The sequence below is a fragment of the Callithrix jacchus genome, chromosome 14 (assembly GCF_049354715.1).
Source record: "Callithrix jacchus isolate 240 chromosome 14, calJac240_pri, whole genome shotgun sequence".
Lineage (NCBI taxonomy): Eukaryota > Metazoa > Chordata > Mammalia > Primates > Cebidae > Callithrix > Callithrix jacchus.
The window spans coordinates 16303006-16375094 of record NC_133515.1 but is presented as its reverse complement, the minus strand read 5'-3'; the positions used below and the strand labels follow the sequence as shown (position 1 = coordinate 16375094).

Genomic DNA, 72089 nt, shown 5'->3' with positions numbered 1-72089 from the left:
GATAAAGTGGTGTTTGCAGAGTGTCAGGGCTGGAATGGCAGGCCATGCCCATGGAAGATTTTCTTGTTTAAGTAATGACTGAGAGCATTAAGGAGACTTCAGGTGGGGGGATGATGTGGCAGAGGCCACTGAGACCCACCATCTGGCAGAGATCTGGAAAGCTCTTGTTCAACCCCAGGGAGAGGTGGCCAGAGGGACCAGTTTCTATTTCCTCCCTTGAGAACGAGAAGGGGACAGTGGCCCCTGTCCTCTGGCATAGAGTCAAGGAGCAGAGATTACTGCTCTGCTCAGCCTGGCACCTCACCCCCACCTTCTGTGGAATGTGTCCCACCTAAATGGCCAGCAGATGTCCCCTGGGAGGAAACTACCTACCTGTGCTTTAAGAAACTCTCCCAGTTGAGAGAAATGACCTACCACAAGGGACTTGTCTTGCTTGAAAGGAAACCTTTAAGAATCTTCTTTTAAATCGCATGTTTTCTGCGATGAGTGTAGGTAGGAAGAAAGGAAACATTAGGTGTTGGAGACAAACTGCTCATATGGAGGAGAATTCTGTTGTTTCATCCTTTGTACTTGTTACATCTCTTTTGTATACCAGAAAGCAAAGGTAGAAGAAAAACACAGTGATTCTGCCAGTTGCCAACAGTTAATCCTGACCTTATAACTAGTCTTGATGTGAAGGAGACATCAGTGTGCAATGCTTTAGATGACATACTGCTTAATTGCTTCCTCATTTAACTGTCATAGCCCCTAAAAATGGGTGTTACTAATTTTGTTTTAGAGATAAGGGCACTAATGCTCAGAGAGGTTGAAGGGTTGTCCAAGGCCACATAGCCACTTAATGAAAACCATGTTCTTTCTAGCATTTTAGGAATCTCTGTTGACCTGGGCAGAGCTCTGAATGAGAGACACCATTTGAGAAAAGGCACCAAACAAATCAAAAAGCAACTTTACAAGAGAAGATACAAAAGTGTACCTGATTGCTTGCCAAAGAAATAAAATAGATGATACGTACTGTGAAATACAGCAATTTCTCTTTATCCTTTATCCCATGCTTTGCTTTCTGTGGTTTCAGTTACCTGCATTCAATCTTGTTTTGAAAATATTAAGTGGAAAATTTCAGAAACAACTTATTAGTTTTAAATTGTGTACCATCCTGAGTAATGTGGTAAAATCTGAAGCCATCCTGCTCCATCCCATCCTTAATGGAATCTTCCTCTTGTCTAGATTACCCACACATTAATCACTTAGTAACTGTCTCAGTTACTAAGTTAGCATCATATGTAATGTTGAAAGATTGAATGCTTTCTACCTAAAATTAGGAACAAAACAAGAATGTCTACTTTTTCCATGTCTATTCAACATCATGTTGAGGTTCTAGCCAAGACAAGTAGGCAAGGAAAATAATAAAAGTCACGTAAATTGGAGAGGAAGAAGTAAGCTATCCCTTTTTGCAGATAATGTGCCTTCATATATAGAAAATCTTACAGAATCTACCAAAAATTTATTAGAAATAACATTTTCAGCAAGATAAATCAATAAATAAAAATCAATTGTATTTCTATAGGCTAGCAATGAACAATCCAGAAATGAAATTAAGAAAATAACTCAATTTATAATAGCATCAAAAAGAATAAAATACTTAAGGGTACTTTTAACGGAGAAGTTAAAGAAGATGTGAATATATGGAATATGTATGTTCATGGATCAGAAGATGTAATGTTGTCAAGGTGACAATACTCCCCAAATTAATCTACAGATATAACACAATCTCTATCAAAATCCCAGAAGCCTGTCTTTTTAGAAACTGACAAGCTGATCCTAAAATTTGTGGAAATATAAACAACAATCTTGAGAAAGAGTAACCAAGTTGGAAGACTCAGATTTCTCAATTCAATAACTTAATACAAAACTGCAGTAATCAAGACAGTGTGGCACTGGAATTGAATAGATATGTAGGTCAATAAATTTAAATCAAGAGCACAGAAATAAATCCCTAAATTTGTGGCCAATTTATTTTTTACAAAGATGCTAAGACAATTCAATGAAAGAATGGTCTTTTCAATAAATGGTGCTAGCGCAACTGGATATTGATATGCAAAAAATGAAGTTGGACCCGTATGCAACAGTTAAAATGGAGCACGGGCCTAAATTTAAGACACAAGACAATAAACCTCTTAGAGGAAAACAGGAGCAAATCTTTGCAACTGTAGGTTAGGCAGTGGTTTCTTAGAAAGAATACCAAAAGCACAATTACAAAAGAAAAATAGTATATGCCTTGGACTTCATAGGAAGTAAAATATTTTTTGTGCTTCAAAAGTCACCATCAAGAAAATGAAAGATAATCCATAGAGTAGGTGAAAATATTCTGAATTATATATCTGGTATATACATCTGGACTTGCATCTAGAACATATATGAATTCTTGCAGTTCAACAATAAAATGGCAAATAATTCAATTGGAAAATGGACAAAGATAACATCCAAAGGTATTTCTCCAGAGAAGATGTACAAATAACCAATAAGCACATGAAAAAGTACTAAAAATCAAGCATTCCTATACACCAATAACAGACTTAAAGAGAGCCAAATCAAGAACAAACCACCATTCACAATTACTACAAAGAGAATAAAATACCTAGGAATACAACTTACAAGAAATGTAAAGAACCTCTTCAAGGAAATCTACAAACCACTGCTTAATGAAATAAGAGAGGACACAAACAGATGGAGAAACATTCCATGTTCATGGTTAGGAAGAATCAATATCGTGAAAATGGCTATACTGCCCAAAGTAATTTACAGATTCAACGCTATCCCCATCAAGCTACCATTGACTTTCTTCACAGAACTGGAAAAAACCACCTAGAACTTCATATGGAACCAAAAAAGAGCCCGCATAGCCAAGTCAATTCTAAGCAAAAAGAACACAGTGGGAGGCATCACACTACCAGACTTCAAACTATACTACAAGGCTGCAGTTATCAAAACAGCATGATCCTGGTACCAAAACAGAGATATAGACCAGTGGAACAGAACAGAGGCATCGGAGGCAACACAACATATCTACAACCATAAAATCTTTGATAAACCTAACAAAAACAAGCAATGGGGAAAGGACTCCCTGTTTAATAAATGGTGTTGGGAAAACTGGCTAGCCATGTGCAGAAAGCAGAAACTGGACCCCTTCCTGACACCTTACACTAAAATTAACTCCAGATGGATTAAAGACTGAAACATAAGACCTGGTACCATAAAAACCCTAGAAGAAAATCTAGGCAAAACCATTCAGGACATAGGAGTAGGCAAGGACTTCATGACCAAAACATCAAAAGCATTGGCAACAAAAGCCAAAATAGACAAATGGGACCTAATCAAACTTCACAGCTTATGCACAGCAAAGAAACAGTCACTAGAGTGAATCAGCAACCAACAGAATGGGAAAAATTTTTTGCAGTTTACCTATCTGACAAAGGGCTGATATCCAGAATTTACAAAGAACTCAAACAGATTTACAAGAAAAAAACAAACAAGCCCATTCAAAAATGGACAAAGGATATGAACAGACAGTTTACAAAGGAAGACATACATGAGGCCAACAAACATGAAAAAATGCTCATCGTCACTGGTCATCAGAGAGATGCAAATCAAAACTACATTGAGATACCATCTCACGCCAGTTAGAATGGCGATCATTAAAAAATCTGGAGACAACAGATGCTGGAGAGGATGTGGAGAAAAAGGAACACTTTTACACTGTTGGTGGGAGTGTAAATTAGTTCAACCATTGTGGAAGACGGTGTGGCGATTCCTCAAGGCCTTAGAAATAGAAATTCCATTTGACCCAGCAATCCCATTACTGGGTATATATCCAAAGGACTACAAATTATTCTACTATAAGGACACATGCACATGAATGTTCATTGCAGCACTGTTTACAATAGCAAAGACCTGAAACCAACCCAAATGCCCATCGATGATAGACTGCATTGGGAAAATGTGGCACATATACACCATGGAATATTATGCAGCCATAAAAAATGATGAGTTCGTGTCCTTTGTAGGGACATGGATGAATCTGGAGAACATCATTCTCAGCAAACTGACACAAGAACAGAAAATGAAATACTGCATATTCTCACTCATAGGTGGGTGATGAACAATGAGAACACATGGACACAGGGAAGGGAGTACTACCCACTGGGGTCTATCGGGGGGAATAGGGGAGGGACAGTGATGGGGGGGAGCTGGGGAGGTATAGCCTGAGGAGAAATGCCAAATGTGGGTGAAGGGAGGAAGGCAGCAAAACACACTGCCATGTGTGTAACTATGCAACTGTCTTGCATGTTCTGCACATGTACCCCAAAACCTAAAATGTAATAATAAATAAATAAATAAAAATAAAAATCATTATTTGTCAAGGAAGTAAAAAGCAAAACAACAATCAGATAAAACTTCACATCCACTAGGATGGCTATAATGAAAAAGATAATAACAAGTTGACAACTATGTAGTGAAATAGAAACCCCATACATCGCTCGTGGGTATGTAAAATGGTATAGTTGCTTTGGAAAACAGTTTGGCAGTTCTCCAAAATATTAAACATGAAATTACCATATAACACAGCAATTCTACTCTTAGGTATATACCCCAGAGAAATGAAAACATATATGTGCACATGAATGTTCATAGTGACATTTTTTATAATAATGAAAATGTAGAAACAATCCAGATGTCCATGGATTCACAGATGGGTAAACAAAATCTGGCACATTCACATAGTGGAATACTGTTTGGCAATAAAAAAGAATGAAGTACTGATACATGCTATAACATGGATAAACCTTGAAAACATTATGCTAAGTGAAAGAAGCTAGTTACAAAAATCATGCAGTATAACTCTATTGATATAAAATTTCCAGAATAGTCAGGTTGATAGAGATGGAAAGTAAATTGCTAGGGACTGAAGGGTAAAGGAGGTGTAGTAGGCCAGTCTTGAATTGCTATAACGAAACACCGAGGCTGGGTAATTAATGAAGAAAACAGGTTTAATTGGCTCATGGTTCTCAGGCTATGCAAGCATGGCGCAGGCATCTGCTCTGCTCCTGGGTAGGCCTCAGGGAGCTTTTCTTCATGGCAGAAGGTGAAGTAGGAGCAGGCATGTTACATGGTGCAGGAGCAAGAGAGAGTAGGGGAGGTGCCACACACTTGAAACAATTAGATCTTGTGAGAACTCACCCCAGTGAGGACAGCATATTGCCAGGAGGAATCCACCCCCTTGACCCAAATACCTCCAGCCATGTCCCACCTCCCAAATTGGGGATTACAATATGAGATGTGGAGGGGACATCCAAACTGTATCAGAAGAATATGAGGAGTAATTGCTAATAGGTATAGACTTTCTCTTTTGGGTGATGAAAATATTCTAAAATTATATGGTGATGGTTGCACAACTCCCTACATATATTAGAAACCACTAAATTGTACACTTTAAAAGTATGAATGCTGTGATATGTGAAATATAGCTAATAAAACTATTGAGAAAGAGAAAGGAGAAAAAAAGAAATCAGATGGTGTGAGTCCTCTAAGTATTTTTTTTTCTCTCAAAATTATCTTGCTATTCTAGATTCTTTGCAAGTCTGTTTAGATTTATTTGTGATTGCATGGATTCTATAAAGCAATTTGGGCAGTATTGTGTCTTTTAGATTAATGAAGCCGATATATCTGTTCTAAGTAATGTTTAGTAACTTACAATGTAGAAATCTTGTACATTTTCCACTAAATGTAGTTAAAAGGCATTGATTTTTAATTAATTCCCAATTGTTTGTTAAAATTTAATGGAACTATAACTCATTATTTTGTATTAACCCTTATTGTCGCTAAATTTACTTATTAGTAATTTCTTTGTAGACCATTTAGAATTTTCTACATATACAATGTATCACATACGAGTAAAGAGATTTTTACTTATTTTTTCCACTATTTATGATTTTTTTATTTTTATTTTGTTTTGGTTTTGCCTTATTAGACTGGACAAAACCTTCACCACAATATCAAGTAGCAAAGGTGAGAGAGGACATCTATATTGTTCTTGACTTCAGGTGAAAATGCGTGCAGTATTTCACCATTAACATGAACGTTCACTGCAGATTGTTATTGCCTTTCTTGTTTCTTTTAATTTTTAACTCTTGTGGGTATATACGAGGTGTTATATTTAAGGGGTAGGTGAGAGGTTTGCGATTTGAAATAAGCACATCACAGAGAATGGAGTATCCATCCCAAGCATTTATTCTTTGTGTTACAAACAATCCAATGACATTCTTTTAGTTATTTAAAAATGTTCAATTAAGTTATTACTGACTGTAGTCACCCTGTTTTACTATTAAATAGTGTAGGTCTTATTCATTCTTTATAACCATATGTTTTTGTTATTGTTGTTGATGCCCTTTATTAGACTGAGGAAATTCCCTTTAATTCCTAACTGGCTGAGTGTTTTGTTCATGTATGTTCAATTTTGGCACAATTTTTCTTTCTCTATTTAGATGGTCATATGATTTTTCTCCTTCGTTCTATTAAATGAGTTACCTTACTTTTCAAATTTTGAGCCAATTTTCATTCTTTAAAATCTTTGGTCATGTGCCATATATATATATATTTTTTTTTTTTTTAACGGAATTTTGCTCTTGTTGCCAAGGCTGGAGTGCAATGGGGTAATCTTGGCTCTCTGCAACCTCCACCTCTTGGGTTCAAGCGATTCTCCTGCCTCCGCCTCCCAAGTAGCTGGGATTATAGGTATGCGCCAGGCACCACGCCCAGCTAATTTTTTGTAGTTTTAGTAGAGACGCGGTTTCACCATGTTGGTCAGGCTGGTCTGAACTGCCGACCTCAGGTGATCCGCCCACCTCGGCCTCCCAAAGTGCTGGGATTGCAGGCGCCAGCCACCGTGCCCGGTATTCTTCTTTTTTCTTTTCTTTTCTTTTTTTTTTTTTTTTTTTGAGATTAAGTCTTGCCCTGTCACCCAGGCGGATTGGAATGGCGCGATCTTGGCTCACTGCAACCTCTGCCTTCAGGGTTCAAACAATTCTCCTGCCTCGGCCTCCTGAATAGCTGGGATTACAGGCGCCTGCCACCATGCCTGGCTAATTTATTTTTTATTTTTATTTTTGGAGATGGAATATCACTCTTGTTGCCCAGGCTGGAGTGCAATGGCAGGATCTTGGCTCACTGCAACCTCCGCCTCCCAGGTTCAAGCTATTCTTCTGCCTCAGCCTCCCGAGTAGCTGGGATTACAGGCATGTGCCACCACGCCCGGCTAATTTTTTGTATTTTTAGTAGAGACAGGTTTCTCCATGTTGGTTAGGCTGGTCTTGAACTCCCGACCTCTGGTGATCCGCCCACCTCGGCCACCCAAAGTGCTGGGATTATAGGCGTGAGCCACTGTGCCTGGCCGCATTATATATTTTTTAAGTTAGAGTTAATTGACAAATGTTTTTGATAAGGATTTTTGTGTGTATGTTCATATGGAATATTGATTTATAATTTTTTTACTGGAAATTTTCTTGGAAGTTTTTGATATCTTCCAAGAAAAGTGTTGTATTGTCTTCATAAAAGAAACAGGAAAGCTGTCTCTTCTCCTCTATTTTTCTTAAGGAGTTTACATAAGATTGCTCTTATTTCTTTCTTAAAAGCCTGATAGTATTTACTAAGATGGTATGGATATGGGTTTTTAAATTTTTTTATTGGAAAGTTTTTAATGACTTTATTAATTTCTTTAACAAATATGAGTCTTTACTCTTGCCAGTTTTTTCTCTTGTCAGTTTTGTTACCCTGTATTTTTTGAGGAATTTGTTCTTTACTAATTTGTAAAATGTAAATGTTAATAATTTTCCTTATTATAATATTAATGTCTGTAAGATCTGTGTCAATGTTACTTCTTTTATTTGGAAAAGAAAAAAATTTTTGGCTTCTTTTTCTTCTCTGCCAATTTTGCTAGGTATTTTTCAGCCTAGTTAATCTTTTCAAATAACCTACTTTGCCTTGGATGCTTTTCTCAAAGATTTTTTTCCCATACTTTAAGTTCTGAGTACACCTGCAGATCTTGCAGGATTGTTGCATCGGTATGCACGTGCCATGGTGGTTTACTGCTCCATTGCCCCGTCACCTACATCAGACATTTCTCCTAGTGTTATAAAGTTGTTCTTCAAAACCAATGAGAAGGAAGACACAATGTACCAGAATCTTTGGAACACATTTAAAGCAGTGTCTAGAGGGAAATTTATAGCTTTTCTTAAACTTATGTTCATTTTCTGTGTTACTGATTTAAGTCCTTGTCTATTCTTTTTCACTTTTATTTTCTTGGATTCTATTTCTGGCTTCTGAAAGTGGAAGCTTAAGTTATTGATCTTAAACATTTCATTCTTTCTAAAATAAAAATTTAATACTATGTATTTCATATATCATAATTTCATAAATCAAATATTTTTCTATTGTTTTTAGTTCTTCTTTGACCTATGAGCTATTTAGAAGTGTGTGGTTTAATTTTCCAATAAGGCATTTTCCAGATACTATTTTGTTACTGATTTCTAACTTAATTCTACTTTGGTCAGAAAACACACCCTCTATTTTTTGAATCTGTGGAAAATGGATACTTGTTTTATCTTCATGTGTGATGTATGCTGGTAAATATTCCATGTGTACTTAAGAGCACATAATAAGCCCTTGTTGGATGTAAGTTCTACAAATATAAAGTAGAGCAAGTGGTTAAAATGTTTTTGGAATATTCAATACACTAACTGATTTTTTGTATTTTTTATATCCTTACTGATCTTTTTGTTTGCTTACTATGGCTGTGAGAAGAATGTTAACATTTCTAACAATGATTGTGATCTTGTTTATTGTTTTCTATTTTTGTTATTTTTCCTTTGTGTACTTTTAAACTTCATTACTTAGCATACACGGATTTTGGATTGTTGTGTTTTCTAGAGGAATTTAGCTTCTCATATTTGTTAAATGCCTCTTCATTTCTGATAATTTCTTTCTTTTCTTGAAGTCTACATTCTTTGTTATTGATATAGACATACCATTTTTCTTATGCGTCATCCTTTCATGGTATATCTTTTAATTTTAATAAAAGATATTTTAATAAAGAGCATGTGATAACATTTTGCTATTTACTCAGTCTGATAATCTTTTACTTTGGAGTGTTTAGCCCATTTTAATTTACTATAAATTTTCATTTGGTTGGATAGGTCTACCATTTTGCTCCTTGCTTGGCATTTGTTCTATATTTTCATAGTTTTTTCATTTTTCCTTTTTGTTCCTTTTTAGGGATTATTGAGTATTTTTAGAATTCTAATTTATCTTCTCCCTTGGCTTTTGTATTTTATTTTTTATTTATTTTTATTTTTTTGAGATGGAGTTTCACTTTTGTTACCCAGGCTGGAGTGCAATGGCATGATCTCGGCTCACCGCAGCCTCCGCCTCCTGGGTTCAGGCAATTCTCCTGCCTCAGCCTCCTGAGTAGCTGGGATTACAGGCACACGCCACCATGCCCAGCTAATTTTTTGTATTTTTAGTAGAGACGGGGTTTCACCATATAGACCAGGATGGTCTCGATCTCTTGACCTCGTGATCCACCCGCCTTGTATTTTATTTTTTTTAAGATACAGCATCTTGCTATATTGCCCAGGCTGATCTCAGAATTCTGGGCTTAAATGATTCTGTTGCCTTAGCTTCCTGAATAGCTGGGATTGTAGATGTGGGCCACCACACCCAGCTCTCTTGCCTTTTACTTGTACTTCTCTGCTTTTTCTTTTTCCTAGTGAGTACTCTAAGTATGGTAATTTTCACATTGTCATTATCCACCTTTAATTGATATTTTACCACTTTATATACATTGCAAACTTAGAAGAATAGAATTTCATTCATTGCTTTCCATTCTTTGTGCTACTATTGTCTTATTTTTTGCTACATATATTAAAAACCACCTAGTACATTGTTATTGTTTTTATTTTAAGCAGTCATCTTCACTTTAACATCTTATTCTGAAATACCTTTAGTCTTACAGAATAATTGCAAAGAATACAGAAGGGTTCCATATATTCTTCACTCAACTTCTCTAATGTTATCATTTTACACAATCATGGTTCAGTTATCAGAACAGGAAATTAACATTTATACAATATACTAACTTAATTACAGTGTTGATTTGGATTTCCCCAGTTTTTCCACTAATGTTACTTTTCTATTCCAGGATCCAGGACAGAATACAACTTTACATTTAGTTGTCAGGTGTCCTTAGTCTCCTCTAATCTGGAAAAATATCTTAGTCTTTTATTGTTTTTCATTGTCTTAACACAATCTTTTTCTAATTTAAAATTTTTGTGGTACACAATAGGGATATATATATATATATATATATATATATATATATATATTTACAGGTTACATGAGATATTTTGATACAGGCATGCAATGTACAATAATCACATTAGGATAAATAGGGCATCCATCACCTCAACCATTTATCCTTTATGTTGCAAGCAATTCAATTATACTCTTTTAGTTATTTTTAAATGAACAATTAAATTTTTTTTTACTGTTACCACCCTGTTGTGCTAGCAAATACTATGTCATATTTATTTATTTATTTTTGCCTTACCCCTTTGAAGTGTACTGGCAAGGTATTTTGATTGGATCTATGTGGTGTTTTCTCACCAATCAAACTGAGATTATGAATATTTGGAAGGAAAAGCACAAAAATGATGTGCCCTTGTTATCACTTCATATTCTGGATACATGATATCAGAGTGTCTTATTACTGGTGTTAAGCTTGATCACTTGGTTAAGGCAGTGTCAGCTAGCTTTATTCACGGAAAAGTTACTATTTCCCTGTTTCCATACTCTATTTTTAAAAAAATAAGTCACTAAATCTAGCCCAAACTAAAAAAGAATTAAGCTCCATATCCTGAAGAGAGGAGTGTCAAAATATTTGTGGCAACAAAGTAAAACCACTATGGTAATTAATAGTACTTGTGCGTGGGGGGGATATTTTGATGCTTTGCAAGCATTCTGTTTCTCTTTAAAGTCATACCCAATAATTTAAGCATCCATCAATGGATCTTACCTGAACCGGTTATTATCAGTACTTTAATGATAATTTTCTGTTTCTCAACAGCAGACACACACACACACACACACACACACACACACACACACACGGGGGAAGAGAGAAGAGAGAGATTCTTCTGTAATAAAGAGTCGTCTCTTTTTCTATTTATTTACTTAATCATTTATTTATATCAGTTTGGATTCATGGATATTTATCTTACTCTTTGAATTATAATTCATTACTATCATTACTTACTTAGTTTATTTAATTTTTACAGCTTTGGCCATTGGGAGCCCTGCTCAACCTCCGCCTCCTGGGTTCAGGCAATTCTCCTGCCTCAGCCTCCTGAGTAGCTGGGATTACAGGCACGCGCCACCATGCCCAGCTAATTTTTTGTATTTTTAGTAGAGACGGGGTTTCACCATGTTGACCAGGATGGTCCCGATCTCTTGACCTCGTGATCCACCCGCCTCGGCCTCCCAAAGCGCTCGGATTACAGGCTTGAGCCACCGCACCCGGCCCAGTACTTTGGGTTTTTAAAGACTTCGTGGGATACTAATCCCTAGGCATCACCTTCACTCCACCTTAGTCCTTCTGAGCACACTCTCAGAAGTTGGAACATCGTTATCCTTGTAAGAAATACCAAGCTTATTTTGATTATTAAGCAATTATTTCTTTTCTTCTTGCTGGTGGGTGGGGCAGTTTGGTTTGGGTAGTGTTATACTTTTGTCTAAATATTTGAGTGAAACTGCTTTTTTACTATTGAGTGGGCTGGTTACTAGCAGGTTGGTTTTTCCTGCTGTTGATTGTTACTATTGGCATTAACTTTTAGAATATGAGCTTGTGAGATTAATTTGTTTTAATATCCCAGCTAGACATATGGCCTTTAACTGACCTAAAGAGGTTTGTTGTGATTTAATTTTTTCCCTGTTCCTTTTTCGTCAGTAAACCCAAAAATAGTCTAACCTTAAAAATTGAGTTGATGTCCTTATAGGTCACTACACCTAAATAAACCTGAAGCAGGTGTTTTCTGTTGAACATATTAAAAAATACCTAAAGGAAGCTTAGATGGACTGTGACGTAATAGATGCAATTAATGTCAGCCAGTGCCAGCTGTAAAAAGTGTAACCACTGAGCTTTTGATTTTACAGGAAAAAATATCTAGGCAGTATTTTTGAGAGTAACATAGCTGTGCTATTGCATATCTGTTGGAGAGCATCCCAGATTTGCTTACACTCTGTGCCTATGATACTGAGTTTAAGGATTTGGGGCAGGGGTAATTGTTAAACATATTGCTTCTATTCTTGGAAAAGCAGAAGTGTAAAGTGTTAATAATACAAATGGCACTGTGACCTCCTCCACTGAGAGGACTGGTTTATGCCAGATCATTTTCTGGCACACAGGGAGTGGCTTTGACAGGTTGATAACTTTGTAAGATGGGAGACATCTGAAATATTTATGTTTTCCTCTTGTAGTCCCATCTCCAACAGTTAGAAATTTTCTCAGACTTTAAAATAATGCAAGGGCTTGAGCTTTCTGTCATTTGACTTTAAAAGGAAGTTTCCTTCATAGTATTTATCCTCTTATGTAAAATTCTGGTATAAAAGTCTCATCTCCAAATATGTTAAATGACAAAATTATTTTATAAAATGTTGATGCACACTTTATAACCTTAAGTTTTTGAGAATGCGAAAGTACAAAGAGCAGTAGACTTCAACAGCCGTGAGTGCCAAGAATAATACAGAAAAAGAAGACAGCTGGTGAAGGAGTTTATAGAGTTCTGATCTTAAGATGGTAAGAATGTAAAAAGACCTTGCTGGTTTTTGGGGGATGTTCACTTCTTAAACAATCCAAATCTAAGCTTAGAAGAAAAGTTTAGCAGTAAGCACCTTTATCTTCAGCTTGCTCTTGCCAAGAGAAGAGTGCTTGAGTTACAGAAAGTGTAATTATTGTGAAGAATACAGCAGCCTTTTTGTCAACTTTCCAGATATCAAAATGGACTTTGATATATAAATGGTTTTCTGAGATGACACTGCCTCTATTTCTATAACCATTTCACCTGGACTATCTAATCAGTCCTATGAATGTGTCCCTAAATGTGGTTATTGAAAACCGAATAGCTGCCTCATGACAAGTACATGTTATTTAAGGAGGAAAAAATATTAAATTTTGAATTGTGTAAGCTCCCTATCAATATATATAGAGTTTCTTTTTTCCACACTAGTCAGTGACTTAAACAATTAACCTTTTATATGTTTATAAAAGGTTAATTGTCCTATATCAAACTTATATTAAATAATTCCATCCACTTATGGAGGAGGAGGAGAAAAATGTGGAAGAGGTAAAAAGCCGGGCAAACTTCATATGCCTATGAGTTAGTAAAGATCGAACTAATGTCCCATGTTGAGCTGATTATTTTGATATATGATAATAATTATCTTTGAAGTAGAACAATTCTGTTAACTAGAAAATCACAGGATATATCCATCATATTTTTCAGGACAAATAGTTTTTACTGTGGGGCAAATAGGTTAAAATTACACTTTATGGTATTTGCATTTAGGTTTTAAAGCAAAGAATCTGTAGAGAAATCTATGCAATATATAGTTTGTCCAGATTAGTTTTCATTTGGGAGAAGTTCTGAAATATCTCTAAAGCAGTTTGTTTACTCATCAACTGAAAAGTCCTCCAAAAAGAGAACTATTGGGAAACCATGGTGTGTGGTGGTGGAAAAGAAAAGCTCCCCCAGTTTTTTGGAGGGAATAACTTTAAAAAAAAACTTAAATGGCTAAGTTTGCTTGGTGCAGTTAAGAATTAAACTTGTCAATTTTAACATTGCAGTTACATTTGAAATAAACTTATGTGTTGTTCTGTTAAAAAAAAAAGATATAAATGACTTATGCATACTGTGATTTAGTCTATGGATTTATTCTGAAATTGCTAAAATGTCACCATATAGTGACCATGAAAACCCCTTCAAAAAGATCAATGAATCCAGGAGCTGGTTTTTTTTTTATAAAATTAACGAAATAGATAGACTGCTAGCTACACTAATTAAGAATAAAAGAGAAGAATCAAATAGACATAATAAAAAACAATAAAGGAGATATCACCATTGATCCCACAGAAACACAAACTACTATCAGAGAGTACTATAGACACCTCTACACAAATAAACTAGAAAATCTAAAAGAAATTAATAAATTCCTGGAAACATACATCCTCCCTAGACTAAACCAGGAAGAAGTTGAATCACTAAATAGACCAATAACAAGTTCTGAAATTCAGGCAGTAATTAATAGCCTACCAACCAAAAAAAAGCCTAGGACCAGACAGATTCACAGCCAAATTCTACCAGATGTACAAAGAGAAGCTGATACCATTTCTTCTGAAACTATCCCAAACAATTGAAAAGGAGGGACTCCTCCCTAACTCATTTTATGAGGCCAGCATCATCCTGATACCAAAACCTGGCAGAGACCCAACAAAAAAGAAAACTTCAGGTCAGTATCCCTGATGAACATTGATGCGAAAATCCTCAATAAAATTCTAGCAAACTGAATCCAGCAGCACATTAAAAAGCTTGTCCACCACAAGCAAGTTGGCTTCATCCCTGGGATGCAAGGCTGGTTCAACATATGCAAATCAATAAACATAACCCATCACATAAACAGAACCAATGACAAAAACCACAATTGTATCAATAGATGTAGAATAGGCCTTAGATAAAATTCAACATCCCTTCATGTTAAAAACTCAATAAATTAGGTGTTGATGGAACATGTCTCAAAATAGTAAGAATTATGTATGACAAACCCATAGCCAATATCATACTGAATGGGCAAAAGCTGGAAGTGTTCCCTTTGAAAACTGGCACAAGACAAGGATGCTCTCTCTCACTGCTCTTATTCAACATAGTATTGGAAGTTCTGGCCACGGCGGTCAGGCAACAGAAAGGAATAAAGGGTATTCAGATAGGAAGAGAAGAGGACAAATTGTCCCTGTTTGCAGATGACATGATTCTATATATAGAAAACCCCATTTTATCAGCCCAAAAGCATTTTAAGCTGATAAGCAACTTCAGCAAAGTCTCAGGATACAAAATCAATGTGTAAAGATCACAACCATTCCTATACACCAATAATAGACAAACAGAGAGCCAAATCATAAATGAACTCCCATTCACAACTGCTGCAAAGGAAATAAAATACCTAAGAATACAGCTTACAAGCAACATGATGGACCTCTTCATGGAGAAATACAAACCACTCTTCAGGAAAATAAAAGAGGACACAAACAAATGGGATATTTCATTCTCATAGATAGGAAGAATCAATATTGTGAAAATGGGCATAATGCCCAAAGTAATTTATAGATTCAATGCTATCCCCATCAAGGTACCACGGACTTTCTTTACAGAAATAGGAAAAACTACTTTAAATTTCATATGGAACAAAAAAAGAGCCTGTATAGCCAAGACAATCCTAAGCAAAAAGAAAAAAGCTGGAGGCATCAAGCTATCTGACTTCAAACTATACTACAAAGGCTACAGTAACCAAAACAGCATGATATTGGTACCAAAACAGGTATATAGACCAATGGAACAGGGCAGAGAACTCAGAAATAGCACATCTACAACCACCTGATCTTAACAAACCTGACAAAAACAAGTAATGAGGAAGAGATTCCCTATTTAATAAATGGTGCTGGGGAAACTGGCTAGCCATATACAGAAAACTGAAACTGGATCCCTTCCTTACACCTTATACAAAAACTAACTCAAGATGGATTTAAGACTTAAATATAAAATGCTACATCATAAAAATCCTAGAAGAAAACCTAGTACCATTCAGGACATAGGCACGGGCAAACACTTCATGATGAAAACACCAAAAGCAATTGTGACAAAAACCAAAATTGACAAATGGGATCTAATTAAAGTAAAGAAGTTCTGCACAGCAAAGGAAACTAGCATTAGCATGAACAGGTAAACTACAGAATGGGAGAAAAAATGTGCAATCTACCCATCTGCAAAAGGTCTGATATCCAGAATCTACAAAGATTTTAAAATAAATTTACAAGAAAAAAACAACCCCACAGAAAGTGGGCAAAGGATATGAACACTTCACAAAAGAAGACATTTATGCAGCCAATAAGCATACAAAAAAACCCTCCTCATCACTGATCAGTAGAGAAATGCAAATCAAAACTACAGTGAGATACCATCTCATGCCAGTCAGAATGGTGATTATTAAAAAGTCAAGAAACAATAGATGCTGGTGAGGCTGTGGAGGAATAGGAATACTTTCACACTGTTGGTGGAAATGTAAATTAGTTCAACCATTGTGGAAGATATTGTGATTCCTCAAGGGTCTAGAACCAGAAATGGGACAAGGGTCCCATTACTAGGTATATACCCAAAGGAATATAAATCATTCTACTATTAGGACACATGCATATGTATATTTATTATAGCACTATTTACAATAGCAAAGACATGGAACCAACCCAAATGCCCATCAATGATAGACTGGATAAAGAAAATGTGGCACATAAACACCATGTAATACTATGCAGCCATAAAAAAGAATGAATTCATATCCTTTGCAGGGACATGGATGAAGCTGGAAGCCATAATCCTCAGCAAACTAACACAGGAAAAGAAAACCAAACACCACCTGTTCTCATTCATAAGCGGGAGTTGAACAATGAAACACATGGACACAGGGAGGGGAACATCACACACCAGGGACCGGGGGGAGTGGGGGACAAGGGGAGGGAGAGCATTAAGACAAACACATAATGCATGCAGGGCTTAAAACCTGCATGACTGATTGATAGGTGCAGCAAACCACCATAGCGTATGTATACCTACGTAAAAAACCCCTGCACATTCTGCACATGTACCCCTGAGCATGTAACTGCACAAGTAAAATAAAATGAAGAGATTTTTTTTACATTGCTAAAATATCACCATGTCATCATGCAGTTTCAGAATATACATATACACACACACAATCACACACCATATATACTATATTACATATAGTGTGTGTATAAATAAATACATATAAATATACATGTTGAGTGTGTGTAAATATATGTATACACATGCAGCACAAATATACATGATTATAATATGTAATAAGAATGAGACAGTATTACATTATTCCTAATAGAGATAATGCTTTTAAATGTCAGTAAAGAGTAATATTTCTCTCTTCAATTAATGGCCCTTTTATTTTGAGGACCAGGCTTTTCTCTTCCCTGATGTTCCTATTTAATATTCTTTTTTCTCTCAAGAAATATTCTTTCTTCCTTTACTGTCCATAATGAACTAACTACTATCTCCCTGCCATAGACATGTACTATCAATGCAGGCTATAATTTGACATCCTGAATTACAGATGCATGGCATTTGAAGTATATTTATACTTAATAAAGAGACTAAATGTTACTCAAAACTTTCTACATTACTTATTTCAAAAAACTGTACTTTAAGTCCAAATACAGACCTATTTAGTAATTTTTAATCCATTTAACTGAAATAATTCTGTGGTTTTGTTTTTCTTTAATCAACCGAAAGAACAAATAGGTCATATTCTAGTGTGTTCTGAAATATTTAAGACTGATCTCAAAACTAATCTCAAAGATGATTCTCCCTGTGGCATAGAGTTTATGTTTACTTAATTAGTATGTATTTTTGAATCTAACCATTGTAGAAAATGAGCAATCTATTAGAAAATTTGCATTACTTTATTTGCTAAGGAACTTACTTTAAAATTTCACTTTTTTGAATGAACGACTTAATTTTTAATTTTTCTTTAGTTTTTAAATATTAGAATTGACACTCTAAATGTATTTTTAAATTTTTCTTTATTTGTTAAAACCTTAGCATAAATGACTTAAAAATTATCATTTTGTGCCAACATAAATGTTTTAGTCATTTGCTTTTAAATAGCCAAATTTTTGAGATTACTAGTAAAAATTATTTGAAAACAAATTTGTAGATAATAAAGATTAGCTAGAACTGTATATGTATGGTATAGTTACCACACAGTTTAATATGCAGCAAAAATGTATGATTGATATTTCTGAACTGTGTTCATTTTTCTGCCGTTTTCCAACTGATCAAAACGATTTTAGGAACGTATCCTTGTAAATAGGTACTAATTGATAATGGAAATAATTTTGTAATGGGCTATAAAGGATATTAATAATGAAGCCATATGTTTATGTTTGGATTTAAAACTTTTAAACCATTATTTGTTAAGTCATTTTGCTTTACCTTGAAGAACACAAACTGTTGTTTCAGTTTTTCAGACTAACAAGATCTTATTTACGGCAAGAAATATTTCATTAAGATGTTGTGCTATAATATGGGAAAATGTAAATCTTTTTCACAGTTTCTTTCAATGTGAAATAAAATTTTATTCTGACAAAAAAGAGGAAAAGTGGAATGCTTTCCCGCTAAGACTGAGAACAAGTGAAGGATTTTCACTCAATCCACATTGTACTGGAGGCCCAGCAAGTACAATAAGGTGAGAGAGGAAAACAATTTACAGATTAGAAAAGAAGAAACAACTGTCTTTATTCACAGGCAACATGATTGTCTACATAGAATATTCCAAAGAATCTACAGAAACAATACCAGAAGTTTAGCAATATCATAGTATATAAACCAATATGTAGAAATTAAATGTATTTCTCTATGCTAGCAATAAGCAATTGCAAATTACAAATTATAATTTAAAAGAATATACCATTTACAGTAGTATAAGAATCATTACATATTTAGAGAAAATCTAAGTGAAAAATTTTTATGAAGAAAACCACAGAACATTTATCCAGAAAAATAAGAAATAAATAAATAAATGTAGGGAGACACTTTGTTTATGGAACAGAACACTCAGTATCATTATGGCATCAATTCTCCCCTAATTCATCTGTAAATTATATACAATTATAATAAAATTATTGGCAGACTTTAAAAAATGGAAATTGATGATTTAATAAATAATTCTAAAGCTTATACAGAAAGCAAGGATCTAGGGTAACTAAAACAATTTTGGAAAAGAAGACTGAGGTTAAGGAATCATAACATCTAATTTCAACTTACTACAAAGCTGCTGCAATCAGGGCAGTAAGCTATTGGTGTAAAGATAGACTTAATGGTCAACTTACTTTTGACAAGGTTGCCAAAACCCATTCAATGGTGAAAGGATGGTCTTTTCAACAAATGGTGCTGGAAAAACTAAGAGAAAAGGCAACCTACCTGAGGTAGACTTAGGAAGTTGCTGACTCAACAATCTGAGACTCATCTTCAAGCCTCAGAAGACATATTGGGTGATGGTTTCTAAGTGCCTACTAGTCCCAGGTTATTCTTAGTTACTCCTGTCTCTCTCATAGCTCAGTGTTTATTACCTAGTATTACAAATGTTTATTGATTAAAGACAAAACAAGATGAAAATATATTGATTGATACATAACAGAAAATCAGACCACTGAAAATGAAAACACATCTTTTTTTTTTTTTTTTTTGGTGTGCCATTCTAAGGATTTTTTTTTTTTTAATTTTTTATTGGATTATAGGTTTTGGGGTACATGAGCAGAGCATGCAAGACAGTTGCGTAGGTACACACATGGCAGTGTGCTCTGCTTTTCTTCTCCCCTTCACCCACATTTGGCATATGAAAACACATCTTTAAGAAGAATCAGTAACAGTGGCAAAGATCTGGAGAATTCCTAGAGTATTTTCTGCAACTCTGACTGATGGAGAATTTAAAAGGGGGAAATGAGAAAAAAAATTCTATCCTCCTAGGAAGAAATTATTATTACCTGACTGTGACAACAAATAATGACCAAAGCCAGTTTCAAACCCGCTCTAATCAATCATAACAACTTCACATCAGTAAATACACTCCCTAAAATCAGCCACTTAGCAGCAGTTGTTCACTCTACTCAGTAAACAAGCTTCTGAAAGTTAGCCAGCCATCAATGGTGTTACTTACTTTCACAGTTAAACATTAAAAAACAATAACAACAAAAAACACCCTAAACACTCCAGGTTTTTGTTTGTCTGGTTGGTTTTGTTTTTTGTTTCTTTGAAACAGAGTCTTGCTCTGTCACCAAGCTGGAGTGCAGTGGTGGGATCTCAGCTCACTGAAACCTCTGCCTCCCAGGTTCAAGCGATTCTCATGCCTCAACCTCCCAAGTAGCTGAGGTTATAGGCATGCACCACCATGCCCTGCTAATTTTTGTATTTTTTGTAGAGACAGGGTTTTACCATGTTGACCAGGCTGGTTTCAAACTCTTAGCCTCAAGTGATCTGCCTTTCTTGGCCTCCCAAAGTGCTGGAATTACAGGCTTGAGCTGCCGTGCTCAGCCAACATTCTTATTTTTGAAAATCCTCCAATCCCTGAACGCTGTATTACAAGACCAACTCCGCATTGCTGAGAGAGACAGTGCTTTACAGGTACAGCTCCAACTTGCTTACAAAGTGATAAATTTAGCTTTTTTATTTCTGACATTAAGAAGTGGCCTCTTCCTTCAACATAATTATAATATTATATCATTTGTCTGGAGTTTGCATTATTGATGATATTTGCCATTTTTTTTTCCAAGACAGTGTCTCACATTGTCACCCAGGCTGTAATGCAGTGGTGTGATCTTGGCTCACTGCAATCTCTGCCTCCTGGGTTCAAGCAATTCTCCTGCCTCAGCCTCCCAAGCAACAGGAACTACAGGCATGTGCCACCACACGCAGCTAATTTTTTTGTATTTTTAGTAGAGACGAGGTTTCACCATATTGTCCAGGATGATCTTGATCTCCTAACCTTGTGATCCTCCTGCCTTGGCCTCCCAAAGTCCTGGGATTACAGACATGAGCCACTGTGCTCGGCCATAAATTTTCTTTAAAAATGTGATTTTTGTGATTCTTCATTCCAAGTAAATTTTTTAATTTAAAAATAATTGTCTTAGTCTACAAGTATTTATTGAGCACATACTATGAGGAAACATGTTAGACATAAACAAAAATGGTCACTGCTCTCATGAAATTTACAGTCTAGTAGAGAAGGCCAGACATTAATCAAATAAACATACCGAAATATATAAAATGTGTAACTCTGTCCACCCATGAAAGATTATAAGCTATAGGAGTTGAACTGCCTGTCCACCACAAATAACTAAGAATGCACAAAATACATCGAACATTTAGATATGGTGCAACAGGTAGCACAGAACTATGATCCCCAAAGGAAAGAAAGCAAATAAATTCAGTCCTATGATTGTCCCAGTTTATCCTGGAGAGAGTTTCCAAGCATCAGTCCAGGGAGGGCAAAAGCAAACAGAGCCCCACTGAGTTGAGGAGATGGAGACTAGTACTCTGGGAGGCAGAAGTGGCTAGAATTAACAGGCAAAGTACAAGAAATAAAGTTGCTGAACAGAGGGAGAATGATGCCTCAGTGACCTGTGGGATATTAGTCTAATATGCATCTAATTGAAGTCAGAGAAAAAAGGGGGACATAAAATATTTGAAGAAATGAAGGCCAAAAGTTTTCTAAATTTGGTAAAAACTATAAGCCCACAGAACCAGGGGACTCAACAAATCTGAAAGAGAATAAACTTTGTAAAACCATAACAAAATATATTATGATCAATTGCTCACACACCCTTATAGGGTGAAAAGATGCATTTTCACACCTGAGGTGAATGAGTAATGCACTCTTTTTTACCCTTCATCATTGTTCACCTATTCACACATATTTAGGGGGGTTTATTAGTTTATTTTACTACTCATGCCAGTAGTACCAGCTACTTGGGAGGCTGAGACAGGAGGATCACCTCAGCCCAGGAGTTCAAGACTAGCCTGGGCAACATAGCAAGACTTGGTCTCAAAAAAAAAAAATGACTTTTTAAAAATACACGGAATATTTATTGAAAATAAGAAAAAGTAAATAGCAATCAGTGGGTTTATTTTCTGACATTTTTATTTTGCTTTATTAATTTTAATTTTTTTTCATGTGGTTTATTACCAAGTAGTTTTTCACTGAGTAAAATTATTTTATAATCTTGGGCCGGTAAGAGATTCACTGATGCTCATATTTTGTCCATTTTTGTTCTCTTGTTTAAAAAGTAAAAAGGATTTGGGAGGTAAATATTTAGGTGATCGTATTGGAATCAGAGTGGTATTTTGTTACTTCCGTTTGTCTGTTTCTTCCTGAAACACCTTTGAGTCAGGTATCTGACTCAAATATCCTGGTCTGATCCTCTAGATCCCATAACTTTCTGATAGTAGTTTTTGTTTCTTTGTCTGTTTACACCTGGGAGATGTTTTTTTGAGGGTGGGGTGGGGAGGGGTCCCACTCTGTTATCCAGGCTGTAGTACAGTGGCACAATCATGGCTCACTGCGACTTCTGCCTCCCAGGCTAAAGGGATGCCCCTCTCTCCCTCCAGGTGCTACCATGCTGGCAATTCTCTTGACTTAAACACTTTTCTTTATTATCTATTTCAACAACCATATTGTTTTATTTCAGCAGTCATATTGGTTTTTTTTTTTTTTTTTAGATGTAGTCTCACTATGTTGCCCCGGCTGGAGTGCAATGGCACGATCTTGGCTCACTGCAACATCTGCCTCCTTGGGTTCAAGCAATTCTCCTGCCTCAGCCTCCTGAATAGTTGGGATTATAGACACATGCCACCACACCCAGCTAATTTTTGTATTTTTAGTAGAGATGGGGTTTCATCATGTTGGCTAGGCTGGGCTCGAACACCTGACCCCAGGTGATCCACCTGCCTTGGCCTCCGAAAGTGCTGGAATTACGGGTGTGAGCCACTGTGCCTGGCTAGCAGTCATATTGTTAATTTACAAGTGTTTTCTCTTGTTCTGGAATTGTTCTTGTTTCATAGCATCATGTTCTTGTTTTCATTTTGATTGCCTTCTTACTACTTCCATGACTAGGAAACTTATTTTTCTTAAGTTCTCTTCTGTTCTCTGAATTGTCTTTGCTTTCTCTGGGTTCTGATCCTTTTAAATTAGTTAATTAATTATCTGTGGTTATTCTTAAATTTTATCTTTCATGTTGCTGGTTTTCTTTTATTAGGTCTGGTTTCATTTAAGAATGAGGGACTAGGTCGATTATTACAGAGAACTCTCATGGGTTTTTCTACTGTTAAATTGATAGGGGTCTTTCCTGCTAGTACTATCCCCTGAATAAGAATGAAGTTCTGTACATTGACAGGGCTTTTCAGAGGCTGGGAAGTAGCTTTTAGTCTGAGGAGCCCCCAATGCCGGAATAGGGTGGGCTTTAAGCCTGGTGTGTGGGAAACTTCTTTAGCAGCCACGATTCTCTTCAGGTCATTTGTTAATTGTTTTTGTTTGTTGTTTTTTGTTTTCAGGGAAGAATCCCCTGGTAAGGAGGGAGAGCAGAGAAGGGAAAAGGGAACTGGCTCAGGTTTTCTGTAAATAGACTTTTAAAAGTCATAAGACTTACTATAAAAGAGCCCCAACTAAGTCTAAACTTAATCAGTATCATTACTCTTCCCTTGAATAAAATGAAGACCTTAGATTGCTTTAACATTTATTTCCCTCTTCAAAGCTTAGATGTATGCGTATGATTTAATTTACACAGTATAACGCAATATTATATAATGTATAAAGTAAACCCCAGCCACTGTGCATGTCTTTTCTTTTCTTCTATTTTTTTTTTTCTTTTTGAGACGGAGTTTCGCTCTCGTTATCCAGGCTGGAGTGCAATGGCGCGATCTTGGCTCACCGCAACTCCGCCTCCTGGGTTCAGGCAATTCTCCTGCCTCAGCCTCCTGAGTAGCTGGGATTACAGGCACATGCCCCGTGCCCAGCTAATTTTTTGTATTTTTAGTAGAGACGGGGTTTCACCATGTTGACCAGGATGGTCTAGATCTCTTGACCTCGTTTTCCACCCGCCTTGGCCTCCCAAAGTGCTGGGATTACAGGCGTGAGCCACCGCGTGCGGCCGCATGTCTTTTATCTGCAAAATTTCATAATCATCCCTCTATGATTTAGTTTCATTAACCCTTGATCCTTTACGCCTGCTGACTCAAGTCCTGGAGTTTTCTGCCCGGCAGATTATCTCCCTTTTATGCTTGTGTGGCATCTTCCTCCCTTTACAGGAGAACATGCTTCCAGCCTTTTTCCATGGAGTAGAAATTTGTTGAAATCTCTTGCTCGCTAGTTGTCCCTCTTCCATTCTTTTCAGTGTTCAGGGTTTGCTACCTTTTCAAACATTGTAACCATTTTTTGTGGGGTTTCAGTAGGCGGTGAAGATGAATGTGTGCTTAGTTTTTATCCTGAACCAGGAGTCTTAAAATATAAACTGTTGAGGATTTTAACAATTACAAAGTTATAAAGGAAGTAATTATAATAAATAATTTATTTTCTTGGTACAGTATATTAAAATAGTTTTTCACTCTGGCCTTTAAGTGAAATTTCTAAGTTTTAGTGAAGATTTTTTTGGTCAAGTAACATGACAGATGTCAAAATAAATTGCTTTACTGTTAGTCTCATTTGACAAAACCCTGCAGCCAGGTTCTCTCAGGGTGGCTTCATGGCCTGTGATATCCTCAAAGACCAGCCCTTGCTGTCGTTCCACTCAGCCATCCTTTGCTTGTTGGTGATGTCTCTCCTTACGGTTACCAAGTCCATACATTCAGTATCCAAGAGCAGTTGTGGAAGGGATTCTTTTCATGCCTGGTAAGGGAGAATAAAATGAGAGGCAATCCCAACACATTTGTTTTGTGTTACACTGGCAGCTCTGGGCCCCCTGCCCACCCTGGAGGCTGAGAACATAGATGCCAATGGGAAGCTGACTGTACCAACACGAAGGGTGGGTGATGGGCTTTTGGGGAGGTCACTAGCAGGGGCAGCCCCAGTTTGATGTTTCCCCTTGTCTTTTTCTACCGCTTTGACAAAGGACTTTTGTTCCCTTTAACATTTTTTAAATTTATTATTGTTTTTTATTTTTTTCTTCAACTTTTAAAAAGTTCAGGAATCCATGTATAGCATGTGCAGGTTTGTTACATAGGTAAACATGTACCATGCTAGTTTGCTGCACAGACCATCCCGTCACCTAGGTGTTAAGCCCAGCATCCATTAACTATTCTTCCTGATGCTCTCCCTCCCCCAGTACCTCCCTCCTATAGGCCTGGGTGTATGTTGTTTTCCCCCATGTGTCCATGTGTTCTCATCATTCAGCTCCCACTTACAAGTTAGAACACGTGGAGTTTGGTTTTCTGTTTCTGCATTAGTTTGCTGAAGATAATGCTTCCAACTCTATCCATGTCCCTGCAAAAGACATGATCTTGTTCCTATTTATGGCTGCATAGTATTCCATGGTGTGTATGTACCACATTTTCTTTTTTTTTTTTTTAATTTTTTATTGGATTTTAGGTTTTGGGGTACATGAGCAGAGCATGCAAGACAGTTGCGTAGGTACGCACATAGCAGTGTGCTTTGCTTTGCTTCTCCCCTTCACCCACATTTGGCATTTCTCCCCAGGCTATCCCTCCCCACCTCCCCCTCCCACTGGTCCGCCCCTTTTCCCCCAGTAGACCCCAGTGTTAAGTACTCCCCTTTCTGTGTCCATGTGTTCTCATTTTTCATCACCCGCCTATGAGTGAGAATATGCGGTGTTTCATTTTCTGTTCTTGTGTCAGTTTGCTGAGGATGATATTCTCCAGATTCAACCATGTCCCTACAAATGACACGAACTCATCATTTCTGATTGCTGCATAATATTCCATGGTGTATATGTGCCACATTTTTCCAATCCAGTCTATTATCAATGGGCATTTGGGTTGATTCCAGGTCTTTGCTATTGTAAACAGTGCTGCAATGAACATTCGTGTACATGTGTCCTTATAGTAGAACGATTTATAGTCTTTTGGAAATATACCCAGTAATGGGATTGCTGGGTCAAATGGAATTTCTATTTCTAAGGCCTTGAGGAATCGCCACACCGTCTTCCACAATGGTTGAACTAATTTACACTCCCACCAACAGTGTAAAAGTGTTCCTTTTTCTCCACATCCTCTCCAGCATCTGTTGTCTCCAGATTTTTTAATGATCGCCATTCTAACTGGCGTGAGATGGTATCTCAGTGTGGTTTTGATTTGCATCTCTCTGATGACCAGTGATGATGAGCATTTTTTTCATATGATTGTTGGCCTCATATATGTCTTCTTTCGTAAAGTGTCTGTTCATATCCTTTGCCCACTTTTGAATGGGCTTGTTTGTTTTTTTCCTGTAAATCTGTTTGAGTTCTTTGTAAATTCTGGATATCAGCCCTTTGTCAGATGTGTAAACTGCAAAAATTCTTTCCCATTCTGTTGGTTGCTGATCCACTCTAGTGACTGTTTCTTTTGCTGTGCAGAAGCTGTGGAGTTTGATTAGGTCCCATTTGTCTATTTTGGCTTTTGTTGCCAATGCTTTTGGTGTTTTGTTCATGAAGTCCTTGCCTACTCCTATGTCCTGGATAGTTTTGCCTAGATTTCCTTCTAGGGTTTTTATGGTGCCAGGTCTTATGTTTAAGTCTTGAATCCATCTGGAGTTAATTTTAGTGTAAGGTGTCAGGAAGGGGTCCAGTTTCTGCTTTCTGCCCATGGCTAGCCAGTTTTCCCAACACCATTTGTTAAACAGGGAATCCTTTCCCCATTGCTGGTTTTTGTCAGGTTTATCAAAGATTGTATAGTTGTAGATATGTTGTGTTGCCTCCGGTGTCTCTGTTTTGTTCCATTGGTCTATATCTCTGTTTCGGTACCAGTACCATGCTGTTTTGATTACTGTAGCCTTGTAGTATAGATTCAAATCTGGTAGTGTGATGCCCCCCGCTGTGTTCTTTTGGCTTAGAATTGACTTGGCTATGCGGACTCTCTTTTGGTTCCATATGAAGTTCATGGTGGTTTTTTCCAGTTCTGTTAAGAAAGTCAATGGTAGCTTGATGGGGATAGCATTGATTCTGTAAATTACTTTGGGCAGTATAGGCATTTTCACAATATTAATTCTTCCTAACCATGAACATGGAATGTTTCTGCATCTGTTTGTGTCCTCTCTGATTTCGTTGAGCAGTGGTTTGTAGTTCTCCTTGAAGAGGTCCCTTATGTTCCTTGTGAGTTGTATTCCAAGGTATTTTATTCTTTTTGTAGCAATTGTGAATGGCAGTTCGTTCTTGATTTGGCTCTCTTTAAGTCTGTTATTGGTGTAGACGAATGCTTGTGATTTTTGCACATTGATTTTATATCCTGAGACTTTGCTGAAGCTGCTAATCAGTTTCAGGAGTTTTTGGGCTGAGGCGATGGGGTCTTCTAGGTATACTATCCTGTCATCTGCAAATAGAGACAATTTGGCTTCCACCTTTCCTATCTGAATGCCCTTTATTTCTTTTTCTTGCCTGATTGCTCTGGCTAGAACTTCCAGTACTATATTGAATAGGAGTGGTGAAAGAGGGCATCCTTGTCTAGTGCCAGATTTCAAAGGGAACGCTTCCAGTTTTTGCCCATTCAGTATGTTATTGGCTGTGGTTTGTCATAAATAGCTTTTATTACTTTGAGATACATTCCATCGATACCGAGTTTCTTGAGGGTTTTTAGCATAAAGGGCTGTTGAATTTTGTCAAATGCCTTCTCTGTGTCAATTGAGATAATCATGTGGTTTTTGTTTTTGGTTCTGTTTATGTGGTGAATTACGTTTATAGACTTGCGTATGTTGAACCAGCCTTGCATCCCTGGGATGAATCCTACTTGATCATGATGATTAATTTTTTTGATTTGCTGTTGCAATCGGCTTGCCAATATTTTATTGAAGATTTTTGCATCTATGTTCATCATGGATATTGGCCTGAAGTTTTCTTTTCTTGTTGGGTCTCTGCCGGGTTTTGGTATCAGAATGATGTTGGTCTCGTAAAATGATTTGGGAAGGCTTCCCTCTTTTTGGATTGTTTGAAATAGTTTTAGAAGGAATGGTACCAGCTCCTCTTTGTGTGTCTGGTAGAATTCGGCTGTGAATCCGTCTGGACCTGGGCTTTTATTGAGTGGTAGGCTCTTAATTGCTGCCTCGACTTTGGACCTTGTTATTGGTCTATTCATAGTTTCAGCTTCCTCCTGATTTAGGCTTGGGAGGACACAGGAGTCCAGGAATTTATTCATTTCTTCCAGGTTTACTAGTTTATGTGCATAGAGTTGTTTATAATATTCTCTGATGATGGTCTGAATTTCTGTGGAATCTGTGGTGATTTCCCCTTTATCATTTTTTATTGCATCTATTTGGTTGTTCTCTCTTTTCTTTTTAATCAATCTGGCTAGTGGTCTGTCTATTTTGTTGATCTTTTCAAAAAACCAGCTCTTGGATTTATTGATTTTTTGAAGGGTTTTTCGTGTCTCAATCTCCTTCAGTTCAGCTCTGATCTTAGTAATTTCTTGTCTTCTGCTGGGTTTTGAGTTTTTTTGATCTTGCTCCTCTAGCTCTTTCAATTTTGATGATAGGGTGTCAATTTTGGATCTCTCCATTCTCCTCATATGGGCACTTATTGCTATATACTTTCCTCTAGAGACTGCTTTAAATGTGTCCCAGATGTTCTGGCATGTTGTGTCTTCGTTCTCATTGGTTTCGAAGAACTTCTTTATTTCTGTCTTCATTTCATTGTTTACCCAGTCAACATTCAAGAGCCAGTTGTTCAGTTTCCAGGAAGCTGTGCGGTTCTGGGTTGGTTTCTGTATTCTGAGTTCTAACTTGATTGCACTATGGTCTGAGAGGCTGTTTGTTATGATTTCAGTTGTTTTGCATTTGTTGAGCAGTGCTTTACTTCCAATTATGTGGTCAATTTTCGAGTAGGTGTGATGTGGTGCTGAGAAGAATGTGTATTCTGTGGATTTGGGGTGGAGAGTTCTGTAAATGTCTATCAGGTTTGCTTGCTCCAGGTCTGAGTTCAAGCCCTGGATATCCTTGTTGATTTTCTGTCTTGTTGATCTGTCTAATATTGACAGTGGAGTGTTAAAGTCTCCCACTATTATTGTGTGGGAGTCTAAGTCTCTTTGTAAGTCCTTAAGAACTTGCCTTATGTATCTGGGTGCTCCTACATTGGGTCCATATATGTTCAGGATCGTTAGCTCTTCTTGTTGTATCGATCCTTTTACCATTATGTAATGGCCTTCTTTGTCTCTTTTGATCTTTGTTGCTTTAAAGTCTATTTTATCAGAGATGAGAATTGCAACTCCTGCTTTTTTTTGCTCTCCATTTGCTTGGTAAATCTTCCTCCATCCCTTTATTTTGAGCCTTTGTGTATCCTTGCATGTGAGATGGGTTTCCTGGATACAGCACACTGATGGGTTGATTTGATTTTTATCCAATTTGCCAGTCTGCGTCTTTTGATTGGTGCATTTAGTCCATTTATATTTAGGGTTAATATTGTTATGTGTGAATTTGATACTGCCATTTTGATGCGAAGAGGCTGTTTTGCCTGTTAGTTGTTGTAGATTCTTCATTATGTTGATGCTCTTTAGCATTTAGTGTGATTTTGGAATGGCTGGTACTGGTTGTTTTTTTCTATGTGTAGTGCCTCTTTTAGGAGCTCTTGTAAAGCAGGCCTGGTGGTGACAAAATCTCTGAGTACTTGCTTGTTCGCAAAGGGTTTTATTTTTCCTTCACTTCTGAAGCTCAGTTTGGCTGGATATGAAATTCTGGGTTGAAAGTTCTTTTCTTTAAGAATGTTGAATATTGGCCCCCACTCTCTTCTGGCTTGTAGTGTTTCTGCCGAGAGATCTGCTGTGAGTCTTATGGGCTTCCCTTTGTGGGTGACCCGACCTTTCTCTCTGGCTGCCTTTAGTATTTTCTCCTTTATTTCAACCTTGTTGAATCTGACGATTATGTGCCTTGTGGTTGCTCTTCTTGCGGAATATCTTTGTGGTGTTCTCTGTATTTCCTGTATTTGAGCGTTGGCCTGTCTTGCTAGGTGGGGGAAATTTTCCTTTCTATTCAATAAAGAGTGCTGGGATAAGTGGCTAGCCATATGTAGAAGACTGAAACCGGACCCCTTCCTCACACCATTTACAAAAATTAACTCAAGATGGAATAAAGACTTAAATGTAAAACTCAAAACTATAAAAATCCTGGAATACAATGTAGGCAATACCATTCTGAACATAGAGATAGACAAAGATTTTATGATGAAGGTACCAAAATCAAAAATTGACAAATGGGACCTAAGTAAACTAAAAAGCTCTGTACAGCAAAAAGAAACTATCAACAGAATAAACAGACAACCAACAGAATGAGAGAAATCTTTTTGCCAACCACAGCTGGCAAAAGTCTAATATTCAGCATTTATAAGCAACATAAACCAATTTATAAGAAAAAACAAACATTATAAAGTGAAAAGTCATAGACACTTTTTTTTACAATAAAATATTATAATATTTTATCATGAAGAAATGAATATTCCTAGAAAGTGTTCAACTTTTTTAAAATTGCATTTTAGGTTTTGGGGTACATGTGAAGAACATGCAAGATAGTTGCATAGGTACACACGTGGCAGTATGATTTGCTGCCTTCCTCCCCTTCACCTATATCTGGCATTTCTCCCCCTGCTATCTCTCCCCAACTCCCCATTCCATGCTGTCCCTCCCGTGTTCCCTCCAACAGACCCCAGTGTGTAGTGCTCCCCTCCCTGTGTCCATGTGTTCTCATTGTTCAACACCTGCCTATGAGTGAGAACATGCGGTATTTCATTTTCTGTTCTTTTGTCAGTTTGCTGAGAATGATGGTCTCCAGGTTCATCCATGTCCCTACAAAGGTCACGAACTCATCATTTTTGATGGCTGCATAATATTCCACGGTGTATATATGCCACATTTTCCCTGAACAGACACTTTTCAAAAGAAGACATACATGTGGCCAAGAAGCATATGAGAAAAAGCCCAATGTCACTGATCATTAGAGAAGTGCAAATCAAAACCACAATGAGATGCTGTCTCTCACCAGTCAGAATGGCTATTACCAAAAAGTAAAAAAATAACAGATGCTGCAATATTTTGGAGTAAAAGGAATACCTATGTCCTGTTGGTGGGAGGATAAATTAGTTCCACCATTGATGAAAACTGTGTGACAATTTCTCAAAGACCTAAAAGGAGAACTACCATTCAACTTAGGAATCACATTACTGGGTATATACCCAAAGGAATATAAATCATTCAGTCATAAAGACACATGCACGTGTATTTTCACTACAGCACTATTCACAATAGCAGAGATGGAATCAATCTAAATGCCTATCGGTGGTAGACTGAATAAAGAATATTTGGTATGTATACATCATGGAATGGTATGCAGTTAGGAAAAAGAATAATATTATGTCCTTTGCAAAAACCTAGGTGGAGCTGAAGGTCTTTATCCTTAGCAAACTAACACAGAAACAGAAAACCAAACACCACATGTTCTCAATTATAAGTGGAAGCTAAATGATGTGAACAGATATAGGGGAAAAACACACCCTGGGCCCTACTGGAGGGTGGAGATTGGAAAGAGAAAGAGGATCAGGAAAAATAGCTACTGGCTACTAGGCTCAATACCTGTTGGAAATTAATGTTGAGCTCTAAAACTGTTTTCCACGGTGTTGAGATATAACTTCCCCATGTCATACTATGTGTTGTTTCCCATGTTTTCATAAGATGACGGATTGGGGGTGTTGCAAGCATTGGGAAAAGAAAACTGAGGTGGCTTAATGTTGCTGTGTTTCAGCAGTTGAATGTTTTTATTATTTATCTGTGTTTTTCTTTGTATGATTATTTGGTTAGTATTTAATATCATGTAGTGCTCTGTCTTCTCCCAAAAAGACGTGTATTTAACTTAGGAAAGAAATGTAAAGTTTGGTAAATACAATGGGTCATGAAGGTGCAGTAAGACTGACTCCATCCTACATTCAGGGATAGGCCATCCCTCTTTAAAAGAGACACTATCTTTACACCATAGTACCACACAGGGGTAGAGCTTCCCTGAACCAGCTGGGGATTGTTACCTAGACCCAATGTTGTTTATTGTTAAATCTTGTGGCTTGAAACATCTACTAATTGAATTGGATATCTTAGTCTAGGTTACTATTTTTGACATATATAAGTGAATAAAATGCAGGATATATATTTTAATTTTTAAAAATTTACCACTTTATTTCAAGTTATTCTACCAAAAGTGAGGTTATGGCATATAAAATCTTGTATTATGTGGTGGTTTTCTTTTTTCAGATGGAATTTGTCTATGTCACCCATGCTGAAGTACAGTGGTGCGATCTTGGCTCACTGCAACCTCCGCCTCCTGGCTTCAAGCAATTCTCTTGCTTCAGCCTTCCTGAGTAGCTGGGACAGCAGGTGTGTGCCACACACCCAGTGAATTTTTTGTATTTTTAGTAGAGACAGAGTTTTACTGTGTAAGCCAAGATGATATCAATCTTCTGACCTCATCATCCACTCACCTCAGCCTCCCAAAGTGCTGGTGTTACAGGATTGAGCCACCTCACTGGCTCAGTTTTCTTTTACATAAGCCTTTTCATTTGCTGAAACCATAGATTCTAAGTTGCTCTATCCAAGTGATAATTAGAAGAATGTGATGGGGCCGGGTTCGGTGGCTCATGCCTGTAATCCCAGCACTTTGGGAGACCGAGGCAGGTGGATCACGAGGTCAAGAGATCAAGACCATCCTGGTCAACATGGTGAAACCCCGTCTCTTCTAAAAATACAAAAAAAAAAAAAAAAAAATAGCTAACCATGGTGGCGCATGCCTGTAATCCCAGCTACTCAGGAGGATGAGGCAGGAGAATTGCCTGAACCCGGGAGGCGGAGGTTGCGGTGAGCTGAGATCGTGTCGTAGCACTCCAGCCTGGGTAACAAGAGCGAAACTCCGTCTTAAAAAAAAGAAAAGAAAAGAAAAATGTGATGTACTTAGTGCATAAATTTTAGAAAATTTCCCTTACTACTATTGTTAGTTTGATTGAATGTGTGTGTAATTTTAAAAAAATGTAAACTGAATAAATATGTATTGAATCTACATATGTATTGAAAATGTAAGTTGACATCACGGAGTACCCTTAGTTCATGGCAATGCTTTCTCTGAAAGCAACTGCAGAAATTTACTCTCTCTTCTTTCTAGTTTGTAAGAACTTGGAGGCCACAGGGGAAAGGGAGTTCTTTGGATACCAGATAAGGCATGAAGCAGATGTGGTTACAGTAATTCTGGTATAATTCATTGTAAGGTGATGATCTCTAGGAACGTCATCACCGTGGAGAAACCTGAAAGCTCCCAGCAGCCAGCAACGAATGAAAGGTGTGGGCGGGACTGCCAACAGGGTGGGGCCTGGTGAGCCAGTGCCTGGGCTCCCGCTTCAGAGTGCGCGTGGGGGCGCATCACGGGGGAGACTCTGATTGGTTCCTCTGGTTGGAACCTGGGCACGAGGTTGGAACTCTGGTGGTTGGTAGGGCAACCTCCTTCAGTTGATAGAAAACAGTGGAAGGAGGAGCTCCCTCTGCGCTGTCTTCTCCGCGATCTCAGCCCTCAGGCTTGTTGTATCTAGACCCATTTTAAATCAAGCAGGTTCGCTTCAGACCAGTCATCTCAGGGGAGGCAGCTGAGGTGGGGAGTGAGTTGTTAGTGGGGTGCAGCCCCATCACCAGGGGCTGGCCCTGCCAGGTGCCTGTGTTTGAAAGAGGTGAAGTGCTGAACTCTGCAGACTGGGAGGCAAGGGAAGGTCCAAGTTGCTGGAGAGGAGCCAAGGTGCCCCATGGGGAACACACTGAGTTGTTGTTTGTGCCCCAAAGTCAGCCGCAGGCGAGGTCTGCGTAGATGGTCTGAGGATCTGCCCTTCAGCTCTGACATCAATGAGGCGGTGGCAAGCAAAGGTGTGGGCCAAGATAGAAGGAACATGTCCAACACCAGCGCCAGACCCATTTGGGGCCCGAGCTGGCTGTGTGGGGTGGTGTCTGGCAGCTGCGATGACATCTATGAGGCAGTGTCAAGCGTAAGTGCAGACCAAGGCAGAGAAAAGCAGAGGCCGGCCAGAGGGATCTTGGTGCTCCCCAATGGCAGACGAAAGCAGAGCCAGTGCAGGGTGCACTGGGCAGAACCGATCTGCAGCAATAACATCAATGAGGGGGAGGTGGTGGAAGTGCCAGACCCTACTGCCGTGGAGCCTGCCCGGTGGGATTTGGGAGCCGGCAACGGCCATGACCTGCAGCACATCAGCGACCAGGTGATGCCCAAAGGTAAGGCAATGAATGATACTGTTTGCCCTTAGGCACGACTCTGGCTGACACTGATACCAGTTCTCACCCCCTCTCCCCACCCCAGAGGCATCCACAACCTCGGGCTCCTTTCTCCTGCCCCTAGCCAGCTTTCCCAGGCCCATGCACCAGGCGGGAGGACTGGCCCTGCCTCGTGCCTGCCGCCACCCTTTATTCTTTTTCCCTGCTGCATCTGAAGGTTTCTTTCCTCCTCCCTACCCCAGTGCCCAGTTCTGGCCCCTTTCTCAACCCCAGGCTGGCCGAACGCTAAGTTTTCCAGAGAGAAAATGTACGCTACAGATTTCATTGCTGTAGAGGAGGTGTCTTACAGCTCTTCTGTTTACTTTGGTTGGCCTCTTAATTTATTTAAACGTTAGAATAATTAAGCTTCATGATGAATGTGACTTTGTAGCTGAAAGGTATTGTTCTCTCAGAATATTCAAAAATGGTGAAAGAATGAACAAAGTATGTGAATGAATTGTGCCTTTATACACAAAGCATGCCAGTACTTGTGAAAGCTTTTCCTTGTTCGGTGGTGTAAAGTAAGCCTCTGAGTGCTTTCACACACCAGGTAGCAGATGGGTAGTGTTGGATGACGGCCCAAAATAGACTCTTCATATCATTTATGGGGATTTATAACACATTTACAAGTATGTCTCATTTGACCCTGTCTCTACAAAAAAATGGTTAAAAATTAGCCAGGTATGGTGGCTTGCACCCACAGTTCCAGCTGCAAGAGAATCTCTTGAGCCCAGGAGTTTGCGCCTTCAGTAAGTTCTGCTGGCTCCATCTCACCATTGTACCACTCCAGCCTGGGCAACAGAGTGAGACTTTGATTGTTTAAAAAATTGTTTTTGCCCCAAACAGCTCTTTGTTTTAAGACATTTGAAATATTGAGCAGGTGTCGGACCACAGTAACTGACCACAGCATCTCTTACTGCTTGAGACTTTCCCTGAAATGTGCTGGTAAGAGCAGCCTAGAGGAAGGTGGTTATGTCTGATAAGTAGAGGGAGGAGGGCATATATGTGATTCATCTAAAAGTTGCATCCCTTTATTTAGGTGCAAGTCTGAAAAAGAAGTCCCAGCCCTAGCCTGGTTTTATTCCACATGCATGGAGAGATTCTGTGATTTTTGCATTCTCCAGTAGAATTGGGACATTGGTGCCTTTATTTTCCTGACATTTATTACTAAAAGCTTTTCTCAAGACTGTTAAAAGTGATCCAAATGGTTATGTAGCTTTAAAAAGAATCTTTTTTACTCACCTCACTTGTGACATTGTTTCCTCTTCTTCCTCTACAGATATTGCTTCTTACCATCCAAGGGCAAGCACACTCTTCCTGAGAAAGTATCAAATGCATGGTGAGACAATATTGTTTCTGCCTTCAAGGAAAACCTAAAACTTTTCTGTCTTGTGTATTACAGAAAGTATTTAGAGAAACTCAGATATTAGTTAAAAACGTTCAACTTTTCATAGATTTACTTGTCTTATTTTCATATGTGATATAATTTCCTTTAGTTGTCAATGTTTATGGAAACATATAGATTTCGTGTTCACACATTTGGTGACATTTTTACCATTTTACCATGATTAATTGGCCACATGATTTAGTGTAGTAGTCACGGATTTATACCTTTTTCTTCATACGTCTTTGCCATTTTTCCCTTGCTTTAAAGAATATGTTTTAATAATGACTGATAGGATTTTGGCCACAGCTTGGATTTCACTTGCGCAAATCAAAAGAATCCATTGTTCTAGATTGGATCTGTGATGTTGGCTCCTTGTTCACAGTGCTCTAACCACTGTCACATCCAAGTCGATGCTAGAACTTTTTCATTGGAATGTAATAGAAATGTAACATGCCCCGTGCTGTTTTCTGTATTAGCCTTAGTGTGTGAAACTAGTGTAAAGTTTTCATATCCTGCCTGTTTTAGGATGAGAATTAGAACTGTAGGATTTTTCTGTACTGTTGCTTATGTTACATAACATTCTGTTGTCTTACTTTATTTTTAAAAAAGCCATACACCATGTTTTTCAGTTAATTTGAACAAGAATACAAGAACTGGGGATTCTAGAATAACATCTGAAGTAATGCAGCACCATAAAAAAGGAGTTGTTCACCTGCATTTTCGTATTTGTGTGGACTTTGTCTGACTTGAGCTAGTCATTTCTAGTTAGGATTGTTCTATTTCTCAGTTTCTTCCAAGAGCCATGGGCTTCTCACACCTAGAGTGCATGGAAGTAGAAGAAAACTGATCCCCTGCCCCTGTCACCTCAGTGGTGAGAAATGTGTGTCAATGAGACCAGTTCAACTTCAAAGGAGGAGGCATTATAGGGAAGAAAGTGTGGCCCAAGTCCCTCTTGGGAGCTTTTATTCTTTGGACCTTTGTTAGAACAAAATGATTGTGTGTGCTGAGGATACCCCGTGCAGTTAGATTGGCACCCTCATTTTGATATTTAAGTTTAAGATAGACTACCTTTCAGTTGAGTAAAGACCCATTTACTTTTTCAGTAATGTATGAATAGATGACTGAGAAGTGGTTTGGGATGCTTCCAGATATTCTAGTGCATCTTGAGATTGACTCCTGGCCAGAAACTGGTTCTGAGAGCTGTCAGTTATTAGATCCTGGTAATGAAAGTAAGCTACGTGAAAATGTAGAATCTGAAAACAAAACACTGCTGCATAGGGGTTCAGAAATACAATAGTAAATGTTTTTATTAGCTAATTTTCTCATCTGTCCCACATTTTGGCATTTTTATGAAGGAATACTTGAGACAGGATAATTTATAAAGAAAAGAGGCTTTATTGGCTCACAGTTCTACAGGCTATCCAGGAGTTGTGGTGCTAACATGGGCTTCTGGCAAGGGCCTCAAGAAGCTAATGATCGTGGTGGAAGGTGAAGAAGTCATCTTTCACATGGTGAGAGAAGGAGCAAGAGAGAGTGGGAGTTGCTGCAGGCTTTTAAATAAGCAGATCAGGCCAGGTGCAGTGGCTCACACTTGCAATCCCAGTATTTTGGGGTGCTGAGATGGGCAGATCACTTGAGCCTGGAGTTTGAGACCACCTTGGGCCAACATAGTGAGACCCTGTCTCTATGAAAAATTTAAAAATTAGCCAGATGTGGTGGTGCATGCCTGCAGCCCCAGCTACTTTAGAGGGGAAGGTGGGAAGATCACTTGAGGCCAGGAGGTCAAGGTTGCAATGAACCATAATCACACCACTGTACTCCAGCCTGAGCATCAGAGTGAGACCCTGTCTCAGAACAACAACAGTAACAACAAAACCCCAAGAAGATCATGCATGAGCTCAGAGCAGGAACTCGCTCATCACCAAGGGGATGGCACTAAGGCATTCATTAGGGATCTGCCTCCGTGATCCAAAGACTTCCCCACCTCCAACACTGGGGATTACATTTCAACATGAGATTTGGAGGGCACACACTTTGCCTAATTTGTTTTGCCTTTCCTTATGTACATGGAGATGCTTTCATTTGAACATAATAGAATATGTGTTAGGTCAAAAAGTAAAACTGTGTTTTAAAATTTTACATTATGAGATTCGTCATGCCAGATTATTTAAATGTTAAATTTTGTTTAAATTAAAAATATTTTAAAAATTGATTTTTTAATATAGTGATAATCAGATTTATCTTGTTTTATATAGTGATGATCAGATGATTAGCAACTACTTTTATTCTGTGGTATTTTTCTATACCAGAATTGATTAGTTATATTTTTATTTTTAGTGCAAGGAAAGAGGAGAAGCTCTCGCCTATATTCTGTAAGTAAGCTTTTGAAAAGTTAAGAAATTAATTGTTTAAATTAAAAGTCTATCTGTCATAATTCCTTAGAAATGTAACAGGGACCCAGTGCTGTTAGTTCGATCCTCTTTTGGTGAATTTTCTAACTGTTTTCTATTTTCCTAAGTGTCTGATTTATGCAGGAAAGTCTTTAACTTACTGTGCCCATTTTTAAGGCTGTCTGACATTGAAGTTAAATTTAAATAATGTGGTTGTGATATAAAGATCTGCCTTAAATATTTAATCTTTTAAAATCAAATCAAATTGAAAATAGCCACGTCCATTTTCTTCAACACTTTCTGCTGACTCCCTGTCACAGCAGCTGAAAGCACAGCATCCTCACTCCACTGCACCCTTATTTCCCTCCCCGTTTCTTCCACCTGTAACACACTTTTAATTAAATCATGAATTGATATTTACATGATTATGACTATGCACATATTATTCACTGCTGATCATATAATGTTCTGAATGTGCCTCTTCCTTGCACATCCTTCATTCTTTCTCTTAAATATTTCGAAACCTGAACACTTCTGCACTTCTCCAAGATAACCTCCCCTTTCCTAGCCCATGATGGCTCATAAAACCAAATGTGACCATTAGCCTCCGCGGGTCTCTTTGTTTTCACATCCTTCATTTGTGTGTGTGTGTGTGTGTGTGTGTGTAATTGATTTTCTGACTATATTCCTTTGGCTCTCTAACAACTATTCTTCCCCAAGAGTTGTAACATTTGTCACATGCCTATCAAAAATATGTTTTATCTACTAAAAAAATACATTCCATGTTTTTTTCTTGAAGCAAGTTTCCTTGGCCTTTCATTATCATCCTCAGGATGAACTGTGATTTCCTGGGCTGCCCTGCACCTGTTGGCCTGGGAGCTCTCTCTGAAATCTGGGACGACTAATGTTGGGTCCCTGAGTCCTAGACTGTGCATTGCGCTCTGCTTTGTGTTACTCCCCAGTAATGCTGGAGTGCAGTTTCTGAGGAAAGGCTCATATACACACATGTTTAGAGATCTGGGCTTTCTTAAAATCCCTCATTTGATATAGAGTATAAAATTCTATAGTGAAAACTAAATGTCATGGCTTGAAGACATTTTTCTATTGCATTTTTATTATACTGTTTTTGAAAGTATTGCCATTGTGTGATATGTCATATGTAATCAATGTTTCCATCTGTCAAGTGTTTCGGACCTTCTCTATCCCTGAGATTCTGAAATTGTAACACAAAGCTTGGTAGGGACCTTTTATTTTATTGTGACCATTAAGTCTAAAATAAAATTTAGAGAATTTTTCTGTGTGCTCTGTTTTATTATTATTATTTTAGTCTAATGATTCAGATGTTGGACCTCTTAGACCAGTATTTCTGCATTGATCTGTAACTTCTTTACCTTCGATTTTCCAGTTTATCTTTTGTTCTGTTCTTAGAGATTCTTTGACTGTCCATGCTAACTGTTCTATCAAATTTTTAAAAATCTCCTTAAGGGTGATTTAAGATTTGTAAAAAAGTTTTGCTCCTGAATTTTTACTGCTCCCAGGAATTCCTTTTTCCTGTTGTTTTGATCTCCCATTGGAGGCTTTGCTCAAATGTGTGGTGGTCTTTGGCTTTCTCTCATTGAAAGTAGGACCTTTTTTTCACTGAGGGGTCTCACTGTAGGGATTTGGATGTCGAGGCAGCTTTTCCTTTGAGGGACATCAGTGTATATATGAGGGAATGAGGGTATTTTCTTTGCCATGGTTCAGTTTTCTTCCAAGAAGGGCCTCCCAATTTTCTGCCTGGGCAGTGCAAGCATGGCTGCTGGCTTTCCAGAAACAGGGTTGGGAAGCAAGGTGGAGTTTCACTTTGTGTGTGCCATTTACTCCCATTTCCCAGGTTTCAGTCCTGGTAGGTCGGAGCACAGAAACCTTCAGGTATAATATATCCAGAGAATACACATCCACATTTCTTATAAGATGGGAGGACAAGGGGACCTGGCATTCTAACCACAGGTTTACTATTGACCTTGTTGGCTCTGTTGTATGTTTCATCTTACCTTCCCTGGTACCATGTGCTCTGATTTTGCAGACTGTGTCGGGTCCTTCAAAATACACAGGATTGCTTGTTTCTGTTCAGGTCACTCCCTGTGGGCACCAGGGTTGTGCTTTCATGTCAGTTACCACTCCTCTATCTGCTTGTCACCTTGCAACATTGACTCAGAATCTGCTGTCAATCCTGTCTCCTGGTCCTGTGTATAGTGTTTATTTTATGACTAATTCTCATGAGATTTCAGAAGGAAGAGAAAATAAATTTGTGGTCAATCCATCATATTTTGTGGTCAATTCATCATATTTAACCCAAATTTAGAACCTATATGTAAGTGTAAATCTAAGTTTAAATTGAACATAATTATGACATTAATTCAGACAATTTTCTAGTTATACCTATAATAAGCATATTACACTTTTCCACTCAGGCCTTGTGTAATAATTCTATTCAAACTCCATACCTGCCATGTGGTCCCATTGCTGTGCAACATAGATGAAGCTGATTTTGTTAGCACACAAAGTATTGGAAATTTTCAAGTTAGCTAAAAGTCATTAATTATTTTTAAAACATTTAAAACATGTCTTATAAAAAAGTGGGGAGAAAAAAGTGATCTTGAAGGCCGGGTGTGGTGGCTCATGCCTGTAATCCCAGCACTTGGGGAGGCTGAGGCAGGTGGATCTCTTGAGGCCAGGAGTTCGAGACCAGCCTGGCCAACATGGTGAAACCTCGTCTCTACTAAAAATACAAAAACTAGCCAGGCATGGTGGCACACTCCTGTAGTCCCAGCTACATGGTAGGCTGAGCCAGGAGACTTGCTTGAACTTGGAGGTGGAGGTCACAGTGAGTGATAGGAAATTTTAAATTAAAAAAAATGACAGATATCACCTAAAGCTATACCAACTAGTCTGTTTTTTGGTGCATTTTTCCTGTTATTTTTATTCTCATATATGGAATTTTCCTCAGAGTTGACTTTTGTTATGTTAAAGTATTATGCTGCATTATCCCTAATAGTAGTGACCTTAAGGGATACCTTCTTTCCCGTTGAATAAAAGTGTCTGAATGAGTCCATTTTTATTTTTTATGCCATATTTGTTTTTGAGACAATTAAAGTATATACGTTGACACACATACATCGTTAATGTAAATTAACAGAATAGCTTAAGAAACATTAAGAGTTTTTAGCTAGAGTTAAAACATTTCTATCTTAAAGGGTAATTTGGTCCTTCAAATAGTAATATTGTTCAAAAACATCTTGGATTTTGATTAAGAAATAAGTGAATTTGCAGTAAAAACCATCTGAAGCAGCAAAATGCTGTTGGACTCTATGGATATTTCTGATTATTGGCTACTGGCAATGTTTAAATGCAGTGTAGTTTTATAAACAACCACTAGATCTTCTCCCTACCCTGCCTTTTGTTTCATACTAGCTCATTAGTAGTAGATCCAAACCTGTTCTGTCTTTAATGTGTTTGTGAGGGACCCTGATGGAAGAGTGTGATAACATGATGCAAACAAGCATATTAAGAGGAGGAAGGAAGGCTCATCCGAGTTAGTTTTTTTTTTTTTTTCCAGTTAACATAATGGGTATTTTGTGGTTTTAAACAATGCTGTTGATCTTTTCAACTATTTGGTGACTGGCATTTGGCTACTGGGATTATTTTTAAGGACGAGCACTTTCTCTCTCTCTCTCTCTCTCTCTCTCTCTCTCTCTCTCTCTCTCTCTCTCTCTCTCTCTCTCCCTCTCTCTCTCTGTCTCTCTCTCTCTCTCTCTCTTTCTTTTTTTAAAATTTGAGATGGAGTCCTGCTCTGTCACCCAGGCTGGAGTGCAGTGGCACAGTCTCAGCTCACTGCAACCTCTGCCTCCGGGATTCAAGCAATTCTCTGCATTAGCCTCCTGAATAGCTGGGATTACAGCAACCCAACGCCACGACTAATTTTTGTATTTTTAGTAGAGATGGGGTTTCATCATCTTGTCCAGGCTGGTCTTGAACTCCTGACCGTATGATCCACTCACCTCAGCCTCCCAAAGTGCTGGGATTACAGGAATAAACCACCTCGCCTGGCAAGGAGGAACATTTACTTAACATAGTTGAGGCAGCTTCCCTATTGACTATTGCACTCTCAACAAATGAATAGATACTTTGAAAGTGTTTTAGAGATAGTTTCTTTTCTACAGGGCTCAAAGCATTCACTGTCATATCTCTGATAGCACTGTGGATGAATTTTCACTGATTTGTATCTGCAGGAAGATTTACTTTCCAAATTGTAACTGATTTAAATATTTGTCAAGCTCTTATTGAACTCCTTAATTTCTCCCACATTCTGTGCTCAGCAGCTGCAGGTAGAAGAGAAGGGGTCCTCCCTCACCTGGAGAGGCTCACTTTCTCATGAGGGGGATGCTCTGCAGGCAATTGTATCATGTAACACACGGTGAATTAGACTGATGAGTCACAAAACCAGAAATGTTCTGTGGTGTGGCTGCAGGCAAAGGGAGCCCAGAAGGTGGATGAGGTCAAGCTTGCTGGGACAAGGGGGAAAGGAATAAATATTCCAGACAGACAGCAGCATGAGTGAGGCAGGAATGTGCCATAATGTGCATCCAATAACTTAAAGAATGAAATCAATTAACTTTTGAAATGAATGCAGAGTATTCTCAGAAGTTCTCATTTGAGTAGTGTAATAGCAGTCTTATGGAAACATGAAGTGAAAGTTAAATTCCCAAAGTTGTTTTCATCATCTGATTTTTGGATGTGAGAGAGTCTTAAAGCAGTACTTTTTCCATCCTCCCACAAGGAAACAGGCCCAGGGAGACCTATGGCCCTTCACTTGTTTGGTGACTGAGCAGCTCTGGTGCACACAGCCTCTGACTCTAACACACTGGTTCCATCACACTCTCTCTTGAATGCGCACACTTAGGATTAGTAACTTAGTAAATGTTGTATTAGGTCTTCATTTACTGCATTCAAATGCTCTTGTGTCAATATTGTTTAATGTATGACATTTTGTTTCAGTTAATGAATAATGGAAATAGAAAATCTCAGTGCTTTTTACTGCATAAGAAAAAAGCATGAAATCCCATTTTAAATGTTTCCCATTATTTATAAAGGGAATTTACAATAGAGGCTTGCCAGGTTTGATGATCGGTGTCATATCCAGGGCAGCATTTTGTAACCCATTTCTCAAACATCATCTGTGAAAGTTAAGAGCCTCCAATGAGTTTCCCATAGAGCTGCACATGATACCACACTCAGGCAGGTCACGGGGTATAAAAAATACCTTAATGCTTTATTGTTTGACATTTTGACAAAGGGAAAACCCACACTTTTGTAAGTTCAGCCTACTGTGATATTTTTCTCTATCTTCCTTCTTCTTCAGATACCTCCATGGCATCTTGGTAGAAAATACAGCTCGTGTTCCACCATATTGCTAGGTAACAGCACAGTCAGTGAGCCTGATCTCAGCCACATATTAGAAAGGTGAGTACAATGAGGCTGCCAAGGGCTGAGTGACAGACCCCCATATGCTAAAAGCATCCCGGCCATCTGCTGTTATTTCAGCTATTTGGTTGCCCCTTTCAGCAAGCAGTTGAAGAAGTTGATGTCAACGATATATGGATTTTTCAGGACCTAAGTATGAATTTTCTGTTTCTTTTTTAATCTTAGACACTGTGTGGTAAAAGGGAAAGCCAGTTCGCAAATAAGCAATCCCAGAAAAAGCATGGCTATTTATTGGATGCATTTATGTTATGACAGTATTGAACCTAATAGACAGGAGAGGTGCTTTTTATCAGATGGTTCTAGGAAAAATTATTAGTTCTTTATAGGCCATAGGCCTAAGATGATGGGCACTACTTTGGAAACTACTCTTGTAAGAAGGAACACCTTGTCCTCCAGCAGCACCATAGTGTATCTGCATTTAAATTTTTCCATCGTGCACAAGCACTTCATAGGCCACAATCAGAGATGCCCTTTCAAAACACCCTTGAAAGATGGGTTCAAGTTGGTTTAAAAGGCCAGCTCCAATGGAGATGCCCAGGAAACATTATTAACATCTCCTTCCATTGAGTGTTGATTTTCAGAAAACAGTTTGGCAAGTGGTACCTCAGAATGTTAATCTCCTTATCCCTAACTTGACTTTCTGGTCTATAAACATGACTAAATTACAAGCTTAATTTTGTCTCTAATGTACTTGTTTTTAAGCTAATTTGTCAGTAACTTCTACTTTAATCAAAAATGACAGTTTATACTCATAATAATGTGACTTTCCTCTCTCATGTATAACAATAGTTGAGATCCAATTGTGTTTCAGCAAGAACTGGGCTCCACCTGCATCTAAAGCCCTGCGCTTTGACCTCTGTGCTGTCATCACTCAATGTTTGTATTCAGTCCTAAGTAAAAAGCCACCCTTTTTCGGCTAGAGTCCCTGACTGCTTCTGATTTCAAAAGATTCCAATGTTTCAGTATGCAATTCAAAAGTAGTTTTTAAGCTTACCCTTGCTCAAACAAGTAAAAGTCCTGCTTTTTCTACTAGCGTAGTCTAAATTTTACAAGGTTTTTAAAAAATTGAAATATATATATTTTGTTTTTTGGAGAAGGGGCTTTGCTGTTTTGGCCAGGCTGGATTCAAACTCCTGGGCTCAAGCAATACACCCAAGTCAGCCTCGCAAAATGCGGTGATTACCGGCATAAGCTACCATGCCTGGGCTACAAGTCTATTTTTGAAGCACAGTAAGTTTTAATGTACTCTCCAGTTTTAGAAGAGATTATTTGGTATATTTGCTTTTGATGAAATAAAGGTTTACTGAGCAAGTTAATATAGCAAATTGGCTTTTGGAAAAGATTTTGAAAAATGTATTTCATAGATAGTAGAGCATTGTTCTCAATGGAAGAAGTGAGCCATGTTAGAATCAATTACACTGTTTCTTCAAAATATACGTCTGCAAACACATGCATTTTCCCAGCTCCACCTTCCCTCCGTCTCTGGGCACTCACAAACCTTTTAGGAAAATGGGGAAGTATGTGAGACATCATTATATGGGTAAAAGCATCCCAGATGATTCTGATCTTAGCCCTAATTCAGTCATTCCCAAACTTTGCTGCACATTGGAATCACCTGGGGAACTTTACCAACAACCCTGATGCCTAAAGCTTACCCAACGCCAATTAAATCAGAAAGTCTCCAGCTGACACTGAGGCCCTGTCTAAAGCTCCCCGGGTGATCCAGTGTGCAGCAAATGCGGAGGCGGAGGCTACTGCTCCCTTTGTGTGAAAAAGTGATGGTTCTAATATAAAAATTACATGTTTTCCCTGTCATTTGCTCTTCTTTTTACCCATAAAGCCTTTCATCTGTGCGAGTCATTTCTATCTATGTGTGCATATGCTTCAATTTATACCATACCAAAATGTTTTGTAAACACCTGCAGTGCACAGGAACACTGTTCGGGGACCTTGGGCAAATCAGTTTTAAGCCTTGGTTCTCTTAATTGTAAAATGGGTGGTGCATGGATTGTCACGTGAGGTTCCGTGGTCCTTTTCAGCATGTAACTTCCAATTCTGTGATCTTAAAATGTGGAGATGAAACTGTTGGAAGCACTATAGAAATATCTATCTTAGATGCTAAAAATGTTGTAAGGCCTACTTTCTACAACTCCAATTTGCCTTCTCAATTATTACAAGCCACATTTTAAATGTTGAGGGTGAATAGAAGGCCAGAACTTATCAAAGAGAAGCCCCAGTTTCCTGACACACAACATCTGTGGATGACTGGAACACAGTAACATCCATCCGAAGAGTTGTATTTGTTCATTCATACTTTGTTTAAACTAATGAGGAAGTACCTGCCATAAATGTAGGATGTGGTGTTACACTCTGTGTTTAGTACTGCTTATTTTAGGAGCACGACAAGTGTCATCGATTTTTGGATGCATTATAATGTTTACTAATAAATTTTCTGCTAATCATGCATAGGTGATTTTAAATTACTTTATTTGGTATAAAGCACATTCATTCTCTGCTTTTAGGGAAACAATGACAAATGGGTGAGTAGGTGATGGTGAACAAAATCAGCCAAAATGCGGGGCCAGCAACTTAAAAAGCAAAACACTACTGTCTGGCCTAAATGTAAGCATATGTACACATAGACATAAGTAACTTGCACAGAATGAAATGTTCTATGGGCAGAAGAGCAAATGACAGGGAAAATATGTCATTATTTATACATAATAACCATCTGCACACACAAGTCTTCTAACAGCATATTGCCTAGCATTTTAGTTCTCCTATTTTTGCTGTAAGGCCAGAGGACTAAAACAAAAGGAAAGTGTTCATATGGTACTGTTGTGAAGAGAGGATTTCAGGGCCACTGAGAGGGTTCCCTCCTCCCCCTTTAGAAATATATCTTCAGGCCTAACAAATGATAACATCAGTTCTTACAATTTTTTTTCCCTCCACAGTGTGACTTTGGCAATATATTACAGCATAAAGCACAGGTAAGCTCTTTGAAACCTATCTTGTTATTCCAGCTCATCGCTTTGTGTCATACGAAACACGCTGTCAGGTCTCTGTATATTATAAGCTGTAGAGTGCTTATTTTGCAGTGTTACAGTGAATCATTTGTGGGTTATTTGGTCCATAAGACTCTTTTAAATTATTAAGGGTTCCAAAGTGTATTTGTTTATGTCTTTGTTTGCAATTTACTTGTAAAGAAGCAGTTAAAAGATGCTCTAGCCTCACGCAAATATATAGTAGGAAAGAGACATATTTTTGAAGCTTTCAGGTAACTGTGGGTATTCTTTAACCCCACCAAAACTCCAGAAGTGCTAACTGATTAAAATAGTTATAGCGGGATTGTACATATCAATGAATTCGTTCACTAATAGTCACTGATCTTTCTTGTACAATAAATGGATCTTTCCCCTTACTGGCTTTTACAATGTTATGCATTGGCTACTTGGTCTATTTATAGTGTCAAAAACTCACTTTCATTAGTATCACCACCATTATAAAAATGTCTTCAGATATGGAGATGCTGTCAAGCTCACAGTAGTAGGTATGAGTTTTCAAAGTCCTGATTTTTACCTTGAAAGTTTTAGCTTTATTATAGACAAATATTTGTTATTTTCCTTGCAATGGCAGACTCTCTTGACTTAATTTTATAGATAATAGTCAGTTATACTTTCAGATAAAAATGGTGTTCTGTGAAAAATTGGCTTGCTCAGCTCACAATTAAATCACAACTGCTTTTCTTTAACATGACCATACTTCAGTATACAGAAGTGCTTTATGTGAACTTTCTACTTAGAATACTAAAAAGAGAGGTCAAGGTTTAATAACAACATTAATTTTTACTGTTTCATCAAGGACATTCTTCAGTGAAACAGGCTACTTTAATAAAAAAAAACTGCAAGGGGCAGTGAAGAGTGGAATGAATACTGGTATAATTTGGTACCACTGCCCTTATTCATACTGAGAAACCATCAGTTTTACCCACTTTTGCTTTTAAACAGTCATTACAAGTGTTGAACAGGAAGGAAGCAGTCAATGTCTTAATACTTTAAAAAAGTAATAAATTGTGTGTTTTATTTTCAATCAGCTTCTCAGGTTGAATTAGTATTCTTGTGAGAACAGTTTGGGCCATACATGGTGGTTGACACCTGTAATCCCAGCACTTTGGGAGGCCAAAATGGGAGAATTACTTTGAATCAGGTGTTTGAGACCAGCCTGGGCAATGTGGCAAGACCCCATCTATCAGAAAAAAAAGATCAGCTGGGCATGGTAGTGTGGACATTTTGTCCCAGCTACTTAGGAGGCTGAGGCAGGAGGATTGCTTGAGCCCATGGAGTCAAGCCTGCAGTGAGTCAGGTTGGTACCACTGTGCTCCATCCTGGGTGAAAGAGCAAAACCCTATAACAACAACAACAACAACAACAACCAGTTTTGACATCATGGGTCTCCTAGAGAATCTCAGGGGTCCACAAACCACGTTGGTAGCACCATTGGTTTCCTTAATGATCACATAATGTGTTAGTTTTTAAAGTTCATTAAAGACTGGCCTCTTTTAAAATAAAAAGGCAATTAAGTCTGTAACTCAAACTACTTCAGCAAACATAAAGTATAATAAAGATTTCGGAAATCTTAATTGATTTTAAAAAGTTCTATAATCTTTATTGCCAACAACTACTGCTTTCTAAAATGTTCTTGTGTTCCACCATGAGGTTAGAGTAGTAAAAATAGATACAGTTTATTCCCATTGCCTATTAGCGGGGGTCAGTATTTAAAGGCAAGGCTGGCTCATCAATGTAGAAAAGACTTCCCAGTTCAGAACGTGATGTGCTGATGAAAAAGAGGTCAAGAAACCCTCTGAAGGCCAGGATCCAGGAGAAAAATGGGCAACAACAGTTTTGGTGAACAAATTTTACCAAAGCAAACAAGAAATATCTCCCTCCACCCTCCATGCCCTACTCCCAGCAGATACTTTACTAAGATATTAACAGTTCCTGAATTAATTTCTTAAATTCACATTCTTCTTTTACAGATATGCAAATAGATCTCTGGCTATTTTCGATGAGTCAATACATCCACTTTCAGTAAGTGTCACTTTCTCTGAGGTTCTGTTTATGTCTTATAGAGTTGTGTTTATTTCTTGATGAAGTCAAAATCATCCACCATTAAGTCTTCACTAAGTTGTATCCAATCATCTTATGTAAGGAGTGTTGTAAATTGGACACACTGGAGTAAGAGCTGACTTATAGCTTTGTTTAATTTGTGCACTAAGGGGAATAAACATACCATCCAAATAACAAAATGTGTCATTTTAAAAGATAATTTTTTATAGCAGCAAACAATATAAATAGTTGTAAGTAGTCCTAACAAATATGCACAAATTCTGTGAATAGTATTAGAAAACAATTTAAATTTAAATTTGTTTAAATGCTATAAAAACTTAAAAACTTCCTTCTTCAGGTATGTGATAGCCACAGGGCCACCTTAGCACCTATGTTTACAGAAAACCAAAAATATTTTAAGATCCTACTGTTTATATTTTTAGAACTAAAAGTCATTTTATCCCAGCAAAATTATTGTAAGGGACACGTGGGCACAAATTTGAACTTAAGAGTACTTAAGAAGTTTTCTTGAATGAATATTTATATTGCCTTTTTCTTCTTTCAGCAAGAAGAGATTCCAGGGAAATCCTTTGAGGACGATCCCACACACAAATGCATTTTCAGTTATTTCTGTAATATTTTTGCAGTCGCAGAACTAACAACTCCATGTGCGATCGTAGCATTGGTAAGCTATTTCTTATCTATAAAGCAGCTTTAATAACTGGTCTCCTACACAGCGTATGGCCGTGTTTCTAAATAAAAGTCAGTTCCTAAAGTTATCATCAGATCTTTTAAGAGAAACCTATGTAAGCAAAGTAAATACACATATTAGAGTTTAATCATCGTCATGTTTTAAAATGATGCCATTGCTTTTCTTATCACAGAATAATTGCTACTAAAAGCAGTGGGAGAGACTTCTGGTTTCTCCCTCAACAGATTCCCATGTAGGTCTAAGCTGAGTTCCAGGCTGTATTTCCCCACAGTTCTGACCTGGAGCTGCTGCTCTGAATGCTTTGTTGTTCCTGGTGACCTCTTGTGCCTGCTCAGGAAATTGCCCAGGAATGTGGAACCAGTAAGACTTGGACATGGGCTTTGCTAGTTAGCCTGCCAAGCCACAGCTGTGTCCTTACCTCTACATGGTTCTCACAGAATTCCTGTGGTGAGACTCATTCTGAATATAAAGTCCTGTTCAGATGGCTGGGATTGTTTGAGCCCTCCCCACACTAACCTGTAGAGGAATGTCAACCACACGGCCTGGAGAGAAAGGATACTTAGAGCAGTACCCTCTCCTTTAGCATCTGGCTAGAACTTAGGGGTGAAGGCTTCTGCTGGGCACCTGCATAGAAACCTCTCTGTGAGCACTGGATCAGATGCAGGCCATTTCCTGGAGCTGCAGCCATTGGGAATGCTCAGCACATGCTGGAGGGAAGCAGGAGTGGTACTTCCAGATGGAGAGAGAGCGAGCTGATGCAAGAGGGAAAGCTGGATTGGAAGAAGGGGGAGTTCACTGTATACAGGCTAAATTTGGTGTGCCTGTGAGATAGCAGAATGATGTGTGCAGTCATTATTTGAATCTACGGAACTGGAGCATGAATCTGAGCAGTGTAGTCATCATCTGGATCTATGGGACTGGAGCATGAATCTGAGCTAGAGGTAAGGAATGAAGAGTAAGAGTAGCTGCTCAAGGCGAGGCATGATGGATCATGCCTGTAATCCCAGCTCTTTGGGAGACCAAGTCAGGTGGATCACCTGAGGTCAGGAGTTAGAGATCAGCCTGGCCAACATGGTGAAACCCTGTCTCTTCTAAAAAATACAAAAAATTACCTGGGCATGGTGGTGGACACCTGTAATCCCAGCTACTTGGGAGGCTGAGGCAGGAGAATCTTTGGAACCTGGGAGGCAGAGGTTGCAGTGAGCCAAGATTGCACCACTGCCCTCCAGCCTGCACAACAACAGCAAAACTCTGGAAAAAAAAAAGAAAAAAAGAGTAGCTGCTCAAATGCAAAGAAGGTGTTTAGAATAAAAGTGGACAAGCCGGACATGGTGGGACACACCTATAGTCACAGCTACTCAGGAAAAGGAAAAAAAGAGAAGATGGACAAAAGATGGCTCTGTAAAGACTACCAGCATGTGAGGGACAAACCCCCAGTAAAGTGCCAGAGTGGGAGGAGGAAGAGCAGAAAAAAATAAGAACAAAGTGTTCACAATAGGAAAGGCTGTGGTCACAGTGCTACATGCTGCCAAGAAGGTGCTCATTCCATAAACACCCCTGGGATGCCAACCCTGTGCCACTCTTCTAAGTGCTGGGGCAGAGAAGAGGACAGGTCGAGCACAGTCCTTGTCTTTATGAGACATTTGCTTTAATGAGGAAAGCATTTCTTTTTTTAGGTAACGGCAAATAGCAAAATGATAAAGCAGGATACAGAGAGAGTGATGGGAGGGGCTCGCTGTTTCTGATAGAATGATCAGGAAGAGCCTCTCTAGAGAGGTCACATCTGAGCAGTGACCTGACTATAAAGTGAGGATGATAAGGAGAGCTGGCATACAGGCAGTGTGATGAGTGCCAAGACTGAGACAAGAACACATTTCATGTGTGTTCAAGGAACAGACAGCAGAGAGCCCACCTGTGAGAGAAATGAAGGAAAGAATGGAAAAGATGAGGTCGCACAGGCAGTGCCATAACTCACAGAGCCCTTTGGCTTGCAGACCAGGGGACGAAGTTAAGGTTTTATTCCAGTTTGAAGCGGGGACTAATGGTAGATCTTGAGCAGGAGAGTGAAGTGTCCTTAATTTAGAGGTTATCACAACTGTTTTGGGGAGAGTAGACCATAGTCGGGAGGAGGGTTGGGGCAGAGAAGAGGACTAAGAAGCAACTAGGCTGTTACAGGTGAGCCATGACACATGGTGGCCCAGAATCTGAAGCAGGCAGCCTACCAGTGAAGTTAGCCATAGAGGGATTGCACATGGATTGGAGGAGGGTAAACTCACAAGATTAGGGCCAGGTTGGGGAGTGGAGCCTTGGGGTGAAGGGCTCTGGTTTGTGGGTGTGAAGGCTCCAGGGACCTCGGCAAGAGAAGTCTCAGGTGAGTGATGGGGGTGGGGGATGGATAAGGAGAGATGGGAGGTGAGGAGCTGAAACCAGGGCATGACACTGTGAGCAAATGAGAGGATGTCCTGGAGGAGCTGTGGGGAGCAGGATGGGAACAGGCAACACATTCCTATCTACCTGCCAGCCAAGTGTGATGCTGCACACAGATGGCACAGTAGTGTTTCCTGAACAATCTTAATCTGCACGAGGCCTGTGTTTGTGCTGCCTTTCATGAGTGTGAAGGTGCTGAAGGTGCCTTTCTTCATGCTCACATCCCTGTGAATGAAATTGGCATGGAAAGTTCTGTGGGCAGAGTATGCTGCAGAGGTATCTGACTATGACTGTGACTTGCCCTCTCGCTTTATCTGAGCAAAGTCTCTGCAGAACGTAAGAATAAAAGGCACTTATTTTCTGGCCAAAACCAGAAGTCTTTCATTCTGAAATGTTCTTATCACCACACTGAAACAGAACTGAAATCAAAGACAAGTGCTCTATTTTGCAGGTGTACATTGAACGCCTTTTAACTAAAGCTAACATCGATCTTTGTCCTACTAATTGGAAAAAAATTGTCCTCGGAGCCATGCTTCTGGCCTCCAAGGTTTGGAGAGATCGTGGTCTGTGGAGTGTGGATGACAGCCAGAATCCCAAGGATGTTGCAGTTGAGACAATGTGAGTTTCTAAGGTTTGGGCAAACTTTGTCATCATTTTCCATGCCTCATTTGCTCTCCAAGTTATCACTGCAAGAAATATCTTTATAGGTTTCATTGTGCAGATAAAGGAAATAGGCATAAGACCACAGACTTCAATCTATCCAGCCTTAGTATAACAGTTTATATTTTCCAGCAATAATAGGTAAGTCTTGATGTGTTATTGTTGTAACAACTGGCTGATAAACTAGAAAATGTTTTTCTGATTGTTTTTTTGGCAAACCTCTTACAAGTGTGCTGTCAGAATGACACAGTATAGTAAATATCTTTATAGCTTTTTAGAAGCCACCTGCCAGTTTCAGTCCCCTTTTAAGGGGCAAACATCTAGCCTTCGAAATAATTGGCCACTGTTAAGGTCTTAAGGTCTCTGGACTATGCAGAAGTTACAGCTTTAACCTAAGCCACCCATTGTGTATTTGCTTTTGCTGGTCCTTGTCTACCCCCTTTAATCTGAAGATCTGTTTTTATAGGAACCTTGAGGTATGATGTTCTGTGCCCTGGCTCCTCCCCATTGGGAACATTGCATGTGTTTGAAAATCGGTTAGAAGCTTCCACATTCACCTCCCACAGTGTGAGAAGCATTTCTGGGGCATCACCCCATGCCCACCACACTCACAGGCTCCCTGGGTACTCAGACATTCACAGAAGCAGGCTGGGGGCCAGTAGTTGTTTATGAGAGTTGGGGGGAGCCTTGCGGGGTCATGGGGTTCCTCCCGGATGCACCAACATGACACTGAAACACAGCTTCCCCAGGGTTCCCTTCTAATTTGGCTTTGTGACTGCTGTGAAGTGAAGGGACCTGAAGCAGGCAAGCAGGGTGAGCAAGGGGGCATTTCCAGCAGAGCCGCCCTGGGTGCCTGCTGGAAAGTGAGGACAGCTGTGTCAGCTGCATCTGGTGCAAGACAAGGGAGCAGCTCTTGTTTACATTGAGCAGCAGCAGAAAAGATGATGCCAGGCAGTGGGACAAGTTAGTTTTGTGATCTTTGCCCATGACTCCGATAGGACTGTTATTCAGAATCACCTCAGTGTTTGTCTACAAATGAAGATGTAGTGTATATTGTAGATATGCTGCAATGTGTACATATCTACATTCAAAAATAACTACTTGGCGTCTGAGCTCAGTGACTCATGCCTGTAATCCCAGCCCTTCAGGAGGCCGAGGTGAGTGGATCGCTTGAGCACAGGAGTTCAGACCTGCTGGATAACACAGTGAACCCTGTCCATACAAAAATTTTTTTAAAAAATTAGCCAAGTGTGTTGGCAGGGGCCTGTAGTGGTCCCAGCTACTTGGGAGTCTGATGTGGGAGAATTGCCTGGGCCTGGTAAGATTAGGCTGTAGTGAGCTGTGATCACGTGACTGCACTCCAGTCCTGGGTGATGGAGCCAGATTCTCTCTCAGAAACAAATAAAAAAAACATTTTTTGCCACCACTTTGCTAAGAGTATAAACCAAGTGATCATTGCAATATTTGTGGTAGCCATTTTAGCAAAGAGTGTGACAGCAAATGAATTTGAAACAAATGGAAGTATTTTGAAAGTTGCAAATGCTAAAGTGACTTTAATCATAGTCATCCATTTGCAAACTGGTCCCTCAAAGGAAGCAAGATTTGCGACTGCCTGACTTCTCCTTGCCTGCTGCCTAGCCAGAGCTGATTTATCAATACAGGATAATTGCAATAGAAAAAGAGTTGAATTCATGCAGAGACAGCTGTACGGGAGACCGGAGTTTTACTATTACTCAAATTAGTCTCTCTGAAAACTCTGGGATGGTTTTTAAAAAGAATAATTTGGTGGGTATGGGGTCAGAAAGTGGGGAGTACTGATTGGTCAGGTCAGCGATGAAATCATAGGGAGTTGAAGCTGTCCTCCTGCATTGAGTTGGCTCCTGGGTGGGGGCCACAAAACCAGATAAGCCACGTTTATTTGTTGGGGTGGTGCCACCTGATCCCAGTACAAGGTCTGCAAAATATCTCAAGCACTGATTTTAGGTTTTACAATAGTGATGTCATTCCCAGGAGCAATATGGGGAGGTTCAGATTCTTGCAGCCTTCAGCCTCATGACTCCTAAGCCACAATTTCTAATCTTGTGGCTAATTTATTAGTTCTGGAAAGGTCATCTATCTAGTCCCCAGGTGGGAAAGGGGTTTGTTTTGGGAAAGGGTCATTACCATCTTTATTTTAAAGTCAAACTACAAACTAAGTTCCTTCCAAAGTTACTTCGGCCTCCGCATAGAAATGAACAAGGACAGCTTGGAGGTTAGAAGTGAGATGAAGTCAGATCAGCCCTCTTTCACTGTCATAATTTTCTTAGTTACAATTTTTGCAAAGGTGGTTTCAAATTTGTAATCATGAACACTTAGTTCTGCCATTTTGGCAGCTGAATTGTTCTCAAAACCTGCAGCTAAGCTGGCTGGGGCTCTGATTTCTAGTTACAAGATCAGAGAACATGTGGGGATATGTGCAGCTTTCCACAGAAGTGAGCTTCAGGAGCAGTGGAGGCAGAGGCCAGCCCCAAGAAGACCGGCTCCAAACAGAGCTGTGTGTGTGTGAACGGAGAAACACCAGGAGCTATGCTCCGAACAGGCTGCTTCTGTGTATGGTCTTGGGAAGCTGAAAGGCATTACATCCAAGCATTTAATAGACATGTGTCTCACCCCCCTGCTGTTGACTGTTTGCAGTGACCCCATTTTGAGTGTCAGTTTAACAGATAAAAACTGCTGTCCATCAGATTTTTCTTAAAACTTTCCAACATCTCTGTGTGTCCCTAGAATATATTTTCTTTCTAGAGAGTAAAACTGAGTAGCCACTATTCAGAAATGCTGTGTCATAAAGGGTATGCTATTCAATCATCTAGCCTTTTCAAAAACCAGAAATCCTAGAAGATGCATAGTCTGTACACAGAATTCTTCTCTTCAGTGATTAAACCTCTATTAATAGATAGGTTAATTTCATAAAGTGCCATTAATTCCTGTAGTAAGTCAGGTCCTGATTAGCTGTCTATTCAAATATTGTTTGATTTACATTTCTATAGACTTATGGATATGTGAACAGGAAATTAATTTTGGAAGTAGGTTCAGTTGAGTTTTTTTTTTTTTTAATTTTTTATTGGATTTTAGGTTTTGGGGTACATGAGCAGAGCATGCAAGACAGTTGCATAGGAACACACATGGCAGTGTGCTTTTCTTTCCTTCTCCCCTTCACCCACATTTGGTATTTCTCCCCAGGCTATCCCTCCCCACCTCCCCCTCCCACTGGCCCTCCCCTTTCCCCCCAATAGACCCCAGTGTTTAGTACTCCCCTTTCTGTGTCCATGTGTTCTCAGTTGAGTTTTAAGTTCAGCAAATGAGATCCTCACATCTTGGCTTGTAGTCTAACTGTCCTCCACTTTCAAGCCAGTGGGTAAAATGTTAAAATTTTCAAACCAAGAAACCAAATGTATTGTTCAGATATTGATCATTTTTAAGCAATTAACTTCTTACAGGGGTTATTCTGAAAGCAGCCAGAATGACTCTAACTGTGTACCTATTAATTTAGCCTTGGTGAGGGCAGCTAGATGACCATGAGGCAGAGGACGGCTCCCAGTCCTTTCCTCTCCCATTGCATCCAACAGCCCCACATTCTGTTCTGCCCAGTGGTGACAGATACTGAGTTCTTCAGGGTTGCATTCCCAACCCAAGAGCAACACTGCATGTGTTAAGGCCAGAGCCCTACTATAAATCACATTATAAAATGAGTTTAGTCTAGCCAAAATGTCTCTCCTTGACTTTTCTGCCTTTCAAATTGTAAATGTTATTCTTCCCCAGTCTCTTCATAATATTAAGGTGAGCAGAAACTTGCATTATGCCTCCTTGACATAGCCTTGTGTGCTGGAGCAGAGGGAGGGGGATTCTTTTTGCCATGGAATGTATCTTGCTTATGTATTTATTTGGGATGAATCCTCCTTAGAGCTTTTCCTCCTCCGAGGTAATAGGGTGGGTCTCCATGGGTCCATTTGTTGCCATGGTGATGTGCCCCATCTTCCCGTTGGTGCTTCTCTACTTCAGTAAGTCCCTTCCTGTTATCATCCTGGTAAACACGCCTGGAGCTTCTTCAGAACTACTAAATGGTACCCATCATTCCTGTCATCTGATTGTGATTGCGGGGTTTGTGAGTGCGTGTGGAGTCTGAGTTGTGCAGCTGCCCTAAGGAAACTGTGAAGAATAAGCCCCAGGTCAGTAGCAGGAGTGCAGAAGAGGCCTCTACCTATCCCTCATCCAAAATTTGGGGTGCTGGGATGATGAAGAGACCCCAAGCAGCTGTGCCTTGTTTGGACATTAGTGTAAGGACCCTACCAGTCAGCCTTTATTTGTTTCAAAACAGAATTTGGAGCATCTTAGTAGCTCAGAATGATATTTTTAAAGATAACCCACTGGACTAAAATTGACCTGTGTTGGCTTTATTATGTTTCTCCTCCCCCAGGAGTAAGATGGAGAAGAGTTTTTTGGAGCTACTCGAGTTTAAAATTCATGTGTCTGCCAGTGTTTATGTGAAATATTACTTTGACCTGTGTGCCTTGCCATACGACCATGAACTGGATTTTCAGTTTAGTATTCTTCACAAACATATAGCGCAGAAATTGAAGGTAAGGCTGTGAAGTCACTTAGTGAAGTTTCCCATTGGCCACAAAAGCCAACATCTGTGACAAAATCATATTAAGTAGTGATTAGGAAAATGAAAGCCTTAAAATTAACAGACCAAAGTGCTTATTTCTTTGGCATCATATTTCTTGTCTTTTATGCTTTATACAAGAATCCTTATTATTATTATTATTTTATGAGAAGGAGTTTCACTCTTGTTGCCCGGGCTGGAGTGCAATGGTGCGATCTCAGCTCATTGCAACCTCCGCATCCTGGGCCCAAGCGATTCTTCTACCTTTGCCTCCCGAGTAGCTGGGATTATGTGCATGCACCACCATGCCCAGATATTTTGTATCCTTATTAGAGACAGGATTTCTCCATGTTGGTCAGGCTGGTCTCGAACTTCTGACCTCAGGTGATCTGCCCGCCTTGGCCTCCCAAAGTGCTGGGATTACAGAGATGAACCACTGCACCAGCCAAGGATCTATATTTTAAAAAATTATTGATATTCTCACTGCTTTGACCATAATTCAGAACATTTTTAATTAAATTTAATCTGTTCTTTTGGGTTTTGTTTTTAATCTCTACTTGTTCACATAACATTCATGAATAAATGCAGTTGTATTCCTAATTATATCTAAATAGACAATGCACTTACTGCTCTTGACTGCCTTTTACTTAAGCAGTTTGCAATTTTGTGTCCTTGTCTATTCTATATATCTCAGTGCAGTCCCAGGAGTTTGTTAGACCAAGCAGTAGTGGCTGAGAGACTTGTGCTTACACTGTATAAGGTGCCAGTAGTTCAAGTACTAGGTGTAGGAAGGACATGGGTTTTTAGTGAAAATGGCTTCATGGGACAATGTAAGATTTATGGTTTATGACTGTTGGTGAGTATACAGGAAAGTTCCAACTGAAATAGACACGTTTAAAATTGGCACCGTCTCTGGTGTTTTGGTGGTACTTTGGAATAATACATTTATTTACCACAATGTGCAAGTAAAGTAGCTTCAATCATTAGGCTTCTTGGGTGTTCCAAAACAGCCCAGCATGTGCCTGTCTCGTTAAAATCTGCTTGGAGTGTGTAGTAACTACTAAGGATTGGGTAGAATTTGAACCGCTGAATAAGCTGATTGTTTGGCACAAGTGTATGTTGAGTATGTTGAAGGAACAAGTGCACAGGTAACAGATAATATTGTCACAAGCTTGTCACAATACTCTTAGGAGCCCTATTTTATTTTTTATGTGACAGTATCACCAAGCAATGAGCCCAATTTTAAAATTATAAAGTAAGTTCCTCTTGGCTCTGGCAGTCTTTTCATAGCTCTTAAAGGAGACGACCTTAGTGAATGGGCAGGGAGTTGCATCCTCAGAACCTGGCCGAGTGTAAACCTCAGCCAAAGCAGCTGCAGGGTAACCCTCTAAAGGAATCTGTATGTGTGGTTTCTCATCAATGATGCCTTTTAAAAAATGTTGGAGCCTTTTTAAACATTGTACTCGTTTTCTCTTTGATTGACTTTCCTAGGCTATGTCACGGCTGTGTGAATACAAAGACCTGCATCAAGATGCCGCAGCTATGACAAGGGCCGTCAGCATGGATTTCATCGGCATTAGGCATACTAATGCCATCTTATCTTAAAGAGAGAAATTAGCATTATAAAGTCCTGGACTTGTCAACTATAGGGACTACAAAATATCACTTCTCCTGCTGAAAAAGACCAGAAAAATTAGGATTTTCTTTTTTTATCTTTTTTAAAAAAATTTTTATTGTTGTTGTTGTTGCCGTTGTTGTTGTTGATTAGGATTTTTATAGAGTCGAAACTTCTTCAAATAACCACACTGTGAAGCTGGGTGATGGTGGCATGAACAGTGGGTGCCAGGTGCTACCTGCCCTTCTTGTTCCACTGAGTCCAGATGGCATTCCTAGGGCACCACCTTCTTGAACAACTCTTGGGGAGGAAGAGTGTCATATGGGCACAGCACATCCCAGTTCAGAGTCCACAGTCACCCACAGTCCCAAGCAGGTGACAGTCTGAGCTGAGCTGGAATTCAAACAACTTTGGAATTGGCTCCAGATTTGTGAGAGTACCTGGGTTTGGATCTCTGTCCACTGAGGCACTGAATGCATGATGGCCCAAAACAACAAGTGTGGGAAGAGAGAATGGCATGGGGACAAGGCTGTCATTACTTCAAGTACCATGGGGGCTCAGGCCTGTTCATCAAGTCTTTGGAGAGAATCTGCATGTGAAATGAGTCACCCACATCATGGATATAAAGGGAGAGATGAAATCGGTTCATTTTCCCCCAGGCCTATAATGGTCATGTCAAAACACAGAGTCTTGCTGTGTTGCCAGGCTGGAGTGCAGTGGCAGGATCTCGGCTCTCTGCAACCTCTGCCTCTGGGGTTCAAGTGACTCTCCTGCCTCAGCCTCCCAAGTAGCTGGGACTACAGGCATGAACCACCAACCCAGCTAATTTATATATTCTTAGTAGAGACAGGGTTTCATCACAGTGGCCAGGACAGTCTTGATCTCTTGACCTCATTCTGCCTGCCTCTGCCTCCATAAGTGCTGGGATTACAGGTGAGAGCCACCGTGCCTGGCCTCTTGCATTTACCATTCACAATAAAGCAGTTTGGAATATCCCACTGTTGATTTATTATTTCCTCCTCCAAACATAATCTGTGGCCCTGTATACATAATTGAATATTTTTGTGTATTGATATTTTGTGTCTGAAGATGAAATATTAGATGAAACATGTTAAAACATTTCATGCAAAGCCTTCAGTGGTTGTAGAGTCTACTCTTTGGCAAATACACGAATTAATCTATTTTAAATATTAAAATTTTTATTAGATGTGATAATGATATTTTTTCTTTTATCTTCATTTGTTAGATATAGTTACTTACATTCTTCCATAATTAATGATATTGTATCTTATATTTGATGTAAAAAACTCCTAGAATATTTGGAATTGATCGTTGAAATTAAACTGCAAAATGAGATTTGCTAAAACCTAGTGATAATGTACTCATAATGGGTTTGTTATCTATTACCTCTATCACTGTTAATTTTTAAAGTTTCCATGGAAAACTATACTAAGAACTTAAAATTTTCTATAAAACCCTTCATGCTCTGCACTTTAGCTCCAATGCATAATGAATAAAGGAAAATAAATTCTCCTGTGGGAATTCTGCTGGATTCTTCCTTTCTTTTCCCTTTAACCTGGGGGGGAGCATCTTGAGGTCACCATGGGGTGAGGTGACCATGAGTGGGGTCCCTAGAGCTGCCACTGACGGGAGTGTGTATGTGGAGATGGGTTTTGTGGCCACGTTTCTTCGTCGGGTCTTTCTGGTTGTGATGGGGGCTTTGAGGATGGTTTCTGAGGATCCCCTCCAGGGGAGTCCTCCGCCTGTGGTGTCTCCCTTGGGGGAAGGCCCAAGAATATCTGGAGAGGGATTCATAGGGTCGCCCCTGTGTGACAAAGGTGCCTTGTGCGATTTAGGGGCGGTGGAGCCTCATCTCCCCTGTAGGGTGGGCAGGATGTCTGAGGGAGTGCTGAAAAGAAGCCCTGTGTGTTGGGGTCGCTGTGCAGTCTCAGTACAGCCCTAGACCTGGGGAAGTCATGATGGAGACTCAGAGGTGCTTGGGGCAGGGAAGGGGGCAGCCTAGGCAGTCACCAAGGTGTGACAGCATCGCTGATGCCAGGAGGCAGTTTTGGGAGGGGTCTTTGGAGGGGAATAATTGTGAAGTCCCCAAGGCTGGAGAAAGTGTGAGGGTGCTCCAAGGCTGGAGGTCAATGTGGGGTGGGTAGGAATAACCCAGGGGAGCTCTCACAGGAATAATGAGCCCCCCAGGGGTCAGGGGTGGAAGGAAGGGGCCTCAGCAGGTCCTGTCTTGCAGGGCCTTTCTGTAGGGCATCTGAGAGACAATCCCTGGGGCTCCTGAGGTCACCAGTACCCCAGGTGGGGTGTTTTCCAGGGTCAGACCTTTTTGGGTCCTGGAGCAAGGAAATGAAACTGGCTTCTTCCTCCCCTCTGCCTGGTTGGTGCTGGGCAAACTCCCTTTGGGGAGTCCTGGGGCTCCTGGGCGGGGAAGCGCCTTGAGCCCTGGGAAACAGACGGGCCACCCCTTGAAAGCCAGCAGCAGGAACAGGTGGAGCTATGCACCTCTGCATCCTTTTATTGTGGAATTGAAACTGGGTTTTCTTGGCGATGTGCAAGTCTGAGGGTGGGTCCGGGGTTTCCCCTGCTCCTTCTCTGCCAGACGCAGTGTTCATTGAAATCTGACCCCCTAAGCTGGCGCTGAGGGGACCGCGGCCTGGTGCAAGGTGACATCTAGGCTCCAGGGACTGTCAGGGGCCATCTGCACCCTGTGAGCACCAAGTCCACCCACCCCATAGCTCCTGTGCTGCAAGGAGGGCACCTGGCACCAAACGCAGACCCACAGCCTGAGATTTTGAGATTCTTTTTATTTCTGACACAGAGACTTGTTCCGGAACCAGCCACGCCAGGTAGGGATACAAACAGAAGTAATGAGGAGGGCTGGGAAAAAAGAAAAGAAAAGAAAAAGCAAATTATTGAATGTGGTAGTCATGAAATATGGGGTTTGTATTGGATTTCATTGTTACTTTGGGTTTAGAATGAGTGACTGAATGTAGTTTTAGGGCTGGGATAGGCAACTGTAAAGCTCCAGGCAACTGGGATCAGGAGGGTCTTGCTGACCTCCCTGTGCGATGGCTCTTTTGAGCTGTACTTGATAAGGGATATGCCCAACCCTGTGAGTACAGCATCACATTCCTAACACTCTGTGAGTCACAGCAGTCTTCTACAAATAAAAATCATTTCCTTTGCTTTTCTGACCTGGTTAAATGAATCAGATGGTTCCTGCCCATTAATACCCCTAGGTCAGTAACCAAACACGTGCCTGTTAGCTTGCTGCCTCCCTTTTCTTTATTATGCTTTGAACTGGACAAGAAATATATTTCATTTTTACAATGTGTGACTTGGGTTTCTGAAAGTTAAAAGTACCTTAGTGTATGTTGATATGTTTATTTTTAAAATGCTTTACTGGGGTCTACTTTGCATTCACTCTCCTTTGCCATGTCAGATCTAGACAACAATTTTATGTCTCTATACATGAGCCTATTATCAAAATGTCTAATACCCAGGATCATGAATTATGTGGTCTTTTGGGTCTGGTTCTTTCACTCAGCCTAATGATGTTGGGTTTCATTTCTGTGGTAGCGTGTATCATTACATCATTCCTCTTGGATGGCAAGTAGTGTTCTATTGCATGGACAAGACCACACGTTGTGAGCATTCATGTAAGAGTCTTTATGATTATAGGAATTTTATTTCTTTTGCATACTAACTTTGGGTTAGAGTTTCTGTGTCCTCTATTGATTTTATGTGCAACATTTTGAGGAATAGCCCCATTTTTGTTTTGTTTAGCTTTGTTTTGTTTTCAAGGTGGCTACAATATTTTACACTCCCATTTGCAGCATATGTGAGTTCCATATTCCTCACTTCTTTTCTAACATTTGTCATTGTACCTTTGCTATAGCCATTTAAGTGGGTGTTAGTTAATTAGTATTACTTGTTGTTTGACTTGTATTTTTTTTTACCAACGAATGAAACTGAGCCAATTGGCAAATTGTGTATCTTCTAAGGAAAATGCCTATTCAGTGATCATAGAACCTCTCTCCTCCCTCTAAATATCTGCCATTCAAAATCCCATGAAACACATGGGGGGTGGGCAGTGTTCAAGTTGGGGACACTGGGAAGTCCTCAGGCCACCCCTGCATGAGGGCTGCCCCAGGAGAGCAGGGTGAGCTTGTGAAGGCCCTGAAGCTCTGACAGCCCTGCCCACCTGAGACAGGGGCCCACACAGAGGAGGTGGTCTTGCCAGCCCCCCCAATGCCTGGGTGTCCTCTAGAGACATTTGGGAGAAGGTTCTTTGCCAACAAGGATCCCTGCTAGCCAGCAGGCAGGTGTGTGTGTGTGTGTGTGTGTGTGTGTGTGTGTGTGTACCAGAATTCTAGTGTTCATAGTGGAATTTGAAAATGAAAGTGTAAAGCTGAAAATTTAATCACACAGGATAACACACCTGCAAAATTAAACCACTGCATGATAACACTCTGCTCTGTGCTAGGTGGGTTGTTCCAGAATGCAGGGCCCTGGGAACCTGCCTCCCGACAGAGCCCTATACAGTGTGTGAGGCCTCATATGTGTGAACCAGGGCAGAAATTTGCTCAAGAGCACGGACCCGGACCCATCAGTTGCCTCCAACAGGGCTGAGGGTAGCCCCTTGTCCTTCCTGAGCATTTTCACTGGGGCTGACCTGGGAGGTGCATGAGGCACTGGGGCTGGGAATTGTGCAGAAGTGCAGAGAGCATGGGAGCCAGGAACTGGTGAGGGGGGCGAGAAATAGGCCTTCCCACTGGAGGAGTCTGGGGAGGCACCCAGACCAGGACCACATTTGGGAAGAGAGACAACTGGCCCTGGATGTCCTTTTCTTGTGAAGACCAGCAGCTATGGGGCCTTCAGAAGGGCTTGAAGATGAACCCCCTCAGTTAGCACGCCACCTGAGCACATCCTTCCAGGGAGCCAGGAGCAGCTATGGTGTCCCCTGAAGTCCCAGATCTATGAGTGGAAGGTGGGACTCCCTGGAGGAGCAAGGAAGAGGCTCTTCAGTGGGGCGGAGGGCCACACTCTAGGAGGTGCGGTGCCTTCACGCTTGACCATTCCTGCATCCCTTGCAGTGCCTGAAAGTGCTCACCATAAGCAGCCAGAACCTACCTTCTGGGGACCACAAGAGGCATGGGGACCTCACATGCTTCTTTGTGATCATGGCTGAGGACTGGCAAGGCTGAATCATCAAACACACACCTGAATCAGTGGGTCCCTGCCAGCCTGCCATGACCCTCTGACATGCTATTGGTTCTGGGTCTGTGGGAAGACACTCAGCCACCCACTCAGTGACCACCGCTCTTTGTAGATGCATGACCTCTTATCACAACCCCAAATCTACCAGCAACTCTTCTGAAGCCCTTCCCTAGCAGAGCTGCTCAACTGGATCAGCTGGACCTTCAGAATCCACTTTGCAGGAATGCAGAAGAAAAGGTGGTGCGTGTGCCTCTTCTGCCCCGCCTGTTTCATGCACACAGGGGAAGGGGATGAACCAGCCAACCTTAACTCCAGCTGATGATCTGTCACCATCTCTCATCACCCCCAGATGGGACTGTCTAGTTGCAGGAAAACAAGCTCAGGGCTCCCTCCTGCTGATTCTACATATGGCGACTTGCATAATTATTTCATTATATATTACAGTGTAATAATAATAGAAATAAAATGCACAATAAATATAATGTGCTTGAATCATCCCGAAACCATCCCACTGCCTCTTACCCCCAACCTCTCCTCTGTGGAAAAATTGTCTTCCATGAAACCAGTCCTTTGTGCCAAAAAGAGTGGGGACTGCTGGCATAATGCATTTGAGATTCATTTATGTTATTTTTAGGTTTTTTTAGACAGTGTCTCACTCTGTCACCAGGCTGGAGTGCAGTGGTGCGATCTCAGCTCACTGCAATCTCTGCCTCCAGAATTTCAAGCAATTCTCCTGCCTCAGCCTCCTGAGTATCTGGGACTACAGGCACTCACCACCACACCTGGCTAATTTTTGTATTTTTAGTAGAGATGGAGTTTCACCATGTTGGCAAGGGTGATCTCAAACTTCTGACCTCAATTGAACCACCTGCCTTGGCCTCCCAAAGTGCTGGGATTACAGGTGTGAGCCACCGTGCCTGGCTTCATTTATGTTATTGTTTGTATCAGTTCTTTTTAAAATTGCTGGGCAGTATATCATTGTATGGCTGTCCGACAGTTTGTTTATCCATTTCCCAGTTGAAGAACATTTGAGGTGGTTCCAGTTTTTTGGCAAAGATGATGGAAACTGCTGTAAATATTTGCATACAGGTTTTTGTGTGAACATACGTTTTTGTTTCACTTGGGTAAAATGAATACGTGGGATTGTTATGTCTGAAGGTGCATGTTTGACTTTATAAGAAATGGCCCTACTATTTTTCCAAGTGTCAGCATCATTTTGCATTCCCACCAGCAATGCAGGAGAATTCTGGTTGCTGCGCATTCTCACCAACTCTTGGTATTATTAGTTTTCTTTTTCTTCCTGTCTTAGGTCATATACTGTGATGTCCTTCAGGTTCAACAGTGTGGCTCCAAATGATGAAATTTCATTCTGGTTTTCTAGCTGAAGACGATTCTATTTGTGCACATATACCAGGTATCCCATTGAATACAGTTGGATAAGTAGAGGATGACACTAAATATATGAGCACAGGAAAATGCACAGATTGCTAAAGAGGCACAGGATTGGCCAGATCATGAAATGCTTTCAATGCTGTGATTACATGCTTCCTGTGATGCACTGGCCCAAGTCAGGAGGAGAAACAAACTCCTCCACTACATTTCCATAACAGCTGTTTCAAGATTAGACTCTTAGCCAGGCGCAGTGGCTCATGCCTGTAAACCTAGCACTTTGGGAGGCCAAGGTGGGTGGATCACCTGAGGTCAGGAGCTCAAGACCAGCCTGGCCATTATGGTGACACTCCATATTTTTTTTTAAAAAAGATTAGACTCTTAATAAAACTTTACACAGATTATTGGTTCACAGAAGTAAACAGAGAGGAGCAATAAATCTAGAATTTGTACTGTCTAAAATGGTAGCCATTAGACATGTGAGGCTATTTAAATCCAAATTTGGTGGGGCGCTGTGGCTCATGCCTGTAATCCTGGCACTTTGGGAGGTTGAAGTCGGTGGATCACCTGAGGTCAGGAGTTCGAGACTAGCCTGGCCAATATGACAAAACCCCATCTCTACTAAAAAAATAAATTAAAAAAATTAGCCAAGCATGGTGGTGTATGCCTGTAATCCCAGCTACTCAGTAGGATGATAGAGGCCAGTGGAGGGGACCTTGTGGACTAGGGCAGCAAGAAATGCTTCATAGGAGAGAAGGAGCACATAGCAGTGACAATGGGAAAATTTGGTAGCCAGAGAGAACAGGGAAAGCCTTCAGGTAAAGAGAGTGATTTAAGCAAAATCGTGTAAGCAGAAACATGCAGCAAGAGGGAGGAGGCTGCTACTGATCCCATCTATTTTCCCTGTCTGACTTGATTGTAGCCATTTCAGACAATTTTCTGAATACATTATGCATTTTCACATCTCCAGGCATTTGCCGAGACCCCTTCTTCTGCCTATAACTCCCTTTCCACCTTCTTCCCTTGTATTTCAAGACCCAGCCCAAGACTCATCCCCTACAGTTCCCAGTCTCAGAAAGGTGAATCCCAAGCCCATGGTTTCATGGCTCATAAATGGAATCTGAGATGTCAATAGACTTGTTCTTTCTATTTTCCCACTTTTAGTAAAGAAAGGAGAGAAACTCTTTGCTAGGTCAATAGTCAACCTCAAATTTATCCTTTTGCTCTAATTCTCATTTCCAAATGGCAGGCTTTCTTACAGTGGGGCACACCCACCAGCCTGGCCAGGCTGGCAGCCCAATTCTGTAGGAGCCCTTGGCTGTGAATTTCTATGGCAGCTGGAACTGTAAGGAGCTTCCCAAGGCTCCCCAAGAGAACTGGAGAGCCCCAGGCTCTTCCCACAGCATTCTTGATCATGTTCTCATTTCCTCCTCCAGAAACATGCAGCTAAAATAAGCCCAGAAGCTGAGGAAGGGCTGAGTCGGACCCTCAGAGTGGAGCAATCACTGCGTGGCTGCTCCTTGTAAGAAACATCCCGAGGCCTCCCTGAGACGGTGCGCGCTGGACCGAGGGCCCCAGCCAGGGAGGCATGGCCACTGAGCTCATGGCCAGACTGCCCCTCGGTAGCGTCCACATCGGGAGTGGCAGTGCTCGCCCGAGCTATGGGTGCGCCTGAGGGGCAGGTTCGCCTCCCGCCAGCCCTGGCAGCTCCGCTCGGGTCGAGCCCAGACCCTGCCGCTGAGCCACAGCTGAGCTGCATAGCCCTCAGAGCCCAATTATATACAGCCCTGCTCTGGGATACACCTCCATTGAATTTAAGAGACAGTCCTCGGCTGGGCATAGTGGCTCACGTCTGTAATCCAAGCACTTTGGAGGCCAAGGCGGGCAGATCACCTGAGGTCGGGAGTTCAAGACCAGCCTGACCAACATGGTGAAACCCTGTCTTAAAAAAACAACAACAACAGCAAAAGAGACAGTCCTCATCAGCACTGACTTTCAGCTACGGAATCGCAGACAGTTGATGATTAAGCACCAGCCGTGTAAATGAATATCAGGTGCGGAGCAGGATGATGCCCAAGGGTGGGTGCCCCAAAGTGCCACAGCAGGAAAGCCTTTCCCTCTACAGCGACATGCTGGAGAAGTGGACTGGTAAAAAGGATAAAGTTTCTCTAACCAAGACCCCAAAGCTGGAGAGTGGTGATGGCAGGAAGGAGGTGAGGGAGCGAGCCAGCAAGCGGAACCTGCCCTTTACTGTGGGTGCCAATGGGGAGCAGAAGGACTCAGACACAGGACCGCTGGGGTCCTGCTTGTCCTGGGGCAGCCACGAGGAGCCCTCGTCAGGAGCACCTTGGGCTGAAGCTGCCTGCCCCTCTACACGTGGATGTTTCTTTGGAACAAGGGGAACAGTTATGATTTTCTTACTTTGCTTTGGCCTGTGAATAACCCCCTTTTCTCTGGTGCCTGTGTATGTGCTCTGCAGTGCTGATGGGAACATTCCCGTCCTTCAGCGTTAGGTGGGTGGCATATTCAGTCTTTCCCAACATCATGTTTACTCTTGGTGCTTCAGAGATGGCTGCTCTGATGTTTCCTGCTCCCACATTCCTGGAGGAAAGTGGCAGCCTTAGCCATTGTTGTCTGGGGACTTCTCAGAACTGTGAATGCCAGACCTTGCCCAGTGCTAGAGGCGACAAGTGTGTGAAGTTGAGAGGCTTCTCCCACACGCTCAGCTGCAGTGGACCTGGGCGGGGAGAGACAGAGAGTGCACCAGGCCCCAGGCTGTGCATGCAGGCAGGGCAGGGGCCTGGAGAGCATGGCGCCCCTGGGGACCTCTGGCCAGGAATGGCATGTGCACTGCAGTGTGCCAGGGACCAGTGGTCTCAGCTCATGTCTTGCCAGAGGTCCAAGGCACTCACCTGTGTGGGGATGTTAGCAAACACAGCGGGAAGCCCTCATGCACTGTCTCCCCCAGGACATAGCAGGGCCAGCAGGGAATAGCAGATCCCACACACAGCACTGCCAGCAGGGAATGGCCAGCCTGAGGCCAGGTCCCTCCCCTTCAGTGTTCCTCTCCAGCAGGCTGGAGCCTCAGTGACTACCACATCATCTTCTTTTTTTTTTTTTTTTTTTTAACACCACATTAAGAAAATAATACACCGTGGCCAACTGGGAATTATTCCAGCAATTCAAAGTTGATTCAATATTAGGAAGCCCATTAATATAATTAATACACCATATTAATAACTTTGAGAAGAAAAACCATATGCCTCCATTGAGGCTATAAAACCTTTTATAATATTTAACATCTTCTGATAGTACAAAAACTCAAACTGGTCTTTCTCTACTCTCATACCACAGTCAACACAGAAGACTTCCATGACCAAGCAAGCAAGCAATTCTGCAGCAGACACGAGCTGAGTATCCTCCAGTTCCGTTCTGAGAGCATCTACCTGGAGATAGGGTCAGATCCCGCAGTTGGTCAGTTCTGTAAGACTGCCCCCACTCCAGTGCCAGTAGCAAGCCCCAGGTTGTTTTGCCTGTGCTTCCGACTGACCGGCTATAAAACAGGGATCCTACAACCTCTCCTTGGTTTTTTTTTTTTTTTTTTTTTTTTGCAGGGGACTGTTCTTGGTTACAGGGGGCTGGAGAGACATGGCAACAACATGGCATGCCTAATTCTTTTTTTTTTTATTTATTTTATTTTATTTTTTTTTTTAGGGAAAAAGAGAAAAAGAAGGGGAAAAAAAGAAAAAGAGGAAAAAAGGAATATTACTTCATTCCTAAAATGGGTTTCAATAATGGCCGATCAATATTTTGAGTGTTTAAAGTGGTTAATGCATATTTTATGTGTTTAAAATGGAGACCTCTATTGTATTTATTTGTTCTGGCTCTGAGTTCAAATCCTGGATATCGTTATCAATTTGTTGTCTCGTTCAATCTAAATCTCACTATGTGTCTTATGTATCTGGGTGTTAAGATCTCTTATTGTTACATTAATCCTTTTACCCTTGTATCCTTATAGCTTTGAAATCTATTTTGTCAAATGTGAAAATTGCAACTCCTGCTTTTTATTTATTTATTTTTGCTCTCCATTTGGTTGATACGTTTTTTTTTTTTTCCAACCCTTTATTTTGAGTCTATGTATATCTTTGGATATACCGTTGGATTTTGTCTGTATCTTTTGATTGGGAGATTTGGTTGATTTAACTTTAGGGTTACTGCCATTTGATATTAACTGGCTATTTTGTCCTTTTGTTGATAAAAATTCTTCTTTATGTTAATGCTCTTTACTTTTTGGTGTATTTTTAGAAAGGATCATACTGGTTGTTCCTTTCTGTGTATAATGCTTCTTTTAGAAGTTCTTGTAAAGCAGGCCTGGTGGTAATAAAATCTCTGAGTACTTGCTTGTTCCTAAAAGATTTTATTTTTCCTTCAAATGTAAAGCTTAAATTGGCAGGATATGAAATTCTGGGCTGAAAGTTTTGTTCTTTAAGTATATTGAATATTGGCCCCCACTCTCTTCTAGCTTGTAGGGTTTCCGTTGAGAGATCTGCTGTAAGCCTAATAGGCTTACCTTTATGGGTAACTTGATCTTTCTCTCTGGCTGCCCTTAATATTTTCTCCTTCGTTTCGATCTTGGTGAATCTAACGATTATGTGCCTTGGGGTTGGTCTTCTTGAGGAATATCTTTGTGGTGTTCTCTGTATTGCCTGGGGTTGAATAGTGTCCTGCTTTGCTAAATTAGGAAAATTTTCCTGGATAATGTCCTGGAGAGTATTTTCCAGCTTGACTTCATTCTCTCCATCACATTCAGGTACACCAATCAAGCGTATATTAGGTCTTTTCACATACTCCCATATTGCTTGGAGACTTTGCTCATTCCTTTTTATCCTTTTTTCTCTATTCTTGTCTTGTTGTTTTGTTTCATTGAGTTGGTCTTCGACCTCTAATACCCTTTCTTCTGCTTGATCCATTCGGCTGTTTAAGCTTGTACATATTTCACTCAGTTCTCGTGTTGTATTTTTCAACTCCATAAGTTCATTTGTATTCCTCTCTATATTGTCTATTCTTTTCAACATTTCATCGAACCTTTTTTCCAAGTTCTTAGTTTCTTTACATTGGGTTAGAACAAGTTCCTTTAACTCCCAGAAGTTTCTTATCATCCACCTTTTAAAGCCTACTTCAGATAATGGAACACAGTTCTTTTCCATCAGGGCTTGTTCCGTTACTGATGAGTCCTTTTCCATCAGGGCTTGTTCGGTTGCTGACGAGTCCTTTTCCATCAGGGCTTGTTCCGTTGCTGATGGGTTCTGATGTTGAGTATATTCGGCCTTCTTAGGCTGTTTTTTTCCCTTCATTATAGATGAACCGCCTTTCTAATTAGTTTTCTGAGTCGACGTCTGACTTACTGATTCCCAGTGCTGGGATCCGAGCCACCCACTGTGGCAGCCTAAATAGCAGCGATAAGACTGATGGTGCTCTTCTGCCCGGGAATCTCTGGTCTGGCTTCCCTCTTGAGTCCGCAACAAGCGGCTCTGACTTCCCGGAGCTCCAAACTCTGGTCAGTAGGGGAAGCAGTCCCGTTGGCTCTGCGTGAAGAGCTGCTGCACCGAGACGCCGGCAAAACCGCTGTGGCGGCCACAAGAGTCGCGCTGGCGACCCGTGGGGCTCCTCCACTGGGAATCGGCTAATCGGTGAGTGACGAAAATTCGTCTAAAGATGTGGCGTCGTCTCGTTCTCTGAGCTTTCACTGGGAGCTACAATCCTGAGCTGTTAGTGGTCGGCCATCTTCCACATCATCTTCTTCCCCAGAATCCCCAGCATACTCTTCCTCCCCTCCTGGCTGCATGGGGGGGCCTGGCTGCTGACCCTCTGCCACCTCCTGAGTCTCAAGAAAGCAGGGCCAGCCTCTGAATACAGAGGACTTTATCCTGCCAGAGGATGATTGGCCAGTGGGTGCTGGCATGCCAGCAGCCTGCAGACAGGCAGAGTGGGGCTGCAGTGAAGGCCATGGTGGTCAAGATGAGGGTGGTAACCAGGTCTCATTGACACAGTGAGGATTCTGGGGTTACCCTAAGAGCCACATTCAGGCACTCATGAAAAAGCACAACAAAATAAAATATTTTCAGATGATTAAAAAAAAATCCCGTTGCACCTGAGTTGTTTATTGCCAAGAGCTGTAAGTGAAAAATGAGCTCTCCTAAGGCAGGCTGGGAGGAGGCTCCTTTTCCTGGAGATGGCACGATGCTTAACAGGAAATGTTCTGTGCCAGTATAAAAGGAGTGGCATACATCCCTCAGAGCAGAAAGGCCTGGTGACAAAGGGGAAGGAGACTGGGCTGGAAGCCAAGCAACACAAGGGTTAGTTCAACTTCATTGCTTACCAGGGATGTCAAATGAATGATACTCTTACCTGCTCAGAGTCTCCCTTTTCTCAGTTGCAAGATGAAAATGTAAGCTCAGATGTTGTTTGAGTTTTATTCTGGCCTGGGCTTTCTTTTGGTTTGTCCAAGCAGCAATCCAAATGCCAAGTCTCCAGCTTCACTCTCAGGCCCTGAATGATGTGAGCTGTTAATGGTGGA

General features: G+C 40.2%; 1 protein-coding gene across 1 annotated transcript; it reads left to right on the top strand.

Moving 5' to 3' along the window:
* Positions 1 to 33615: 33615 nt before the first annotated feature.
* On the top strand, positions 33616 to 60417 carry LOC118147456 (cyclin-Y-like protein 1B). The gene is made up of 10 exons (XM_054244670.2): positions 33616 to 34385; positions 35704 to 35763; positions 38149 to 38183; positions 43603 to 43703; positions 46679 to 46714; positions 48760 to 48811; positions 49395 to 49514; positions 52420 to 52586; positions 57082 to 57244; positions 58762 to 60417. Exons 1-10 carry the CDS (start codon positions 33905 to 33907, stop codon positions 58873 to 58875), a joined length of 1329 nt encoding a protein of 442 aa, XP_054100645.2. The 5' UTR covers positions 33616 to 33904; the 3' UTR covers positions 58876 to 60417.
* The last annotated feature ends 11672 nt before the right edge of the window (positions 60418 to 72089 follow it).

Coding starts and splice junctions, on each gene's coding strand:
- LOC118147456 (XM_054244670.2), top strand. CDS start 33,905: ATGGGGAACACACTGAGTTGTTGTTTGTGCCCCAAAGTCAGCCGCAGG. Junction 34,386..35,703: donor CGACCAGGTGATGCCCAAAG/GTAAGGCAATGA, acceptor CTTCCTCTACAG/ATATTGCTTCTTACCATCCA. Junction 52,587..57,081: donor GATGTTGCAGTTGAGACAAT/GTGAGTTTCTAA, acceptor CTCCTCCCCCAG/GAGTAAGATGGAGAAGAGTT.